The sequence below is a fragment of the Heptranchias perlo genome, chromosome 4 (genome assembly GCF_035084215.1).
Source record: "Heptranchias perlo isolate sHepPer1 chromosome 4, sHepPer1.hap1, whole genome shotgun sequence".
Lineage (NCBI taxonomy): Eukaryota > Metazoa > Chordata > Chondrichthyes > Hexanchiformes > Hexanchidae > Heptranchias > Heptranchias perlo.
The window spans coordinates 115,628,892-115,700,980 of record NC_090328.1 but is presented as its reverse complement, the minus strand read 5'-3'; the positions used below and the strand labels follow the sequence as shown (position 1 = coordinate 115,700,980).

Below are 72,089 nucleotides of genomic sequence, written 5' to 3'. Positions count from 1 at the left end.
CATTTGGTGGTTGTTGTCAATCAAACCACCAAATGCCACCAACCACATCTGCCGGCACTATTGTACCTACCAGATGGCATCATGGAGAACTGCCTTCACAGGGTCCAGGTAGGAGAGATCTGGATTCTCCTCTGCAATCCCGCCCGAAATCAGGAAGAGGATGTCTCATCACCCTACCCACATTTCCCTCTCCTACCCTTACTGGGACCACCACTGGGTGCTTCTTCCCCGCCTGCCGCATCTAAAGGTAATGGACAAGGTGACAGTAGACTGTGGGAAACAGCGATAGCGGCTCTGAGCACCCCCATGGAGGGATAGGGCTTTGTTGCACCCTCATCTCCCTTCATTTCACCCTCACCAACATCACGAAAACAGGTTATCTGGTCAAGTCAGCCATGGCTCAGTGGGTAGCACACTCGCCTGTGAGTCAAGAAGGTCACGGGTTCAAATCCCACTACACAGACTTGAGTATAAAATCCAGGCTCTCACTCCCAGTGTAGTACTGAGGGAGTGCTGGAGGTTGGAGGTGCTGCCTTTTGGATGGGATGTTAAACCGCGGCCTCGTCCGCTCTCTCAGGTGGATGGAAAAGATCCCATGGCACTATTTCAAAGAAGAGCAAGGGGGTTCTTCTCAGTGTCCTGGCCAACATTTATCACTTAACCGACAGTGCTAAAATAGACTATCCAGTCATTATCACATTCCTGTTTGTGGGAGCTTGCTGTGCCCAAATTGGCTGCCGCGTTTCCTACATTACATCAGTGACTACGCTTCAAAAGTACTTCATTGGCTGTAAAGCGCTTTGGGACATCCTGAGGTCATGTGAGGCGCTCTATAAATGTAAGTCTTTCTTTTTCTTTTTGAAAACTTGTTGCAGCCATATTGGAATTAGCCATAAAACAATGGCAACCCCAAACCCTATTGATTTGCTAGCTTTGCTGATGTCCCTCACCTGAGGATCCGGATTAAGCAGCTGTCAATGAGCAATGCATTGAAGATGGATGTCTAGAACATGAAGGTGGCTGGTGTGATTCAAGCAGCCTGTGTAGGTCCTTCCACCATGCCAAAAGAAGATGTCCATCGTATAACTGATGAGGAAATTCCGAGACTAAGTAACAGCTGTCAGAAGATGTTACCTGCAGGCCAGGTATGAGAACAGATGCTCATATGTTCAGAGATTGGTGGCTACCATGATTGGCTTGCACAGAAGCAAATAATTGTTACTGAAGATTTGCATCTTCAAATGGTGGAACCAATATTCCATAGGGCATGATGTGTGTTCATATTGTGACCAGCAGGTGAGTGACGATACACTCACACATTTTATAGCAAGTTGTGCTGCTCACCATGACACTCACAAGGAGCTCCTGGTACCTGCTGTCCACCTAACAAGGTCTCAAACTCATACTTGTCAGCTGTTCAATGGCCCAACTAATGACTATCTACCTTGGGGTGGGCATAAGTAATCAGGGTCTCTTTAGAGCCAAGATGGAAGTGTGGAACCAAGTCTATTCTCTGGCAAATTTGGTAATCCAGTATCTCAATCAGGTAGGTTCACTACCAGAACCTGGAGGGGTAGACCTGTCACTGGGAGCTGAGATTCTACCCACTTGGGTCCAGATAATCTTGCTAGCCAAGTGGATAAGGTGGTTGAAACTGGCCAAGTAATGGGAAGCTTACCAGTGTTTTGTGTGTTGCACAGTTTTAGCTGGTTAAACTCCAGCTGTAGCCCTATGCATACTTAGAGCCTCTAAGCCTTGGCTCTGCCAAACCTGCACCTAAGCTCTCTGGACTTGGGTAAGTGGATTGTGTACCTATGGAGATACTGTATGCACTCAGTATTGAGTAAACTGAAATTCTACAGGTGCAGATTCCTCCGTGCCTTGATTCAGAGACTCTTAGACAAGGTGCTGGGTTTTTGCACATGTCAGAAACCCAGCTGTTCAATCTCATTCCCTAATCAGGTATTAATCCAATCCTTTCTACAAAGGAGATAAACTGGCACATCATTATCTCCTTTTAGAATAAATACTATTTACCCAGCTTCAATTTATGGAGTGAAACTATTCAAACATGCAAAGCTTTTAAGAGTTATACATACAATTTGGACAATGTTATGAGTAATACCAACAATTAGTAAGTATTTAGTTGATCGGTTAGTGTTTTTTAGTGGTTGGTTAGTGTTTTTTAGTGGTTAGTGTTTTAGTGACAGATAAACGGTAAAGTGCCTTAAAGCTAAATAAAGTTTAAATAACTGTTAGCTAACATGGCAGGACAACTGGGGCCCGTGGCATGCACATCCTGTGCCATGTGGTAACTCCAGAACACGTCATGTGTCCTGGAAAACGACGTATGCAGGAAGTGCCGCCAACTGCTCGAGCTCGAGCTCGAGCTCAGAGTTTCTGAGCTTGAAAGGCGGCTGGCGTCACTACAGTGCATACAGGAAGCTGAGAATTTCGTGGATAGCACATTTCAGGAGGTGGTCACCCCACAACTACAGAGAGTTCAGGCAGAACTCTAGTCTGTCTGGTGGGTGACCACCAGACAGACTAGGAGGAACAGGCAGGCAGTGCAGGAGTCCCCTGGGAGTGAGGCACTCACGGTGTTGAAAACCAGTGAAGGTGTTGACACTTCGGGGGAGTGCAGTTAGGAGCAAATCCACGGCACCCTGGGAGACTCGGCTGCACAGAGGGACAAAATGCAGTTGTTATGGGGGATTCGATAGTCAGGGAGATACACAGGTGTTTCTGCAACCACCGACGCAAGTCCCACATGATGTTTTGACTCCCTGGTGCTAGGGTAAAGGGTAAAGGACATCACTGAGAGCGTGCAGAACATTTTGAGGAGGGAAGGGGAATATCCAGAAGTCGTGGTCCATGTGGGAACCAATGACATAGGAAGGAAAAGGGTTGAGGTCCTGCAGTCAGAGTTTCAGGAACTAGGGAGGATGTTAAAAAGCAGGACCTGAAAGGTAGTAATCTCTGGATTACATACGGTGCCAAGGGCTAGTGAGTATAGGAATATAGGATAAGACAGGTTAATGCGTGGCTGAAGCAATGGTAGTGGCAGGACGGAGGGGTTCAGATTCCTGGGGCATTGGGACCAGTTCTGGGGAAGGAGGGATCTGTTCAAGATGGATGGGTTGCACCTCAACAGAGCCAGGACCAATGTCCTCGTGGGGAGGTTAACTAGTGTTTTGGGGGAGGGTTCAAACTAATTTGGCTGGGAGATGGGCAGCAGGAGGAAACATTAGAGAGGAGAAACAAGGTGCACAGAGGAGTGTGAGGGACAAGTAGCATTAGAGTAAAGAATAGTTCAGAAATAGGAGGGATCAGACAGGGGGAAAATGCGAGGCAGGATGAAATTGGAGTACATGTGTATAAATGCACTTAGCGTGCCAAATAAGGTTGGTGAGCTGCAGGCTCAAGTCGCCACATGGGACTATGATAAAGTGTCAATAACAGAGACCTGGCTTAAAGAAGGGGAGGATTGGGTACTTAATATTCCTGGCTACAAAGTATTCAGGAAAGATAGAGCAGGAAAGATAGAGAAGGAAAGAAAGGAGGGAATATGGCAGGATTGATCAAAGAAACTATTATAGCACTGGAAAAGGATGATGTAGTTCAGGGGTCAAAGACAGAATCTATTTGGTTAGAATTAAGGAACAATAGGGGAGCTATTATGCTACTGGATGTACAATATGGGCCACCAAATAGTGGGAAGGAGATAGAGTAGCAATTTTACAGGCAAATTACAGGAAGATGCAAGAACTATAGAGTAGTGATAATGGGGGACTTCAATTATCCCAATATAGACCGGGACAGTAACAGTGTAAAGAGCAAAGAGGGGAATGAATTCCTGGAATGTGTTCAAGAGAACTTTCTGGAACAGTGTGTTTCCAGCCCAACCAAGAGGCAAACAGTGCTGGGGAATGAAGTGGGGCAGGTGGAGCATGTTTCAGTGGGGGAGCATTTGGGGACAGTGATCACAATATCATTAGGTTTAGAATAGTTATGGAAAAGGACAAGGAACAATAAAATGTGAAATTGCTTAACTGGAGGAGGGCAAATTTCAGTCAGTTAAAAAGAGATCTTGCCCAGGGGGATTGTAATCAAAATTGGTAGGGAAAATAGTTGAATGTCAAGGGGAGGTGTTTTTTTTTTTTTATTCGTTCACGGGATGTGGGCGTCGCTGGCAAGGCCGGCATTTATTGCCCATCCCTAATTGCCCTCGAGAAGGTGGTGGTGAGCCGCCTTCTTGAACCGCTGCAGTCCGTGTGGTGACGGTTCTCCCACAGTGCTGTTAGGAAGGGAGTTCCAGGATTTTGACCCAGCGACAATGAAGGAACGGCGATATATTTCCAAGTCGGGATGGTGTGTGACTTGGAGGGGAACGTGCAGGTGGTGTTGTTCCCATGCGCCTGCTGCCCTTGTCCTTCTAGGTGGTAGAGGTCGCGGGTTTGGGAGGTGCTGTCGAAGAAGTCTTGGCGAGTTGCTGCAGTGCATCCTGTGGATGGTACACACTGCAGCCACTGGGCGCCGATGGTGAAGGGAGTGAATGTTTAGGGTGGTGGATGGGGTGCCAATCAAGCGGGCTGCTTTATCTTGGTTGGTGTCGAGCTTCTTGAGTGTTGTTGGAGCTGCATCCAGGCAAGTGGAGAGTATTCCATCACACTCCTGACTTGTGCCTTGTAGATGGTGGAAAGGCTTTGGGGAGTCAGGAGGTGAGTCACTCGCCGCAGAATACCCAGCCTCTGACCTGCTCTCGTAGCCACAGTATTTATATGGCTGGTCCAGTTAAGTTTCTGGTCAATGGTGACCCCCAGGATGTTGATGGTGGGGGATTCGGCGATGGTAATGCCGTTGAATGTCAAGGGGAGGTGGTTAGACTCTCTCTTGTTGGAGATGGTCATTGCCTGGCACTTATCTGGCGCGAATGTTACTTGCCACTTATGAGCCCAAGCCTGGATGTTGTCCAGGTCTTGCTGCATGCAGGTTCGGACTGCTTCATTATCTGAGGGGTTGCGAATGGAACTGAACACTGTGCAGTCATCAGCGAACATCCCCATTTCTGACCTTATGATGGAGGGAAGGTCATTGATGAAGCAGCTGAAGATGGTTGGGCCTAGGACACTGCCCTGAGGAACTCCTGAAGCAATGCCCTGGGGCTGAGATGATTGGCCTCCAACAACCACTACCATCTTCCTTTGTGCCAGGTATGACTCCAGCCACTGGAGAGTTTTCCCCCTGATTCCCATTGACTTCAATTTTACTAGGGCTCCTTGGTGCCACACTCGGTCAAATGCTGCCTTGATGTCAAGGGCAGTCACTCTCACCTCACCTCTGGAATTCAGCTCTTTTGTCCATGTTTGGACCAATGCTGTAATGAGGTCTGGAGCCGAGTGGTCCTGGCGGAACCCAAACTGAGCATCGGTGAGCAGGTTATTGGTGAGTAAGTGCCGCTTGATAGCACTGTCGACGACACCTTCCATCACTTTGCTGATGATTGAGAGTAGACTGATGGGGCGGTAATTGGCCGGATTGGATTTGTCCTGCTTTTTGTGGACAGGACATACCTGGGCAATTTTCCTCATTGTCGGGTAGATGCCAGTGTTGTAGCTGTACTGGAACAGCTTGGTTAGACTCTCTCTTGTTGGAGATAGTCATTGGCACTTGTCTGGCACGAATGTTACTTGCGACTTATCAGTCCAAGCCTGGATGTTGTCCAGGTCTTGCTGCATGCGGGCACGGACTGCTTCATCATCTGAGGGGTTGCGAATGGAACTGAACACTGTGCAATGGGAGGTCTTCAAGAAGGAGTTGGTTCGGGTACAGAGTAGACACATCCCTATGAGGGGGAAAGGAAGGGCATCCAAAGCTGGAGCTCCCTGGATGACTAAAGATATAGAGATTAAAATGAAACAGAAAAAGGAGGCTAATGATGAATGTAAGGTTCATAATACAGTTGTGAACCAGGCTGAATACAGAAAGTACAGAGGAAATCTAAAAAAGGAATAAGAGGGGCAAAGAGAGAATATGAGAATAGATTAGTTGCTAACATAAAAGGGAATCCAAAAGTCTTTTATAAACATATAAATAGTAAAAGGGTAGTCAAAGGAAGGATGGGGCCGATTAGGGACAAAAGAGGTCTTTTTGTGGAGGCAGAGGGTATGGCTGAGGTACTAAATGAATACTTCGCATCCGTCTTCACTACAGAAGAGGATGCTGCCATAGTAGCAGTAAAGGAGGAGGTAGTAGCGATATTGGATAGGATAAAAATAGATAAAGAGGAGACATCTAAAAGATCGGTAGTACTCAAAGTAGAAAAGTCACCTGGTCCAGATGGGATGCATCCTAGGTTACTGAAGGAAATAGGGTGATTTTTTTTAAATTCATTCATGGGATGTGGGCATCACTGGCAAGGCCAGCATTTATTGCCCATCCCTAATTGCTCTTGAGAAGGTGGTGGTGAGCCGTCACCTTGAACTTCCGTGTGGTGAAGGTTCTCCCACAGTGCTGTTAGGGAGAGAGTTCCAGGATTTTAACCCAGCGACGATGAAGGAATGGCGATATATTTCCAAGTCAGGATGGTGTGTAACTTGGAGGGGAACGTGCAGGTGGTGTTGTTCCCATGCGCTTGCTGCCCTTCTAGGCGGTAGAGGTCGCGGGTTTTGGAGGTGCTGTGGAAGAAGCCTTGGGAGTTGCTGCAGTGCATCTTGTAGATGGTACACGCTGCAGCAACAGTGCACCGGTGGTGGAGGGAGTGAATGTATAAGTTGGAGGATGGGGTGCCAATCAAGTGGGCTGCTTTATCCTGGATGGTGTCGAGCTTTTTGAGTGTTGTTGGAGCTGCACTCATCCAGGCAAGTGGAGAGTATTCCATCACACTCCTGACTTGTGCCTTGTAGATGGTGGAAAGGCTTTGGGGAGTCACGAAGTGAGTCACTTGCCACAGAATATCCAGCCTCTGACCTGCTCTTGTAGCCACAGTATTTATGTGGCTGGTCCAGTTAAGTTTCTAGGCAATGGTGACCCCCAGGATGTTGATGGTGGGGGATTCGGCGATGGTAATGCCGTTGAATGTCAAGGGGAGGTGGTTAGTTTCTCTCTTGTTGGAGATGGTCATTGCCTGGCACTTGCCTGGCGTGAATGTTACTTGCCACTTATCAACCCAAGCCTGGATGTTGTCCAGGTCTTGCTGCATGCAGGCACAGACTGCTTCATCATCTGAGGGGTTGCAAATGGAACTGAAAACTGTGCAATCATCAGCGAACATCCCCACTTCTGACCTTATGATGGAGAGTAGGTCATTGATGAAGCAGCTGAAGATGGTTGGGCCTAGGACACTGCCGAGGAACTCCTGCAGCGATGTCCTGGGGCTGAGATGATCGGCTTCCAACAACCACTACCATCTTCCTTTGTGCTAGGTATGACTCCAGGAAATTGCGGCGGCTCTTCTTAGATATGGGGATGGTGCCGGAGGACTGGAGGATTGCAAATGTTACATCCCAGTTCAAAAAAGGGGAGAGGGAATTACAGGCCAGTCAACCTAACATCGGTGGTGAGGAGATTTTTGGAGACAATAATATGGGACAAAATTAATTGGCTGTTGGAAAAGTATGGGCTAATAAATGAAAGCCGGCACGGATTTGTTAAAGGAAAATCATGTTTGACTAACTTGATTGAGTCCTTTGATGAGGTAACAGAGAGGGTTGATGAGGGTAGTGCAGTTGATGTTGTGTATATGGACTTTCAAAAGGCATTTGATAAAGTACCATATAATAGGCTTGTTAGCAAAATTAAAACCCATGGGATTAAAGGGCCTGTGGCAGCGTGGATACAAAATTGGCTACGGGACAGAAAGCAGGCAGTAGTGGTGAACAGTTGTTTTTCAGACTGTTCCCCAGGGGTCAGTAGTAGGACCACTGCTCTTTTAGAGATATATTATAAATAACCTGGACTTGGGTATAGAGGGTATAATTTCAAAGTTTGCTGGGGACTCGAAACTCGGAAATGTAGTAAACAGTGTGGAGGATAGTAACAGACTTCAGGAGGACATAGACAGACTGGTAAAATGGGCAGACACATGGCAGATGAAATTTAACAGAGAAGTGTGAAGTGATGCATTTTGGCAGGAAGAATGAAGAGAGGCAATGTAAACTAAATGGTACAATTTTAAAAGGGGTGCAGGAACAGAGAGATGTGGGGAGGTATGTACACAAATCTTTGAAGGCTGTTGAAAAAAACATATGGGATCCTGGGCTTTATTAATAGAGGTGTAGAGTACAAAAGCAAGGAAGTTATGCTAAACCTTTGTAAAACACCGGTTAGGCTTCAGCTGGAGCATTGTGTTCAATTCTGGGCACCAAACTTTAGGAAGGATGTCAAGGCCTTAGAGAGGGTGCAGAAGAGATTTACTAGAATGGTGCCAGGGATGGAGGACTTCTGTTATGTGGAGAAACTAGAGAAGCTGGGATTGTTCTTCTTAGAATAGAGAAGGTTAAGGAGAGATAAGAACATAAGAACATAAGAAATAGGAACAGGAGTAGGCCATCTGGCTCCTCGAGCCTGCTCCGCCATTCAACAAGATCATGGCTGATCTTCTACCTCAACGCCATTTTCCTGCACTATCCCCATATCCCTTGATGCCTTTAACATCTAGAAATCTATCAATCTCTGTTTTGAATGTACTCGATGACTGAGCCTCCACAACCCTCTAGGGTAGAGAATTCCAAAGATTCATTACCCTCTGAGTGAAGAAATTTCTCCTAATCTCAATCCTAAATGGCCTACCCCTTATTCTGAGACTGTGACCTCTGGTTTTAGACTCCCCAGCCAGGGGAAACATCCTCACTGCATCTACCTTGTTGAACCCTGTAAGAATTTTGTATGTTTCAATGAGATCACCTCTCATTCTTCTAAACTCTAGAGAATACAGGCGTAGTCTACTCACTCTCTCCTCATACAATCCCGCCATCCCAGGAATCAGTCCGGTGAACCTTCATTGCACTCCCTCTATGGCAAGTATATCCTTTCTTAGGTAAGGAAACCAAATTGTACACAATACTCCAGTTGCGATCTCACCAAGGCAGTAAGACACTTTACTCCTGTACTCAAATCCTCTTGTAATAAATACTCAAATCCTCTTGTAATAAAGGCCAACATACCATTTGCCTTCCTAATTGCTTGCTGCACCTGCATGTTAGCTTTCAGTGACTCATGTACAAGGACATCCAGGTCCTTTGAACATCAACATTTCCCAATCTCTCACCACTTAAAAAATACTCTGCATTTCTGTTTTTCCTGCCAAAGTGGATAACTTCACATTTTTCCACATTATACTCCATCTGCCACTCACTTAGCCTGTGTATATCCCCTTGAAGCCTCTTTGCATCCTCCTCACAACTCACATTCCCACCTAGTTTTGTGTCATCAGCAAACTTGGAAATATTACATTTGGTCCCCTCATCTACATCATTGATATAGATTGTGAATAGCCGGGGCCCAAGCACCGATCCCTGCGCTATCCCATTAGTAACAGTCTGCCAACCTGAAAAAGACCCATTTATTCCTACTCTGTTTTCTGTCTGTTAACCAATTCTCAATCCATGCCAGTATATTACCCCCAATTCCATGTGCTCTAACTTTGTTCACCAACCTCCTGTGCGGGACCTTATCAAAAGCCTTCTGAAAATTAAAATACACCACATCCACTGGTTCCCCCTCATTTATTCTACTTGTTACATCCTCAAAGAACTCCAATAGGTTTGTCAAACATGATTTCCCTTTCATAAATCCATGTTGACTCTGCCAAATCCTATTATTATTTTCCAAGTGTCCTGTTATCACATCCTTTTAATAGATTCTAGCATTTTACCTACCATTGATGTCAGGCTAACAGGTCTGTAGTTCCCTGTTTTCTCTCTCCCTCCTTTCTTAAATAGTGGGGTTACATTTGCTACCCTCCAATCTGCAGGAACCGTTCTAGAATCTATAGAATTTTGGAAGATGAGAACCAATGCATCCACTACCTCTATAGCCACCTCTTTCAAAACCCTGGGATGTAGATCATCAGGTCCTTGGGATTTATTGGCTTTCAGTCCCATTAATTTCTCTAGTACTATTTTTTTACCAATACTAATTTCTTTCAGTTCCTCATTCTCGCCAGACCCTTGGTTCTTTAGTATTTCTGGGAGGTTTTTTGTGTCTTCTTCCATGAAGACAGACACAAAGGGGGTGATTTTAAACCCCAAGAACGGGTGGGTTGGGGGCGGGTGGGAGTTGAAAATAGTTGTTTTTTTGGGTCGCAACTACAAAATTTACGGATTTTGCATTCCCAGTGGGAAGCCTGTACTTTTACGCGCCGATGTTAAACCTGGAAATAAAGTCGGGTTGCGGTTGCGACCCAAAAACAACTGTTTTCAACTCCCACCCGCCCCCAACCCACCCATACTTGGGGTTTAAAATCACCCCCAAAGTATTTGTTTAATTTCTCTGCCATTTCCTTATTCCCCATTCTAAATTTTCCCGTCTCTGTCTGTAAGGGACCCACATTTGCCTTCGCCAGTCTTTTCCTTTTTACATACCTATAGAAGCTTTTACGCCCGTTTTTATGTTTCTCGCTAGTTTACTCTCATATTCTATTTTCCCTTTCTTTATCAATTTCTTGGTCCTCCTTTGCTGAATTCTAAAATGCTCCTAATCCTCAGTCTTACTGCTTTTTCTGGCAACTTTATATTCCTCTTCCTTTGATTTAATACTATCTTTAATTTCTCTTATTAGTCATGGTTGGACCACTTTTCCTGTTGGGTTTTTGTGCCTTAAAGGAATATATATTTGTAGATTTGTATATAGATTTGATAGAGGTGTTCAAAATCATGAACGATTTTGACAGAGTAAATAAGGAGAAACTGTTTCCAGTAGCAGAAGGGTCGGTAACCAGAGGACACAGATTTAAGGTGATCGGCAAAAGAGCCAGAGGCGACATGAGGAAACATTTTTTTACGCAGCGAGTTGTAATGATCTGGAATGCTCTGCCTGAAGGGTGGTGGAAGCAGATTCAATAGTAACTTTCAAAAGGGAATTGGATAAATACTTGAAGGGAAAAAATTTACAGGGCTATGGGGAAAGAGCTGGGGAATGGGACTAATTGGATAGCTCTTTCAAAGAGCTGGCACAGGCATGCTGGGCCGAATGGCCTCCTGCTGTGTTGTACCTACTATGATACTTATGATACTATGATTTAATCACCCAGATGTTTAAAAAATCTAGAGCTGACAAATGTAGTTTTGAAAAGTAATACTGTACACACATTCACACTTTTAAGGGGTAGATCGTTTACTGTATTACTTCATAATCCTATATGTCATATGGGAAGAGAGCTGTACACCGAGGGAAGAATTTTGCATGGCTCTGCTCCTGGCATTGAGCCTCACTAGATGGCAGCACAGGTCACAGAATTTGTCTAATTGTTTTATAGCCCTATCTCTGACTTATGCTCTTGTGTAGCAGGAGTGCTGCCTTGCACAATTAACTCCTCTCATTCACAACTTTTAAGAGATGTTTGCATATATCAATATGTTCCAGGGGAAAAAAAATAAATACAGCACAGTAATGCCTTTAGTTCTTGCAAATCTGGTGGAATGTGTTAAATGTGGTTCAGTGATGAAATGTGCAATCAATGTCCTTTACGTTGTTGGGGTTTTTACACCACATATTCTGCTTGGTTTCAGTGTCACTGGCCACTCTATTAAGTGGACCTCGCATCCCTTATGAACTAGATTGTGCCTTTTCCTGTCCAATATCTAGATAAATGTAGTGAGGCCCAGAGGTCGAATGGAGAACCTATGTCAATGCATTCCAGCTTACTGAACTATACCACATGCCTCCACATAATCTTGTCTTTGGTGGGCAGAAGAATATAGACTATTTTCAGCTCCCAACTCATGGTAAACATAAGAACATAAGAAATAGGAGTAGGCCAATCGGCCCCTCGAGCCTGCTCCGCCGTTCAATAAGATCATGGCTGATCTGATCCTAACCTCAAATCTAAATTCATGTCCAATTTCCTGCCCGTTCCCCGTAACCCCTAATTCCCTCCTGTGCTAACGCTCAACCACCAGTTGATCAAAGTTAATATAGATTTGACCTTTAAAACACAACTGTTGCTACTTCTTACAGGGCAACACCATACTAGAGAGCTCACTGATTAACTTTGTACCCCTGAAGCTCTAAAAATCAACAGACAAATTTATTGAAGATTATTAAACATCAAATGAACTGTACTATATACCAACAGTAGTGATAAACTTTACTACTCTCCTCAATGAGTCTTCTCCTGCGCTAATGCTCAACATAGATTTGACCTTTAAAACACAACTGTTGCTACTTCTTACAGGGCAACACCATACTAGAGAGCTCACTGATTAACTTTGTACCCCTGAAGCTCTCAAACCAACTTCTTGTTGCAATACAGCCAAAATATAGCTCTAAATTTCTTTAGAAGAACAAATGGAATCAAAAACAAGTATTTCTCATAACTACATTTAGGTAGTCAGACACTTAAAGGTTTCAAAATAGCATGAGCCCACACAAGTATAGCTGTCAAATAAACATGTACTGCAAACAGCCCCACAGAATGCTTGTAATTGAATGGAATGGCTTGACACCTGCTTGGGAAACCCATTGGTATGTTCCAACCACTTTGATCAACTGGTGATTGCAAGAAATTAACATTTATCCTGACAGCTATGAAGGACACTGCTCTGGGCAATATATAAAATATTGATGTACACACTGTATATTTTCACAATTCATAGCCTTGAATTGGATAATCTGAGGCCTACAGCATTGGTACTCAAATGGCAGACAGCTGTTTGCATCAGGAGTGGGAAGCCCTTGCAATGTGATTGTCAACGACCAGCTTTTTTTTGGCTGTGGTTGTTGTCCTCCCCCCCACATTGTTTTCTCGTACTGTTGCCATCTCTACGTAGACTGGAGTTAGATATTTCCAAAACAGTTGAGATACTGGATGGGCTAAAAATTGATAAAGAGGTACTTGAAAGGCTAGCTGTACTTAAAGTAGATAAGTCACCTGGTCCGGATGGGATGCAACTTAGGTTGTTGAGGGAAGTAAGGGTGGAAATTGCAGAGGTACTGGCCATAATCTTCCAAATATCTGTAGATATGAGGGTGATGCCAGAGGACTGGAGAATTGCAAATGTTACACCCTTGTTCAAAAAAGGGTGTAAGGATAAACCCAGCAACTATAGGCCAGTCAGTTTAACTGCAGTGGTGGGGAAACTTTTAGAAATGATAATCCGGGACAGAATTAACAGTCACTTGGACGAGGGTGGATTGATTAGGGAAATCCAGCACAGATTTGTTAAAGGCAAATTGTGTTTATCTAACTTGATAGCGTTTTTTGATGAGGTAACAGAGAGGGTAGATGAGGGCAATGCAGTTGATGTATATATGGACTTTCAAAAGGCGTTTGATAAAGTGCCGCATGGCAGGCTTATCATCAAGATTGCGGCCCATGGTATAAAGGGGACAGTAGCAAATGGATACAGAATTGGCTAAGGGACAGGAAACAGAGAGTAGTGGTGAACGGTTGTTTTTCGGACTGGAGGGAGGTGTACAGTGGTATTCCCCATGGGTCAGTGCTGGGACTACTGCTTTTCTTAATATATATTAATGACTTGGATGTACAGGGCACAATTTCAAAATTTGCAGATGACACAAAACGTGGAAGGGTAGAAATTAGTGAGGAGGATAGTGATAGACTTCAAGAGGATATAGATAGGCTGGTAGCATGAGCGGACACGTGGCAGATGAAATTTAACGCAGAAAAATGCAAAGTGATACATTTCAGTAGGAAGAACGAGGAGAGGCAATATAAACTAGAGGGCACAATTCTAAAAGGGGTACAGGAACAGAGAGATCTGGGGGTATATGTCCACAAATCATTGAAGGTGGCAGGGCAGGTTGAGAAAGCGTTTAAAAAAACATATAGGATCCTGGGCTTTATAACTAGAGGCATAGAGTACAAAAATATGGAAGTCATGGTGAACCTTTATAAAACACAGGTTTGGCCACAACTAGAGTATTGTGTCCAGTTCTGGGCACCGCACTTCAGGAAAGATGTGAAGGCCTTAGAGAGGGTGCAGAAGAGATTTACTAGAATGATTCCAGGGATGAGGGACTTTAGTTATGTGGATAGACTGGAGAAGCTGGGGTTGTTCTTCTTGGAAAAGAGACGGTTGCAAGGAGATTTGATAGAGGTATTCAAAATCATGAAGGGTCTAGACAGGATAGAGAGAAACTCTTCCCACTGGCGGAAGGGTCAAGGACTAGAGGACATAGATTTAAGGTGATTGGCAAAAGAACCAAAGGTGACATGAGGAAAAACTTTCTTACACAGCGAGTGGTTAGGATCTGGAATGCACTGCCTGAGGGGGTGGTGGAGGCAGATTCAATCATGGCCTTCAAAAGGGAACTTGAAAGGAAAAAATTTGCAGGGCTACGGGGAAAGGCCAGGGGAGTGGCTCTAGCTGGATTGCTCTTGCATAGAGCCAACGCAGACACGACGGGCCAAATGGCCTCCTTCCGTGCTGTAACCTTACTATGATTCTATGACTTTTGGGCAGTTAAATCTTGATGTTTTTGAAGTTCAAGCTATTTACCTTCCAGTCTCATTGTAACACTAGAGCCACAAGTGGCCTAGAAGACTACGCTACCCAGCTCAAGCAAAGATTTGCTTCTGGTCCAAGTATTCTGGCTAAAATTGATGACCTGCAGTGTTATTATTTGTGATTCCCATTGTTCCAATGAACATTCATGGCAATATTGTGGTAGAAAATGAAATGTCTTACTATGCGGTGTATCTTAATAGCTACTTAATAGTTCATGGCATGGGAAATGAGAATTTATGATCTGATACCCAATTTGATGAACATCTATCCTGACTGCAAAGGAGACTTTGTACTCCTGGCACATGCCCAAATTTCCAACATGTGCTCCTGGCGGTGACCCGCCCCACCAAAATGGCAAAGTCACAAAATTTCCCCTTAAAGGAGTGGCTTATCATAAGTTTGTAATCATTTTTTGAAAAAAAATATTATTCAATCTCAGCTTTTAAAATAAACATTGGGGTAGATTTCCGTCTTTAGTGCCTGGGTGCCCTGCACAAAGGAAAACCGGGCAGGAAGAATCATATGGCCGTATTGAAGCCACCTGAGTTTCTGTCACTTAAATGAACGGAAGGAAAATCAGGCAGACTCCATTAGGAGCATGTGGTTCTCCCTGCCCAATTTTTCTCTCTCCTTTCCGCCCCAAGGTGATGGTTAACACCAGGCGGAACAGGTGACAATCTATCGCATTGTGACTCATTCTGTTCATCCTTGTACAATGATCATGTATAAATCATTCAGGAAGTAAGGTTACATGCTTAGATTCCAGACCCTAGGCTAACTGACACTTTTGGTAACTGGGCATCCAATCAAACTAATTGAGTACTAGTGACCTACAGTAGGCAGCGTATTAATAGTAACCGGTTGGGCAAAATAGGTGTTCTACATTATGCAGCCGAGCACCAACCTAGAAATTGGATCCCATTTCGTCCATTCTTCGAGCGTAAAACTGGATCAAAAATGATCAATTTCACAGGGCTACATCCCACACCCCAATGACATCTAAAATATGCCTCGTGCCCTCTTGGCCTCGGACGATATTCAGGCATCCCGGGTGGGCATCTGGACCCCCTACATATGCTATAGAGAGGACTAATGCACTTTAAGGTTCCCTCTGCAAAATTGGTCAGCGCTGAGTGAAGATGCTCCGCTTAGGTTTTCCAGCAATTGCTACCGCCTAACCAGTGGCTGCCAACAAAAAGATACGTTTTTCTACTACCTTCTTGTGGAGCTCCTCCTGGCTCCACAACAATCCTGAGGGTGGCCCCTGGCCCATGATCATCCCATTCCCCTCCTCCCCCCCACCACCTACCCAAGGGCCACTGCCAGCAAGGCATCAGCCCAAATTGGTCCCATTCAAACTGGCAAGCTGCCTCTGGATTAGTGTCTGCAGCTCGCCAGAAATATGCTGATGAGGCCCAAGGCCCAATTTCGGGTGAGCCTCTGGCTTGCGCGCTCCCAGCACATCATGAATTCTGTTCCTGTAAACGGACCTAAATGAATTTCTAGGCCACCCACTTCCCGCTATTACATTCTTTACATTATTTACATTAGTACTGAGTGTTTTTGAAATGCTTTGAATGCATTAGACGCACATGTTTGAGTAAGAGTTTCCATTTAACATACTTCAGGAAATTGAACAGTACTCAGGAAGGATGCTTTGCTTATCTTGGGGTCGCTCAAATGTACTCAAACATACATGAAAAGCACTGGAGAGAACAGAGAATTGGGAGTCCCTGCTGGGTGAATTATATAATGTTCTTTTCATAGAAAAGCACAATAACTCCTTGTGCTGGTCAACACACAAGACAAGTGGGATGTGACAGCAGCAATAGAAACCATGTGAAGCATCTCAAAACTTTAATTGCATACCCTTTTTGTCTGCATTGCATTGTAAAATGAAGTTCTTTAGAGAATATGAATTACATTCTTTAGTTCAGAATAGTACAAGAAATTAATGCATAATTTGTGGATTCTAATTAGCAAAATATTGCCTTGTAAGTTACAAAGACACGAGTGTGACATATCCACAATAGTTTACGTTCATTTTCAAAGCGGCATTGGAAAGCTCTACTCAACATAGAATGTAGTTATTTTGTAGATGTATTTATATTTTAATAGTTTACTAGGAGTAAATAGAGCATTCTAAATATAATACTGTAAATATTTCTTTAAATTATTTGGCAATGTGCTGTTTTATGTTCACGAGAACAAGACGGTTAAAAACTAGTTGAAGAATTTAGAGGTTGATCTATACAGATGAGCAAGAAACAGATTGATTATAGCAAAATGGGATGGGGCTACAAAACTATTGATAATATCAGCACTTGTTTTAGTTGAACATGCTGTTATAGAAATGAAAAGGATAAATACAGACTCCACAAAAGTTGGTCTTGTGTTAATGTTACCGAACATAGCAGCATGTTTCCACCAGTATTAATATAACACTAACCTAAGTCTGGATATTCTGTGTTAAAAAATTATACCCAGTCACAAAGCATTACTATACATCTAAGACTCTGAAGCAGATTATTGGGATGAAATTTTGTGTTGCGTTTTCCCCATAACATGTGGGGAGACCATGGGCTCTGCAGAAGAATGAGCTAAATGGGCCAAAATTGTCTCTCCCTCGCCTGTACTTATTTTTGTGGTGTATGCTATAACTTGTCTTTCAAGTAGGATTTAAGTCTCCCACTGAGGTACTTGTCTGATTTGGCCTCTCCACATGGGTGGTCTAGCTGCCAGTGTCTGTCCCGCTGCCTTTTTAGTGGCTTTGTAACTGCGAGGAGATGAAGTTAATGGTCTCAATGTTATCTGTAATATATGGACTACTCTTTCTGAAGTTTGAATCATTAACTGAATTGGTTGCTTTAAGCATCTTTTGATCCCTGCAAATGATTTACATGGAGAATGTCCTAATGTCTTTTTCTCAGTTGGCTTAAACACAAAATTGTCTGCTGTTGTTAACTTAGTTGTTTTTCTGATCATTTCTTGCAACGTAGCTACCATTAGTTTGGCCTTTGATCATTAGTCTGATCACCTAATCTATCCTTAATAGTTGATGTTACATTGTGTGACGTTATCTTTTGTGCGATAGGAGAAGAGACATTTTTGAACCGTTTTTTTTAAATTGCTGCCTAAATGGATACAACTTTTAGAGAAATCCCCTGCTGCATGTTCAGTTGAATTTTGAACAAAATAAAAAAATCATGCACCAATGTAAAAACCATTTGATAATGATTTTTAACGAGATCCTTGCACTTGTAAACAAGCTAAACATCATTCGCAAACAAAAATACACGTAAGAACAAATTTAGCTGGACCATGTTTTTGAAAATACCCACAGTAGCACAGCTTCAAGACTAGCTTGGCTGCACAACTTACCAGCAAAAGAAAGCAGTAGCACTGAAGAAGGCCTCCAAGAAAGTGATCTCTAAATCCGACGAGAGATAGAGGCGGCAAGAAGGGGAAGTGGGTGAGGAAGGTGAGTTACTCCATCTACATCTACAAGGTGATGAAGCAGGTCCATTGCTCAACATCGGCATCTCCTCCAAGGCCATGAGCATCATGAACTCCCTGTGTGAACGATCTCTTTGAGCTCATGGCCAGTGAAGCTTCCTGTTTGGCTCGTTAGAACATGCGCTTGACCGTCTGCACCGAGGGGATCCACACCCGCCCCCAACCCCTTGCGCCTGCTGCTGCCCTCAAAGAGCGGGCCGAACATGGCATGTCGGAAGGGGACAAAGGCTGTGACCAAGTACTTCAGCTCCAAGTAAAACTCCATAATGTACTGAAATAAAACCCCAAGCATATGCCTCTGTTATATTATCACCAATCAAGGCAATATTAACACGGGCAAATGGAAGTGTTAGTTCTTTTGAATCGAAAACAAAATTAAGCCCATTGGATGTCCCAGAGGCCTGAGGCTCACCTAAAATTAGGTCGTGGGCCTCATCAGCATATTGATCAGAAGACCAAATGTCATGGGCAACCTACCCCATCAACAGAAGGATTTTAATAATCAATCATGTGATGATCCGTTATTTGCTGGCGGTAACCAGAGGACACAGAGTTAAGATAATTGGCAGAAGAACCAGAGGGAAGGTGAGAAAATCTTTTGCAGAAATTTTGCGCATCAAAATGACAAATATCAAAGATGGGAAGTTAAACACTTTCATACCAAGAGTGGCTCGGTAGCACCACTACTGACCGAGCTGGCCGAGTCCTGAAGGACATAGCTGCCAGACTGGGCCTGCGGCAGGTGGTGAGCGAACCAACACGAGGGAAAAACCTACTTGACCTCGTCCTCACCAATCTACCTGTCGCAGATGCATCTGTCCATGACCGTATTGGTAGGAGTGATCACCACACTGTCCTCGTGGAGATGAAGTCCAGTCTTCGCATTGAGGACACCATCCAACATGTTGTGTGGCACTATCACCGTGCTAATTGGGACAGATTCAGAACAGATCTAGCAGCTCAAAACTGGGCATCCATGAGGCGCTGTGGGCCATCAGCAGCAGCAAAATTGTATTCCTGCACAATCTGTAACCACATGGCCCGGCATATTCTACACTCTACCATTACCAACAAGCCAGGGGATCAACCCTAGTTCAATGAGGAGTGTAGAAGAGCATGCCAGGAGCAGCACCAGGCATACCTAAAAATGAGGTGCCAACCTGGTGAAGCTACAACACAGGACTACATGCATGCGAAACAGCAGAAGCAACATGCTATAGACAGAGCCAAGCGATTCCACAATCAACAGATCAGTTCAAAACTCTGCAGTCCTGCCATATCCAGTTGTGAATGGTGGTGGACGATTAAACAACTAACGGGAGGAGGAGGCTATGTAAATATCCTCATCCTCAATGATGGCAGAGTCCAGCATGTGAGTGCAAAAGACAAGGCTGAAACGTTTGCAACCATCTTCAACCAGAAGTGCCGAGTGGATGATCCATCTCGGCCTCCTCCCGATATCCCCACCATCACAGAAGCCAGTCTTGAGCCAATTCAATTCACTCCACGTGATATCAAGAAATGGCTGAGTGCATTGGATACAGCGAAGGCTATGGGCCAATGACAACATCCTGGCTGTAGTGCTGAAGACTTGCGCTCCAGAACTAGCCACATCTCTAGCCAAACTGTTCCAGTACAGCTACAACACTGGCACCTACCTGACAATGTGGAAAATTGCCCAGGTATGTCCTGTCCACAAAAAGCAGGACAAATCCAATCCGGCCAGTTACTGCCCCATCAGTCTACTCTCAATCATCAGCAAAGTGATGGAAGGTCTCGTCGACAGTGCTATCAAGCGGCACTGACTCACCAATAACCTGCTCACCTATGTTCAGTTTGGGTTCCGCCAGGACCACTCGGCTCCAGACCTCGTTACAGCCTTGGTCCAAACAAGGACAAAAGAGCTGAATTCCAGAGGTGAGGTAAGAGTGACTGCCCTTGACATCAAGGCAGCATTTGACTGAGTGTGGCACCAAGGAGCCCTAGTAAAATTGAAGTCAATGGGAATCGGGGGAAATCTCTCCAGTGGCTGGAGTCATATCTAGCACAAAGGAAGATGGCAGTGGTTGTTGGAGGCCAATCATCTCAGCCCCAGAACATTGCTGCAGGAGTTCCTCAGGGCCAGTGTCCTCGGTCCAACCATCTTCAGCTGCTTCATCAATGACCTTCCCTCCATCGTTAGGTCAGAAATGGGGATGTTCGCTGATGATTGCACAGTGTTCAGTTCCATTCGCAACCCCTCAGATAATGAAGCAGTTCCTGCCCGCATGCAGCAAGACCTGGACAACATCCAGGATTGGGCTGATAAGTGGCACGTAACATTCATGCCAGACAAGTGCCAGGCAATGACCATCTCCAACAAGAGAGAGTCTAACCACCTCCCCTTGACATTCAATGGCATTACCATCGCCAAATCCCCCACCATCAACATCCTGAGGGGTCACCATTGACCAGAAACTTAACTGGACCAGCCACACAAATACTGTGGCTACGAGAGCAGGTCAGAGGCTGGGTATTCTGCAGCAAGTAACTCACCTCCTGACTCCCCAAAGCCTTTCCACCATCTACAAGGCACAGGTCAGGAGTGTGGTGGAATACTCTCCACTTGCCTGGTTAAGTGCAGCTACAACAACACTCAAGAAGCTCAACACCATCCAGGACAAAGCAGCCCACTTGATTGGCACCCCATCCACCACCCTAAACATTCACTCCCTTCACCACCGGCACACCGTGGCTGCAGTGTGTACCATCCACAGGATGCACTGCAGCAACTCGCCAAGGCTTCTTCGACAGCACCTCCCAAACCCGCGACCTCCACCACCTAGAAGGACAAGGGCAGCAAGCACATGGGTACAACACCACCTGCACGTTTCCCTCCAAGTCACACACCATCTCGACTTGGAAATATATCGCCGTTCCTTCATCGTTGCTGGGTCAAAATCCTGGAACTCCCTACCTAACAGCACTGTGGGAGAACCTTCACCACCATCTTCTCAAGGCCAATTAGCTATGGGCAATAAATGCTGCCTTGCCAGTGATAACCACAACCCATGAACGAATAAAAAAAAACGCTTTGCACTCAAATACAATCATTTCCACATTCGTATGCCCCAGCTAAGTGCATCTGAAGTTTTTCAATGTCATCTTTTCTTCCCCACATATCAATCTAGGTTGGGGCTTCTCAGTCATTTCATGTAAGATTTTTTTACAGGCGAGGGAGAGAGAGACGTTTGTCCCATTAGCTTGGACTGAATTTCTGCCCAGAGTAGGAAACATTGACAGAGTGCTCATCGCTAAATTTTGATTTCTAACAATCTAAATACTAAAGTATCCATCTTGATGTTCCAGTGTATGTTTTAAAAGATTTCTCCCATATTTGTAGTTTAAAGGACTGAAATGTAAAAACTGGTTCAAACTGAGCATACTGAAAAATTAGGCAACCTTAAAACCAAGTCTGCCAGACTTAGTTATTGTATTGCACTCTCCAAAGTCAATTCACACAAAATGTTTCTTGTGCTTTCATTGTTGATAGCAGAATCAGGAATAATAAGAACCCTTTATTAATGCTCTCATTGATTGTGAATCAAACGCTAATGAAATGTACTCCTTTCATTAAACATGCTAGTGCATGTAGGTGACACACTGTTAGATAACGCATGAACAAGAAGGCACAGACAGTATCCTCTAAGAACACCTGTTGGGTGTAGTTAGGACTTATGTACTGCATTTGCTCAAACTGCATGTACAATTTGATTCATTTGTATTGTGTGGTCGGAATACTGATGAAACTGACTTTACACTGAAAAGTGGACCTCCCACCGTGAGAATGCAGAATGTTCCATATTGATATAACTTCATAATTGATAGTTGCCCCTTCCTACTAGTTCACAATTATCTCCAGATCCACCATGAATATTGTCATAGATGTTAAAAATGCCTTTATGAGTCACGTTAAGATTAGAAAGGAAGAAAATATAAAAATTGGTGTTCACTTTAACAGGGGGGATTGCATCCTTAAAGCTGGCTCTATGGGGAAGAAAACAATAATTTCCAAGATGTTATTGTTCAGATCCAGAAATATGATGCAAAACTAATCTATGTTTTACACAGAGCCATTATGCTTTATTTTACCTAGTTAGCATCCATCTTAATTATAGGTGTAAACCGTAATGACTAAAGTGAAGTATTTTATTCATAATATAGTGTGGCTTCTTTTTTTCTGTTGTGACACACATGAGGTTAAAAACAAGATTCGCTCGCAGAAAATGTTCCAGCTTGTTCTGATGCAATAATCCCAGAATTTAGAGGGTGTGGTGTCAATTGTATATATGTGATTTATATCAATTGGTGTTAATTGTGGTCAGGTGGTGGGTATTAACTGGGGACTCTCTTGTATCCATTTATATGAGGGTGTGTAATGTTGTGCTGTGTGAATAAAGGCTTGGAAGCAACTGAAGACCAGGCTCTAGTATTCCATCTTCACCACCTGGCTATCCAATTTATAACATGTGGCCCTGAATTTCCACAAGGCTGAGCGCAATGATGGAAGGGGGCAAAGCAGGTAGAAGAGGCCCGGTGGAGATTGAAAATTCTTCCAGCTGAGACCTGGAACTGCTGGGTCTCCACTGGAAGAGCGTTGGCACAGAGTTTCTGCCTTGACTTGGGGTGGGTGGAAGTTTCATCCACCCCATACAAGGCTTCTGACATGGCAAGGAGGCGGAGCCAGCAGGAGGGCTTCCTCCACTAGAATTCCCACGGCTCTTGCCTCCTTTATGCTGAGCAATTTGGGCGCTGGAAAGAGGCTGCCAATCAGGTACTTGTGGGACATACGCATGATCCTCTGGAATCTCCAGACCAGGGTCATGACCTGGAAGATCCCAGAATTAACTCTTTCATTTTTTGCCTTCTTACAAAGGAAGCTGGTAACCTGGATAACTGCACCTTTTGGCGGGGGCCCACCAGTGATGTCCCTTTGTAGCCGTATAATGCCACATTTTCTTTGCTCTCCCCACCATGGGGTGCCCTAGATGTGCTCATATGGCCTGGCTGCCCCTTGGGATTATTTAAAATTGGTGACCCTGACCCTGTATACACTGCTGGGATTAGAGGCGGAGGTCAGCGCTGGGCTCCTGATTCCACTGCAAGTATGGCAATGATTTCTGGACCTATGTCTCACCAGATATCCGAGGCAGGGGCCAAACAATTCAAGTCAAATACAAACACTTTTGGAGTTTAAGAGATAATGGCCCGGAAATTGCACTGAGTGGCGAACGCAAGTCGGCCGCCGCTCGTATGTAGCTAACTCACCCACGAACTTGTCACAGGCTTCTGGGCGCCAATTTGCTTCAATGGAGATCGGTCTTCTCTGAGCTGTGAGAGAAGGGAAAGGATCTCTCTCTCTCCTCAACCAATCAGCTGGAAGCATCCTTGACAAGCCGTGCAGTCAGAACCAGGAAGTGAAAGCCTCCTTCACAAGCCACGCAGACTAACAACTAGGAAGTGTCAGATAGATTAGTAAATTCACTATAAAATCATTTCGGGAAATGAAATCATTTCGGGAAATGAAATAAAGAGAGAGTAAGATTAAAAGCCAGAGATAAAAGAGACAGAAAGAATAAGTTTTAAAACAAACAATTTTAAATTAAATTTTTTTTAAACAACAATTAATAATGGGAGGAATGAGACTCCACATTTTAAAAGTTAATTTTCAGTGCCAGAAAGGTTGTTTGGCAGTCATTAATCCTTACCACACCGTTAAAAGTTCGATTAGACCTAAAACAAAACCCAGCGTACCTTTTTTATAGAGAGATTTGTTCGTTTCCTGCTGGGCAGTGCAGCAAGTTTGCGCTGGTCCATTCATTCAGCTGGCAAGATCTCTTTAACACGAAGCTTCCAAACGAGCAGGGCAAATGGTAGAGCAATTTCTGGATTTCCATGTTGGCCTGCATATGTGCCCTCTCCGGAACTTGCCCTTCCATTGGCCCTGAAATAACAGTGAGCCTTGTTAGCCTCGTTGTTATTTCATGAGCACTTTCCAGGCCAATGTATTTACATTTCTTTTGATCTTTTATTTGGAAAGTATTTCTCAGCCTGCCTTATTTAAACTGAGTAGTTCATCTGGAGAATGAGAGAGAGGCCAGAGAAATTCTGTAGGCTGATAAGGAGTGAGGACATGTCTTTGGGAGTAGTTTGAGACAATGCACCTGAGAAAAATATTTAGAATTTTAAAAAAGATAACAACTATATTTACATCATAAATGTTAAAGGTATTTCACTTGTTTGTACATTAAAATTCTTGTAAATTTGGGAAAGTTGATATTAGCACTGCACTACATGATGGAATACACAAAGTTCTGTGTTGTCAAAGAAATGAATGACGTTGCATAATTAATAGGTATGCATGGTCATGTATTGCTAAAATTATTTTGTATGTTCATTTTTTGCCCTCAAGCAGTAATTAATTTTTTAAAGCAGGTGCTGAAATATTACATCCATTCACCAGTGAGAGCTTTACTTTTTTTTAGAATTAACACAACATTTAATGTTACACTTTTTTATTGAGAAACTAAGATGAAGGGCCAAGGCCCACCAGTGCAGGACATCACCAAGATCAAAGAGTAAAGGAGGGAGTGGTGATTAGATGACGCCAAGGTTGGAAGTTAAAAGCCTGAAGATTGTAGGAGGAAGGAACAATAAAGAAAGGAAAGGAAAGGAAAGGAGTCCACAATTTTCAACACCTGGAAAAGAGTTAGAATCTTAATTTCAACACAGTGAGAATATACAAAGGATGAACAGCATATCGGATGGCATATTTGTAGTTTGGGAGGCAGGACAGCAGGAAGTTCAGAGGAACTCTGATCAGTTTAGTAACATAAAATGAAGAAATACAAGAAATGTTGCAATAGTAAGAGGTTGGAGGCTAGAGGTGAGATAGGGATCAACTATCAGTCGATAAGCTGCTTCTTTTAGCCTGTCCAGGTAGCCATAGGATGGTACTCTGTGCTATAGTTCAGGCTTTTCCCACAACTTTCCCTTAACAGTTCCCATAAGCAGATTGTCTCTTATGAACCAAAACCTATGGCCTGGAAATCCCTGGGTCCCCGATGCAGCAGTGTAAACGTGTCAGGCCGGGATTTACAGCTGCCGAAAATGGTGGAGGCTGACCATCAGTAACCCTGGGGTCAGCTAATTTGAACAATGTTGGTGGAACAGGGGCGAGAGTCCCACCAACAAGGGTCCAGATATGTCTGGGTAGGGGTGTGGGGGGTGGAATTCAGAAGGGAGTGGAGCAAGAGTGCAACTCCCATATGGCATGAAACTTGCAAAGCTGTTTAAGTCACTTCCCAACATAATATTTTGAGGATTTAAAATTGATACCAAATAATGACTTCCATACCAGGTTTTATCATACTTAACCTGGGGATATTTATCACTGCCTGAAGAAGAATTCCATTGTCTAGGAACAACTAAACCTACACAAAGAGCACAAAAAATGTCTACAATGCTATTTTGTTTAACATACCTCAGCCTATCAAGTCTTCAATTGATGAATAACTGAAATATACTATATTTAACGACAACACATTATTTTGCTTTTTGAATAGTTTTCAAACAAGATTAGTGCACGGGAACACAGTTTTTAAATGGGGTCAAAAAGTGTTAACCATTTAAAAGTAAATGTTTGTCCTAAGGAAAACTTACAAATTGCAAACAGTCCAACTGTACTTTATTTGGTGAAAGACTCTCTCTATAAGGCTTCTCATCCAGCACTATTATTTTCAACAATGTTATAATCAAGGGCTTTAAATTCTTACTTATATCTTCTATAAGTACATTTTCATGAATATCCATTATTTTGCGCAGGTATGTGTGTATACAGAAATAAATGCAGGTATTCTCCTTTGCAGGGTCAAACTTTAAAAAAACAATAAGTGATAGGTACAGCACACTAGTTTACTAGTATACTGCACCCTTGAATGGTAGGATGCAGATTCTCTCCTGTCATTTCTCACATGCTGGCAAGGCCTCTAGGAGAAAATTAGAGTGTTAGTCAACTTGCTAGCAGACACTTAGAGTGGTGTTGGCAGATGTCAGGGAGAACAAGTTATATGCCTGCTGTCTTTGCTACAGGAATAGCTTGTGGTAACAAGAAGTCTCTAGACGGAGAGCAAAAACATTTTTAAAATAAGGAAAAATACGTTTATTTGCTGTGCAGCATTGCAAAATGAATCCTACATCTACTTGAAAAAGGAAGACTTGTTTGTAATTGGTAGCACTTGCAAAATAAAAAAAATACTAGGGTGTTGAGTCACATGAAACAGTTAAAGCAAACCTTCTATGTTTTTCTCCTCAATGCTCTATTGAGAAGAAACACTGTCAGAGTAGCACAAAGCCGTACAGACCAGAAGGTCCCAGGTTTGATTCTCGGTCTGTACTTATTTAACTGATCTTGGCTAAAGCAACAGTTGGGGGTGCTACAACTGACCGCATTGTTCCTAGACTAGGAAGGGGGAAAATTAACCAGGGTTCCTGATTACTATTGAGTGAGCACTGCTGCAAAGTACACATGTGCACACATTGGTTATTAACAGGATTGGACTTAGCTGAGATACTCTTCATGGTCAAATAGCCTGCTGCTATTCACTCCCTAAACTCACACAAGCCATTGCTACTTGGACAAAGTACCAGTCAGTTTCCAACAAAGAAGAGTAAGATAAGCATTATTTTTTCAACAGATCTTGCGCCATCAACATTCCCTGCCTTAATTCACTTGTACTGAAGTGTTATTATGAAGATGTTCCAAATAAATGATTACCTATGTGACTAAAATCCAGGCAAAGGAAAATGAGAAGCCACACACAGATCAGTTCTATTGAGTGAACAACAAAGCCCTGGATTTACACATCCTGTCTTCTCTTGTCACACAGATCTCTTATAAGGATCCCTTTCAGGGAAGTGAGCCAGTTTATGTCATTAGAACTTTTCTCCTGAATTCTAACATTCCTCATCTTTTCAAAATCAAGTCTGAGCTTTCAGCACTTTTCATGTGTTCTTAATTACTCATCTTTCAGTCTGCATCACAGATGATCATTGAGGATGATAAATGGAGCAGGTCAAAAACGTTCACGTTTACAGATGGCAATTGAAGGAAAAGCCTACTAGACATGTGGCAAATGCATTTTAATTTGCTGCTCTATTATTCAGAGCAGGATGATTCACGACATACTGAGCAGCAGATCTAGGGTGTAGGTTGGATGACAGAGTACAAATTAGCAAATGTGTTTTTACTTGTTCTTATAACACAACTGTTAGGTTCACTCACCATACTGCAAAATCAAATAGTTAATTTATTTTTAAATACCAGCCTTTTTGTATATTTGCCACCAAAAATGTTGTGTATATTATGCTAATTGTATTGCTAAAAGTGTACCATCCGGTGCAATGCAAATAATCCTAGAAGTATTTAGCACCTGAAGTATTATACTCAAACTTGATTACACAAGAAGCTCTGGTCTGACCAGAGCACCATACAGTTTGATCATGATTTTCTTTGACTTATATACTACTGTTTTGGTTACATAGATCAACATTCATCAGTTCTGATGAAAGGTCTTTGACCTGAAACGTTAACTCTGTTTCTTTCTCCACAGATGCTGCCTCACTTGCTGAGCTTTTCCAGCATTTTCTGTTTTTATTTCAGATTTCCAGAATCCGCAGTATTTTGCTTTTGTTCTACAATCCCAATGTGTTTGCTGCTCTTGTTTTAATATTGATACGAGTTGATCTCCTGTGGCAATACACACGAACTGTGCAATCTGGAAAAGTTTTATCTTGATGTTCCCAATATCAGTAAACCCTAAAATAGTGAGCAATATAAGCTGCCATAATAATAGCATGAAGATTAAAAATAAATGAATGAATAAACTGGAGAACTGATAGGGTGAGATGAAGTAGAGAGGGAGGAGGCTCATGTGGAGCATAAACACCAGCATGGACCTGTTGGGCTGAATGGCCTAATTCTGTGCTGTACATTCTATGTAACTTAAATCACAACAAACTGGGTTATTGATGTTGTAATCACAGCAAGAAAACTCAATTAACACAAACCACATACACGACCACTCGCTTGTGAGAATGAAAGGTTACTGATCAACATTCTATTAATAGTGAATTAAATTAATAGAGCAGTGGTACCATTGAATCAATCAATTCTTAGAGCAGCAAATTAATAAATTAATGGAGAAGCACCAGTGAACTGAATTCATAGAGCAGCAGATACTAAAAAGTTAATACATTTTACTATTCCAATGCTCTCCTGGCCAGCTTCCCATCCTCTGTAAATTTCAGCTCATCCAATACTCTGCTGCCTGTACACTATCCCACACCAAGTCCTGCTCACCTATCACCCCTGTCCTTGCTAACCTAGTTGTAGTCCAGCAATTTTATTTGAAATTCACAAGCTTTCGGAGGCTTCCTCCTTCCTCAGGTGAATGAGGAGGCTTCCTCCTTCCTCACATTCACCTGAGGAAGGAGGAAGCCTCCGAAAGCTTGTGAATTTCAAATAAAATTGCTGGACTATAACTTGGTGTTGTAAAATTGTTTACAATTGTCAACCCCAGTCCATCACCGGCATCTCCACATCTTGCTAACCTACATTGTTCCCCCAAATTAAAATTCTCATCCTCATATTTAAGCCCCTTTATGGTCTTGCTGCTCCCTATCTCTTTAACCTCCTCCAGCCTTGCATTACTGAACCATTTGTCAGTTATATTTAGCTACTATACAACTATAGAAGAATTATTACTGGTACATCGGGAATGTCTGGTTTTCTGTCAATTCTCACTAACAAACTCAGGTTTCACAAAATTGTCCGCTGGGAAAGTGTGCACACCCATCATTTGATTGACTGTCATTAAATTCCATAGATTACTATCGTTATTTTCTGAAAAAGAGGAAAATCTGGCTTCATACAAAGTAGCGCTCCCGACCAAGAGATCGGGAGTGAATATCAGGAATGTGTGTGTGTTGGACTTCTGTGCCTGAATCTCTGATAAGCATTCCCAGCATACGAAGCTCTGCATTGGGAGTGCTAATTTGTAAAATTTACCCTTGTGCATGCTCAATAATTCAATATCATAGTTGCTTCTAATGTAATCAAAAGTGCCCCCGTGTGGTGATTTTTAGTTTGTACATGGAAGTGCGAAGTAGAATATATTTGTGGCCAATTTTTATTTCAGCTCTGCCCCGTAAACTGGTGCAGATAAGACCATAATGGAACAGAAAAATGGGCAGAAATTAGCGATGTGTGATATCGACTGATTTTTTACAACTCGTAATTTCAGGCCATTTTTTTGCCTAGTGCCAGAAGCTTCCACGAAAAATAGATAGGAGCCTCATTATATTTAAATGTACAGAAAGTGATCTCATAATGATGCCAACATCATTTTGCAGACTGTGCATCAGTTCATTTCATCCATATAACTACAGTTGCTAGGTTATAATTTTCAATGGAAAGTTATTTAAACGGACAAGCAGCAACCTACAGGTGTAATTTCACATTGCTTTTTTGAATGTTTATGTCAGTTCCATTTTATTTAGTTGTACTATAGACAACTCTGTGGATGAGAGGGCTTTGGCGTTACCCAATTTTGGTAACCGCGCCCCATCCCCCAATGGGGCAATGGTTTTCCCTATGAGAATCCCTCTTTATTCTTGTTAATTGAATGAAGAAAAGGATGAGGAAGAATGTAAGACTTGCTAGATTGTATCATAGGAGCATTGAATCTAAAGGAATACTGAAGCTCCATTTACTGCATCTACTCACTATTACTCTCCTAACTGCAAATATAGACTGTCAGATTTACCTCAACTTGCCTGAGGAACAATGTATACAGAGGCTTCAATTTATCAGGGAGTTGTAATGCATGCTTCAAGTAACCTGGAGTCAAACTCTAGGGCAGTTACAGTACTACCAGTGGCTGTAAAGGTCACTTCAGTCCTAAACTTTTTTTTCCTCAGGGTCATTCTAGGCTGCCATTAGAGAGGTCAGCAATATCAGTTAATCTGCAGTCCACAGACAGATATATAAAGCAGTTGACTCATGCGTTGGTGACCAGCGCAAGGAACTTCATCTCTTTCCCCATATACAAGAGGCAACAGCAGGAAAGGGACCCGGTTTTATTTTTAAAGCAGATTGCAGGATTTGAGTCCAAGATCTCACCAAATGCTCCTGCACACAATAGTGGCTCAATCACGAATCACAAGGACTACCACTTGATCGATTTGCAGCTCGTCTGTGAGCATCTGCCCTGGATTCTGCAGGTTGCAATGATTTTATTTTAAGGCAATCCACTGTGCCCCTATTATTTGATCCAGAAAGAAAAGTGCAAGGCTGGATAATAGACCAGTGATGCTCACTGCACCCCAAAGTCCTTGCTCATAATTGCTTTGGAGCAGCCACATACATCTGCCAAACACTGGTGTAATAAGCTGTATGCATCCATAAAAGCAATCCTACAGAACACCATTGGTATAATAAAATAATGATTCTGAGGCCTAGACAGATTCTATGTTTATCCTGGCTAAAGTATCATGCATCATCACTGTTTGCTACATGCCCCATAACTTCACTGTACAACAATGAATCAACACGGACCATTGAGCGGCTTTCATTGAGACGACCTTCTCAGAATTATCCCATCCACTCCTTGCATGAACAGTCCTCCCCACAACTTCACTATGCCCTACATCCTCCCTACATCTTCACTATGCTGTTAAGAAGTGCACCCTCACCTAATTTTTGGCAGCAGCCACAGAACTGCCAAATATACCATTTTTGCTGCCTGATTGCTATAACAAAAAACATTCTCTAGTCATTCTACAACCAAATTTTATTTCCCTGAATGTGATCTGTTCATTTTGCTTATATTTGCCATCTTGGTATTTCCCATTGGTGAAAGTCATAGAGTCATAGAGTCATAGATAGAGGCCCTTCGGCCCATCGTGTCCGCGCCGGCCATCAAGCCCTGTCTACTCTAATCCCATATTCCAGCATTTGGTCCGTAGCCTTGTATGCTATGGCATTTCAAGTGCTCATCCAAATGCTTCTTGAATGTTGTGAGGGTTCCTGCCTCCACAACCCTTTCAGGCAGTGAGTTCCAGACTCCAACCACCCTCTGGGTGAAAAAGTTCTTTCTCAAATCCCCTCTAAACCTCCCGCCTTTTACCTTGAATCTATGTCCCCTTGTTATGGAACCCTCAATGAAGGGAAAAAGCTCCTTAGTATCCATCCTATCTGTGCCCCTCATAATTTTGTACACCTCAATCATGTCCCCCCTCAGCCTCTTCTGCTCCAAGGAAAACAAACCCAATCTTCCCAGTCTCTCTTCATAGCTGAAGCGCTCCAGCCCTGGTAACATCCTGGTGAATCTCCTCTGCACCCTCTCCAAAGCGATCACATCCTTCCTGTAGTGTGGCGACCAGAACTGCACACAGTACTCCAGCTGTGGCCTAACCAGTGTTTTATACAGCTCCATCATAACCTCCTTGCTCTTATATTCTATGCCTCGGCTAATAAAGGCAAGTATCCCATATGCCTTCTTTACCACCTTATCTACCTGTTCCGCCGCCTTCAGGGATCTGTGAACTTGCACACCAAGATCCCTCTGACCCTCTGTCTTGCCTAGGGTCCTCCCATTCAAGTGTGTGACTAGTTGCTGAATGTCCATGAGGGGCTCTTGAGATTGAGATAGCTCTCGACTTTTGTGAGCTTCGGCTTGAAATAGCCCAGCGGTAGGCTGCGCCACTTCCATAGCAGCAGCGCCAACCTAGCCTTAGAAACTTTCTTGCAAATGTCATCAGAGAGTGGTGGTGGAAGGGTAGAGATGTGTTCACATCTAGAGAGACAGCAACATCATCCATTGCCATTTCTCACCGGCTCCTGCTACTGGACATTGTCCGAATCCGCCCACTGATCTGCGTGATAACAAACAGCATGGAGTTTACTGAAATGCCATCAATGAGTGTCTCCATGCATTCTCTAACCCTATCCCAGAGGAGACGACAATGGAGCCCACGGCTTGCATGACAGCAGTCTGAGCATTTACGAGAAATGAAAAGACTAGTCTTCGGATTTCTGTCATGTAGGTCTCTGCTGCAAGTTCCAGAACTTGCCACATGCTTCATTTGGACTGTAGAGTTTCTATTTTCTCCATCAACACAGCACATATGGAGATTTCTCCACGGTAACTTTCACGTGGCAAAAGGAACTAAGCATACTTGCCAATGATTTCACCAATCTTTATTGCTCACAAAGCATCCTTCTTTTCAGATAAAAAATATCTTTACAGTAAATTAACGCACAAACCGGTAAACAATACAAACGCATACTACATATTTGTAAAATTCTTGGTCAAAAACATTTTCTTTATTTTGTTTTATCTGCTCTATAGTGGGACTATTATGACCTTAAGACCAGTTTGAAAAGATTAAACCATTTTCTATTCATAGAGGTTTTGTAATTGGAAGGAAACATGAGAGCTCTGGTGCACAAAATAAGACACTTGGGTTGGATCTGATGTACATAAGTGTTTTATCTAGCTCACATCGCCACAGAACAATTTGATCAGTCCTTTTGCTGCACTTTATTTGCAGCTGAAAGTATAGGAAAGAGAAATTTAGATACCACTTTAGAATAAACCACGATAACAGGATACAGTGGCACAGTTCTAAACTAGGAAAAGGAAAATTTAGAGTTGATGTCAGGAAGTAGTTGTTCAGACAAAAAGTGATCAACGCATAGAATGGACCAATACATGACGAGGGGCAGATCCTCTGGAATCTATGGTGGGTGAACTATAAGGGTTTTCTAGATCTGTGAGCTAAGATGGACCAAATGGCCATCCTCATCTTTTGAATAAATCATGGTCTTACCTGCAAGGATAGTTGGATGTGCATCTTGGCTATAACAATGACTTGCATTTATATAGCACCTTTAATGAAGAAAATGTCAAGATACACTACAGAAGGAAAATGAATAAGTAAATAAATAAAGGGAACAGATGCCAACTCAGGGCGGGAGTTAGGAGAGGTGAAAGGCGAGCTGGCTAAAGGGAAGAAAGCAGGAGATAATTGTAAAGGAAGTGATGTCAGGGTGGGAGGAGTACTGGATGGAATGCCTAGGGTTTGATGCTGGGGCTTCCTACTGTTCCTAACTTACATTAACAATTGGGATTCAGAAACCCAATGTAAACCAGCCAAGTTTGCAGCTAAACTTGGAGGGGCTGGCAGATAAAGCAGCCAGAACCTAGAAAAGGAATAGATAAAAATCTCAAAGTTAGTGGCAAATAATACAGATAAGTGCAAGGTACTACAAACTGGTGGAAAAATGGACGTCACAAGTATGGTAAGCATGTTATAGAAATAGCTAAAGGTGAAGTATAAAGGGATCAGGGTGTGATTCAGCATCTAAAATGTACTATCATTGTAGAGCATCAATAGACAAAGTGGAAAGATTGCTTAATTATATTGCTTGTAAAGTATAAGTAAGAAAGTGTTACACTGAACAGTATAATGCCCTGATCAGACCATATCTCGAGTACTGTGTTCTATTTTGGTTATCAAAACATTCAAGACATGGAAGAAATGTAAAGGAGAGCCAAAAAACAGATCCCTAGTGTCAAAGGATTGAGCTACAAGAATTGGGCTTTTTAGCCTTCAGATGAGATGACTGAGAAGGTACCATATACAAGTATGGAAGATATTAAAAGGCATAGGTAAGGTTAATCTGGAGCTTCAAGGTATGCCAAGACTCCAGAACAAGGCATAGATGAACCTGGTGAAAGGAAAGCTTAGGGCTGAGTTAGGAAGAACTTCTTCATGCAGAGTGATTAGCACTTGAAATGGTCTTCCAGGGAGAGTAATGGAAGCAAAAACATTACATTCACTCAAAAGGCAGTTGGATGGTGTGATGGGAAGAATGTAAGTTTTATATTCTGCATGAATGATCCAAAAGGCCTCCCTCATCTATATCCACCTTGTCATTCATTGCTCATATCTGCACGATTTCAGGGGTAATATTCAATCTATGACTATGTGACCAGAACTGCACAATACTCCAGATGGGTTTGTCCAATTCCATACACAACAATGCAATCTTCTTTTGATTTGTTCTCTATCCCTTTGCTAATGCGACCCAATATCTTATTCACCCGTTCTCAGTGCAACTAAGATTTATCTATAGTAACTTTGTTTCCTGATTTTCATACTACTACATCCTCTGCGCTGACTTACCTGATCTTGGTTGGGGCTGGCTGTTGGGCTGCCTGCGATTGGTTCCAATGCCTGAAATGTTGACTTTGACAGATGCTGTGCCTGACTTTGTGTTTCCAGCATTTTCTGTTTCAGATTTCCAGCATCTGCAGTATTTTTTTTTCTGTCTGCAATTGGCCTCAGATATGAAGAGAGAAAAACGCCAAGGTGCTCACTTCTGAAATTATCTACTAACTCCTGCTGAAAGCACATCATGGATGTCGGGGGGGGGGGGGGGGGGAAGAAGAGATACATAGTTCATCTGTGAAGACCCCTGCAGTGGAATAGCTTTTCAACACTCACTGTGGAGGAACACGTATTTTTTATTTGTTCTTGGGCTATGGTTGACGCTGGCAAGGCCACATCTATTGCCTGTTCCTAGTTGCCCTTAGAAGGAGGCAGTGGGCTTGGTTCTCGAACCCCTGCAGTTCCTGTGGTGATCATGAAAGAAAGAACTTGCATTTATATAGCACCTTTCACGACCTCAAGCACTTTATAGCCATACAGCCAATGACATACTTTTTGAAGTGTAGTCATTGTTGTAATGTAGGGAAACGTGGCAGGCAATTTGCGTACAGCAAGATCCCACAAACAGCAATGAGATAATGACCAGTTTTTAGTGATGTTGGTTGAGGCATAAATGTTAGCCCAGGACTCATAATGGTGTTAGATGGGAATGGGTGGGTGGTGAAAGTCCAGGATTTTGACCCAAAGGTGATGAAGGACAGTGATATGGATTGGAGGAGCAGCTGGAGATCGCTGTTCTAATGACGTTGATCACGCACGGGTGTCGATGCAAACTTCTTGTTCAATTAGGGCTCATCACAAGTTGATCTTTAATTCCAGTCAGCCTCCCACCGCCATTTATCATTGGCACCACCCCTTCATCAACCGTCACTGACGAGCCCCACCCCTTCATCAACCGTCACTCACGAGCCCCACCCCTTCATCAACCGTCACTGACGAGCCCCACCCCTTCATCAACCGTCACTGACGAGCCCCACCCCTTCATCAACCGTCACTGACGAGCCCCCCCCCTTCATCAACCGTCACACCAGCACTGAGATCTCGCGAGAATTGCTCTACTTTGGCAAGGGGATGCCATCTGGCGCGATCTGCGGGGCGGGGTCTCGGTTGCCGGGATACGGAGGGGGCGGCGGTGGTTCGGAGTCGGAGCTGCGTTTTAGAATAACGGGGAATAACCGGCCTGCGGTGGACGCCGGAGGGTAAGAGGAGCCCCGGTAATCCGGGGGGTGAGGGTTGTCGATTCGGTCTACAACTGGCGATCGAGCCCTGGGAGGCGGCTGCCCGATCACTTTAACCAGGGGCCTTTGTGTTGGCTCTGCGATGGCCCGGCCCGGTTATTGTGCCCGGGATCTGAGAGCCGCGGGACAAGGTGCTGAGCGACTCTTAGCAGCGCACCGCGTCCCCGTTAACCCCGCATCTCTTCGGGTCACAAATGTTGACAGTAAATGCTGTGGAAACAAGAGATCGGCAGGAGGGACGGCGCCTTGTGCAGATCGTCCGGAAGATTGGCTCGCCATATATCTCCCTCTGTCCCTGTCACTTTCCTTTTCCCCCTTTCTCTCTTTATTTCTTTCTTTCTTTCTATCTACCTCATCTATCCACCTCTCTCCCTTTCTCTCTCTCTCTCCCTTTTCTCTTTCTCCCCGTTTCTATCTCCCTTTTCACCCCATTAAATTAACCCACTGCATCTCCATTCATTTAATTTCTGTGCAAAATTTAAAATCTGTTCAATTTTGCTGCTTTGAAAGTGTCGGAGACAATTTGGTAGTAAATCACGGCATTTTCATTTTGGAACTCATTTTTGTTTGGAGGAACCATTATTCAATGTGGAACAAGAAAGCAATAGTCTCTGTTTAAATGGATTTCAACGTGAATAAATATGAAGTAGCACACTTTGGAAAAAGGACAGAGAAAGAAAACATGCCTTAAATGCCAAACATTTCCAATGGAGTAGGGGAACAGAGATCTAGGGTGCAGATACACAGATCTTACACCCCATGGCAGGGAAACAATTTCTCCCTATTTACTCTATCAAAACCCTTCATAATTTTGAACACCTCTATTAAATCACTCCTTAACCTTCTCTGTTCCAAGGAGAGCAACCCCAGCTTCTCCAGTCCCTCATCCCTGGTACCATTCTAGTAAATCGCTTCTGCACCCTCTCAAGGCCTTGACATCCTTCCTAAAGTGTGGTGCCCAGAATTGGACACAATACTCCAGTTGAGGCCCAACCACTGATTTATAAAGGTCTAGCATAACTGCCTTGCTTTTGTACTCTGCCTCTGTTTACATTGAATTACATCAAAATGACAGCACAGAAACTAGCCATTCCGCCCAACTGGTCTATGCTGGCGTTTATGCTCCACGCAAGACTCCTCCCTCCCTACTTCATCTGACCTTATCAGGATACCCTTCTATTCCTTTCTCCCTGATGTGTTTATCTAGCGTCCCCTTAAATGCATCACATTTATAAAGTCAAGGATACTATATGTTTTTTTTTAACAGCCATATCAACTTGACCTGCCACCAGCAAAGATTTGTGTATGTGAACCCCCAGGCCTCTCTGTTCCTGCACCCGCTTTAAAATTGAGCATTTAGTTTATATTGCCTCTCCTCATCCTTCCAAAATCCATCACTTCACACTTCTCTGCATTAAATTTCATCTGTCATGTGTTTTACCATTTCACCTGTCTATGTCCTCCTGAGGTCTGCTGCTATCCTCCTCACTGTTTACTGCATTTCCAAGCTTTGTGTCATCTGCAAACTTTGAAATTATGCCTCCTATACCCAAGTGCAGGTCATTAATATATATATCAAAAATTGGATACAGATTTTTATAGGGGTAAAGTAAAATCTCAATGGGTTTATATTGTGTTTGCTTGACATTAATTTACTTGCAATGATTACATGAGTTATGATTTTAGTTTGTACCATGTGATGATTGGGAGCTTAGTAAGGTTTTGAATGTTCAAGGTGGCAGCAGTGGGGAGGCTTGATTCAATTGAGGATGTAAGTGGTGCTTGAAACTCTTATTGTCTGTAAAGAGTTTTATTTTTTATTCCAGTTTTTGGAAGACAGCACAAACAAAGGCCAATGCCTAGAATCAATAAGACCATCATATTGACCCTCCTGACTCTGACAAGTTCAATTTTTCTGTTGTTTCAACTGTATTATTATAAACAATACTTTTCATCAAAGGCAAGTATGGTATTTTGTATTTTTAGTCATTTATGACACTAAAAACTTACTAAACTTTATTTTTAGGAAAAATATATGCACAGAATTTTCAGGCAGTTGGAGACCAATTGTAATTACATAGAATTTACAGCGCAGAAACAGGCCATTCGGCCCAGCTGATCTATGTCAGCGTTTAAGCTCCACGCGAGCTTCCTCCCACCCCCCTTCATCTAACCCTATCAGCATATCCTTCTATTCCTTTCTTCCTCATGTGTTTATCTTGTTTCCCCTTAAATGCATCTATGCTATTTGCCTTGACCACTCCTGTGGTAGCAAGTTCTACATTCTAACCACTCTCTGGGTAAAGAAGTTTCTCCTGAATTCCCCATTGGATTTATTGGTGACTATCTTATATTTATGGCCCCTAGTTTTGGTCTCCCCCATGAATGGAAACATCTTCTCAATGTCTACCCTATCAAACCCCTTCATAATTTTAAAGACCTCTATCAGGTCACCCCTCAGTTTTTTTTCTAGAAAAAAAATACAATTCCCCCATTTTGGTACATTATCTGCATATGTTGTGAATAAAATTATCTACGTATATTGCAAATAAAACCAATAAAAATGTGGTTGAGCTATTGGATTTACAGCCCCCAAAAATAATTTTGACATTTTATTGACAGTTTTCAATCTACCTGGCTAAATGTTCTGAATAAAAAAGGCAGGAGCCCCAGATCAAGTACAACATTGCTTTCCTAGAATGTGTATTGAATTCAGTCTTGTTTTTTTTTATTCGTTCATGGGATGTGGGCGTCGCTGGCAAGGCCAGCATTTATTGCTCATCCCTAATTGCCCCTGAGAAGGTGGTGGTCAGCCGCCTTCTTGAACCGCTGCAGTCCGTGTGGTAATCATTGAAAGATATCTTCATGATTATTGATGAGTATTATTTTTTTAATTAATTATGCAGCTTCGATTCACTAAATCCTAATAAAAAGCAGAGCTGAGTCTGAACTTATCTCCCCTCCCCACCGCCCCCCCCCCCCAACCCCGGTCCCCCCACCACACACACAACATCCACATGTACACCTTTAGCAGTGGTGCTGTCTCGCAGTCAGCACCTGGCTGACTTTTAAAAAAAAATCTTTCCCAGGACACAAGACCAATCATACCCACCCTACTGTTGCACCAGCTGAGTTCAGCTGTCTGGGCACAGATCAGGGATCATCCTGGGGCATTTCTGGTCTGAATGGCTCAAGCCACACCACACAGTGCGTTTACCAATTTGAGCTGTCAGTTGCTTATTTTCGAAAAAAAGAGAAGGCTTTATGCTGCTCTTTTTTTAATTGAAATTCTACGTTGTCTTGATCCTGAGGCTATTGTTTTTCAAAATTATATTTTTAATTGACTATGCAGTGACAAATACAATTCTGACTGTATTACACGTGCCCCTATAATAAGTGTTGTTTGAGAAATGGTTAGAAACCGCAGATGGCGTGAACATAGCCATGAGTCTTGTCAGGCTGGCACATAGAATATGGTAACGGGGCAGTACTCTTTTTATCATTGGAAAAAAAAAATTAAAATATAGGTTATTTTAAAACAGCAAGTTATTAGCAGAAATATCAAGTTTCTTAACAGCTTCGGTACTGGAATGTCACGTTAAGGCATATTACTTCTTTAAATGCCTACCTCATGAAATAAAAAAATTCCCTTTGTATTTGATAGCACAGCATGTTAGCTTCAATGTGCTTCATCATGGAGTGATGGCATGTGGTTTTGTGTCAGTCATTCTCAGAGTCTCCGCTGTTTTATTGTGGGGCAGCATTGCCTACAGGAAGGGACATAATAAGGAAGGTCAATGTGAGCCAGTCTCACACATACCCTATCTGATTCTCATAGAATGGAACATGCAAACAGCAAGGAGAAGGTCACCTGCCCCCTTTTGAGTTGTATGTTACTTGGGGAGACAATTAAAGAATGGGAAGAGAAAACCTATGCATTTTGAGATTCATATTCTGTTCATTGAATAGTTGCGTAAGATTATTTACTTTCATTTTCACAGCTAGTTTTTACAAGACACCCTGCACTTTCTTTTAAGTTCTTATTGTTTAGCAGGTTCAGCTTATCATGATAGATTGTCCTTTATGACAGTCCGATACAATTCTGAAAGAAATTGTAAATTTTACCTGACCTGCAGAACTGGAAGCAAAAATAATGCTCCTGTTTAAAGTTTGATAGACAGGTAAAATTGAGTAATAATGAGGTGCTGCAGCTCTTTCTGCCACTAGAGACCGCTATAGCATTTGTGTGGCTTACCAAGAAAAGTCAAATATTGGGAAAGGACATGGACACTTAGGGCCTGATTTTAGCAGGCCTGCGGGTTTCCGGCGGGTTGGGTTTCGGGTGCGTGGCCTCCGCGCCCGGTGAAATTAGTGGGTTGCCCGCGCGATCGTAGCAGGCAATGCACTAATTGGAATCACTTACCTGCTCCTCTGGGGTCCGCGCTGCTGGTCTGCGCGTCGGGCGGGCTGCGCACGCGCAGTACGATCTGTCAGCTGGAGGCTCTCCAGTTAAAGGGGCAGTCCTCCACTGACAGATGCAGCAACCAATGGAACAAATTACAGCATGGAGCAGCCCAGGGGGAAGGCTACTCCCAGTTTAATGATGCCTCACCCCAGGTATCATCAGATGGGGTGAGGAGGAGGGGGAGGACAGAGATCTTCCACCCGGCAGGAGGAAGCGGCCTGCCTCTGCCACCAAGAAGGCCTGGCTCGAGGTAGGTCAGCCACAGTGAGAACACGTAGTCTTTCCCCTACACTCCATCTGCCACAACACTGCCCCCACCCCACATCTCCTTCGGCACCGCCAACACTACTCTGTCACATCACCCCTCATACCCACTCAAACCCCATCCTCATCTTACCTGCACCTACTCACCTCGCCATTACTCACCCGCCACTAACACGCAACCCAATCCTCATACAATCTCATGGCTCTATCCCATACTCACCCTCTCATGCATCTCTCTCACGGCCAGCCTCACTCAACCTGCCACCACCTGTGCTGCAGCCACAGGGCATGCATCGCATATGTGCAGTAGGCAGCGTACGGCAAACGTGTCGTGAGCATGAAGGGGATGCGCAAGGGTGTCTGAGGGTTTGCCATGGGTGTTACCGATATTGAATTTCAGAGCAACAAACATCACACATTATATTGGCACCACCACTGCCATGTCTCCGCGAATCCTGTCTGTTGTGTCCAATAATGCCCGCTCCTGGGTATCACTATGAGGACCCACCACTGACGTCACCCATTGTGTTACTGCAGAGTAGGTGCAGGTGTATTTGCAGGGCTCTTCCACGCAGACGACTGAGAGACATCGGCGGTGTACCCGGCTGCACCCTGGAAGGATACGGAGGAGAAGTTGTGGAGGGCAGTGGTGACTTTGGCAGCGACAGGTAAGCAGATGGTGCTGGGGCCAGCCAGGAGCAGCTCGGCATGAAAGAGCCTGCAGATCTCCACGACTACATGTCGAGTGAATCTGCGCCTCTGTGTGCACTGCTGCTCGGAGAGGTCCGGGGAGCTGTGCCTCGGTCTGTGGACCCTGTGGCGAGGGTAGTGCCCTCTGCGACGCGTCTCTCTCTGCGGTAGCCCTCCCTCCTGCTGTACAGGTGGATGTGTCACAGCACTCTGTTGTGGAGCTCCACGTGTCACAGGTGGATGGCGAGGCTGGTGATGCTGTTCGCCCTCCGAGGGGGTCATGACTGCAGCTACGGCGGCCCCCATCCGCAATATGTACATCTGAGGGGGTCCGCAAGGTAGGCACATGTCACCGGACCCCGGGGTGAGTGTACAGGTTGGTGACTTTGACCGTCCGGAGGGGGCTGGTGGAGGCCACACTTTGTCCCAAGTGACAGAGCGGCCTCCTGCAATGGGTGAGGGTCTCCCCCCACCCCCCTCCCCCTCCCCCTCCCCCTCCCCCTCCCCCTCCCCCCCCCCCCCCCCCACCTGTCAAATGGACCTTTGCAGCTGCCACAGGCTGAGGGCTGCAACACGTCCAGTTCAACTAGGACTGTTTCCCCCAGTGTGTGAAACAGTCCCATGTTTCCCCAAAATCACACACAGTCCCTTAATCAGGTCAGTTAATGACCTGAACAAGCGAAATAAATAACCTCAAGTGGCATCCCGCTGGCTTTAATTGCCTGCGGGATTCCCACCAGCGGGGGCCACGCACGCACCCCTGCACGTCATCGGGGAGCCCGGAAGTGGGCGGGATCGTGGCGCGATCCGGTCACGTGACTGGATATCGGGATTTTCGGGGCCCCCCCGCTGGAAACCCACAGGAAACCCGACGGTAAAATCGAGCCCTTAGTCCCAGAACCCCATTCTTCTGCTACTACAGAGCCCTGTACTAGTAGAGCCACCAAAAACCTTTGGAATCCCTACTTTGACCTGTTTACAGGTTGTAATGCAGTGTCATGTATATAAACCCTGGTTTCCCTGGCTGGAGAGTCTAGAACTAGGGGGCATAGTCTCAGGATAAGTAGTCGGCTAATTTAAGACTGAGATGAGGAGGAATTTCTTCACTCAGAGGGTTGTGAATCTTTGGCATTCTCTACCCCAGAGGGCTGCGGATGCTGAGTTGTTGAGTATATTCAAGGCTGAGATCGATAGATTTTTGGACTCTCGGGGAATCAAGGGATATGGGGATTGGGCGGGAAATTGGAGTTGAGGTCGAAGATCAGCCATGATCTTATTGAATGGCGGAGCAGGCTCGAGGGGCCATGGGCACAATATTATCAGGGCGGCGGGTTCGCGGCGAGGGGGGCGATTGGGCGCATGGGTAACGCACCCGGTGAAATCAGTCTGCCCCGAACGCAATCGCAGGCTGATTGGATCCACTTACCTCTTGTTCCGGGTTCCCCGCTGCTGAGCTGCGCGGCGGGCGGACTGCGCATGCGCGGTAAGGTCTGTCAGCTGGAGGAGCTCTATTTAAAGGGGCAGTCCTCCACTGACTGATGCTGCAAGAAATGGGAAAAATTACAACATGGAGCAGCCCAGGGGGAAGGCTGCTCCCAGGTTTAATGATGCCTCACTCCCGCTCTTACTGGATGGGGTGAGGAGGAGGGAGAAGACAGAGATCTTCCCCCCGGCGGGTGGGAGGAAGCGGCCTGCCTCTGCCACCAAGAAGGCCTGGCTCGAGGTGGCAGAGGAGGTCACCTGCACCACCAACATATCATGCACCTGCATACAGTGCAGGAGGCACTGCAATGACCTAAGTAGGTCAGCCAAAGTGAGTACACTTACTCATTCCCCTACACTCTCTGCCACATCACCGCCCCATCCCACACCTCCTTCTGCACTGCCAACACTACTCTGTCACATCACCCCTCACACCCACTCAAACCTCATCCTCATCTTACCTGCACTTACTCACCTCGCCAGTACTCATCCCACCACTACCACTGAACCCAATCCTCATACAATCTCATGGCTCTATCTCATACTCTCTCATGCATCTCTTTCATGGTCAGCCTCACTCAACCTGCCACTACCTGTGCTGCAGCCACAGGGCATGCATCACATATGTGCAGTAGGCAGCGTAAGGCATGAAGGGGATGCACAAGGGTGTTTGAGGGTTTGTCATGGTTTTTACTTATATTTAATTTCTGATCAACTCACATCACATATTATATTGGCACCACTACTGCCACGTCTTTGCGAATCTTGTCTGGTTTGTGCAATAATGCCCTTTCCTGAGGATCACAATGAAGACCCACAACTGATGCCACCCATTGTGTCACTGCAGAGTGGGTGTAGGTGTATTTGCAGGGCTCTTTTGTGTAGACAACTGAGAGACGTCGGCGATGTTCCCAGTGGCACCCTGGAAGGATGCGGAGGCGACGTTGTTGAGGGCAGTGGTGACTTTGACAGCGACAGGTAAGAAGATGGTGCTCGGGCCAGCCGGGAGCAGCTCAGCATGAAGGAGGCTGCAGATGTCCACGACTACATGTCGAGTGACTCTGAGCCTCCGTGTGCACTGCTGCTCAGAGAGGTCCAGGAAGCTGAGCCTCGGTCTGTGGAGCCTGTGGCGAGGGTAGTGCCCTCTGCGACGCATCTCTCTCTGCCGTTGCCCTCCCTCCTGCTGTGCATGTGGATGTGTCACAGCACTGTGTTGTGGAGCTCCACGTGTCAGAGGTGGACGGCGAGGCTGGTGATGCCGTTCGCCCTCTGAGGAGGTCATGACTGCAGCTATCTGGAAGATGTACATCTGAGGGGGTCCGCAAGGTAGGTACATGTGTTTGGACACCGGGGTAAGTGTGCATGTTGGTGAATTTTATTGTTAGGAGGAGGGTGGTGGAGGCCAAACCTTGTCCAAAGTGACAGAAATAGTTCCAGTTGTTTGTAAAACCCAACCCTCCTAAAATATCTCGTTAATCAGGTCTGTAAACGACCTGAAATACCAAAATAAATAGCTTAAGTGGCACCCCGCCGGCTTTAATTGCCGGCGGGAGTCCCACATGCGGGGGCTGCGCGCTTATGTTAGCGCGTCTATGGGAAACCCGGAAGTGGGCGGGTTGGAGCCGGGCTCCCGACCTGCCGGGGGAATCCCCGATTTTCGGAGCCCCCCTCGCCAGGAACGCACCTGATCACGGGTGCTAAAATCGTGCCCCATATGTCCTACTCCTGCTCATATTTCTTATGTTCTTATGTAAACTCAGATTTGAATAGCATCTTTTACAAGTTATTTTGTTGTGTTGGTTTATTTTAGAATGGAGCAGACATTTCTGATTTCAAAGGGAGTTATTCCATGGAAGACAGTGTGCACTGGGTATGTATATCATTTAGACTTCATTACTATTCTGTTTCATGGTACCGTAAAGGCTTTGGCAGAGGAAAGAAAGAAAGAACTTGCATTTATATCAGCGCTTATCACCATATCTCAGATGTTCTAACACATTTCACATATGGTTAATTGCTTTGAAGTACAGTCATTCTTGTTATGAAGGCATATCAGCCATTTTGTGCACAGCACGATCTTGCAAACTGCAATAAAATGAATGACCAGTTAATCTATTTTTGTTTATTGAAGTAAGAATGTTGGCTTGGACACTGGGAGAATCCCACTGTTCTTCTTCACACATTGCCATAACATTCTTAAAATCCACCTGGTTTAACATTTCATCTGAAGGACAGCACCCTTGACAATGCAGTATTGACTCTGTTCTGCACTGAAATATCGTCTTAGATATTTGTGCTCAAGCCCCAAGTAGTCAATTTGAGGAGGGAGTACCATGTGACTTAGCGAGAGAGACTGAGGAGGACCAAGTGGATGTAGTAATGGAGGGAAAGGAACCTGCTGGTCGGAGTGCCAGCTTGCATCTTCCTCTGTGACATTGCCTAGGAGTTCAGACCTCACGAGCGCTGTTTATGAAACATGGTTAATATCAGAGCATGTGTGGATTAGTAGTACGCGGTTTCTGTTAACCGCATCGAGAACTGAGTCTCCAAGGCCTTAACCTTCCCGACCCATCTAAATTTGGAGAATCACTTCCTAACCCCCTCCCCTAAATAAATAGCAGACTATTCTGTTTGTTCTATTAAGTTTTTTCAATCTGAAGACCACGTACCTCGGCCCCCCCTTCACTCCCCCCCCATTGCATTCCACAATAGTGCGCGTCCAGATTTACTGCTACCTCTCCCCCACGCCCCTCCCCCATAGCACTAGTCAGTGTTGCCTGTGTTTCCTGTGCCTGCAAGTTTCCATACTTGCCACTGTTCTACTGAGCCACCAAGCACAAACACACCTGAGGTTCCCAGACATTTCATCAGTGGTGGAGGGACCAGAACCCCCCATGATGGGTCTTTGTGACCTGTCACCACCACCCTTCCCTCCACTCGAAGAAGTCTGGCAATGGCCTCCCCTCATCTCTCGTTGTAGCAGTGAAGAACTTTTCAATTTTACCTCCTGCTGACCGACCTTTTAAGACCTGTAACCTTTTCTAGCTGATGGACGTTTTGGGTCTTGACAGCCCCTACCTACTGACGGAGGTTTTGGGCCTGCCTCTGCATCCCAACGACTTTTCCCATTCCTCTTCCCAATACCCGTCTCTCCCTTGCATCCCCACTCCCCCCGCCCTTCTCTGACAAGACTGCTCCCTAGTGTAGTGAATTCTGACTCAGCTGAAACATGCAAAACAACATGGTCAGACTTCTGAATCCACATGGAGTGGTGGTCCGGTATGGTCCTGAAACTGGACTTGGATGGCAGTTGAATTGAATAGGCTGGATGATCTTGTTGCCATGTTCTTGCAAAGTAGATTATTGCCACAGCAGGATGGAGATAAAAGTGATTTCTGTAGGACCTGAGAGGGAGCTGGATTGGGTTGTGCCACCCTTGTTCTGTGTAGTTACATGTTATGTATCTGTACAGCCCAATACAATTGATTTATTGTCCCACTAAGTGAACAAAGGTAGGAACGATTGCTATCTATAAATGAATACATTACAAAAATAAATCTCATTTTTAAATTGATGTTTCACTTCAAATGACCTCCACTACTACTGCTTGTATACCTGTGCTCTGTGTCCATTAGGCTCCCGCTCTACTTCCTTAATGCCACGCCTGGCATCACCATGTACTCCCTCTATGGCTCCCTTTTGCTCTTTGATTCTACACAAATAGCCACAGCTTCCCACCATCCCACACCCAGTGGACTGTGAGCAACACCCCTGGTGATCACTAGTTTGACTAAAGAAGCAAAATTAGATTTGCTGCAGGATTATACAAAGCATCATGTGCTTTTGTTGCTATGGTTAGTGCATCATTGTAATTTTGTCTGTATTCTTTCCTAGAAAGTGGTCAAAAAGTTTCTTAGTTTGGTATCGGTCCATAACATTCCTTTGTACCTCATTGATCCTTTGGTTTTGGGACGGATGAATGAGAATATTCGCCACGAAGAAAGCACAGGTAGTGGGCTGAACTGCAAATACCTGTGTGCTCCCAGGGAATTTACTACATTTGCACTATTGGACAAATTTTGGAAAAATGAAGTAAGTGCTTATATAATTTTATGGATATTATGGTTGATGCATGATGAAGTGCATATAATGGACTATATGTTAGAATCAGCTTGAAGTGCTAAATGGCCTTTTTTATTTCAAGCTTTATGTTCTTATGATACATATGTGACAGACATCTTTTATGTTTTATATTATAATATTTGGACATTATATTTATAAATAAAATTTTAACACAGCTGGTGTCTTAGGATTTTTAAAATGGACTATACTTAGTTATTCCCTACGGGAAGCTTTAGTTTCTGTTGGAATACAAAGGTGGGACATCTGGTTGGAAGCCCAAGTAATTTGTTGAACTAAAGTTAATCAGAGTTAACCAAATAAGACATCCCTTTATTAAAGAATAGATGCATTATTCTTTAATGCCTATCAAGTGTTAGAAGATTCAACGTCCTATTAGACTGCAGGCTGTACCTACCTAGAAGAGATGATTGATTAAAAACCTGTTTAATTTCTAATTGAGGATTTTGAACATTCTTTAAATACATTTAATGAGAGAAATACTTGTTTGTTCAGAAGTGAGCTTGCTGCCTGGCCTAGGTATATCTGTGTGGCAGCCCAATACCTTCAGTTCACTTGGAAGCCACTTGTTTCGCCACTGCAACAAGAAGGGGCTCCATGCTGTTTCAAACTACGTTTAATGCATGTTGAAATGATTTGACAGGTTGATCTCAGGTGAAAGGTATTTGTTGTAATCTGATTTCTCTTTTTTTATTTGCTTCTGTATAATTTTGTTTATCACAAATTGGATTTAAGTCACCTTAAAGCCATTTGGTTAACGTTAACCCCAATGTAAGATGTCCAGTTATTTCAATGGATGGTGAGGAATTTCTTGCAGCAGTTTTAACCATAGTCAATCAAACAGTGTTTGAAAATACTGACTGGAGACTGACCATCAGATTTTGTATGCTATCGCTTTTCAAAATATTTTTTCAATTCACCAAGGTGCTCCTGAAGAAAGAAGCCGAAGAGGAAGGTTTTCAGTGGATGGAGTTGAGTGGCAAAGACCCACGACTGGCAGGAATGGATGGTCTTTCTGGCACAGAAATTCCATTGCACTACATCTTTAAGCTACAGAATCATGCCATCCACCTGGTGGTATTTTACGAAAGGAGTGGTAACTTCCTCTGGCATGGGCAGCTGCGGCTCAAGCAAAATGCAGACAAAAAATTTGTGCATTTTCGAAAGCTGCATTTTGGGCGTTATCCTGGAGCCTACAACAAGTAAGTACAACCTAAGTGATCCGAGACTTGTGATCCGAGATGTGCTGCTGGTCGAAGTCAAGATCTGTTGTTAAAACTCAGTGTAACCTCTATAGTTACTCAGTTTAATTTTTTTTTAATTGAGACCTAGCTGAAGGCCAAATCACAAAGTGCAGGTCACCATTAAAATTTGAAAAGAGTAGGAGATGAATCTATCTAAATCCAAGAATTAGTGATTAGGTTACTGACACAGAAGAGGAGTTAAAGAAAGAATGGCAGTTACCTCAAGACATCTGTTTGGGACTCAGCAGGTTCTATGAAAGGTGATAGAAATACTACTCCAAGCAATCTAAGCTGATTTAGTCCAACTTATTTGGACAGTGTATTTAAATAAATGCATATTTTGCATGGGCTGTAATCTGGTGGCATGTTGTTTTAGTCATGTGATGATATTGGACCTAATAACCAGCTGAGAAATAGAATGCAGACAAACAGAATAACAGATTATAAATGGATTTTTCCACTCAGTCTGTGAACTTTTTTGTTAGAAACTGTTTGAGCGTCATCTCTAGCAGGCCTATTGGTTTATGGTGACTGAATAAGTCAAATTTTATATTTATTACATGAGATTCTGGGGATTTTACTGATGTTGTGGGGATTGTATGTGTGATTCTGTTCATTCTTCCATGAAAATTGTATCTTTTGATTGGAGGTTTTCAGATGCAGACTATTCGAAGCACTCCTTCTACTTTGCTGGACTTTAGTCTAAGTTTTCCAATTAGCATTATTTTAACACTAATAATAACTCATTTATATGAAATGTGTTAAATAACGCCAATCAGAAACTCTAGAATTTAAACATTTCCTGGAGTAAATTGAGATCAACAAATGTGCAGCAACTCAAACTTTATCAATCAGCAGCAGATTATCTCCTTGCTTACTTCTTTGATCAATGTATTAAAACTGGTCCACTGGCATGTTCTATTCAAGGTAAATTAAACAGTTCTGCAAGAATTAAAACATTCTCAGGGATTAAATTTTAATAAATTTTAATAATTGATACAGAACTGGACCTCTGACTAACATTTTCTACCTATAATCTTTTTATTTTGGAAGTATTTAATTTTCATATCCACTTTGAGTCATGATTTAAAACCAATAATTTATTTATTATGGAGAAGGAGGTTCTTTTTGGTGGGGGGGGGAGTTGAAATTCTTGTCATAATTCTGTACTATGTATCAAAAGTGGTTTCCATGGCTTGGAGAATCCATAGAGAAACTGCAGTTCATCACAAAAGTAATTTCCTTGAAATTATATATATTTACAGGGTCCTATGTGGAGCCTCTGTTTTAATGAATTTCATATATTGCAAACACAGGATTAGCAATAGAGGACAATATCAACCAAAGAGATCCTGTTACCAAGCATGTTCACTCCTTATTGGTGACAGACGAAGTAGTTGTGTAATGTACTGCAGAGCGACAAACTTCAATGTGCCCTCAACTGACAAAGTAGCAGAAGCAGTATCTCAAGGTCGGCATTAATATTGTCTCCTAGCTTACTTAACTATACAATGCAACCTCAAACAGTGCAGCTAACAGGGAGAGAGAAGGATCCATTTATTAATTTATTTTGCTAACATTGTGTTGATTCTTATAGACCTGAGCTACGTCTAGCTTCAGTTGATGGACTAGAAATCCACGTTCCTAAGGAAATAAAACATTTTCTAGAAGAGGTTTCTCATTCCAGGTTTGTTGAATGCAGATACAAGGAAGCAAGGATGTTTTACCAGGTTAGTGTGCTAACCTGCTAATTTATGCTAATAAATTCCCAATTGTTTGGCCAATTCTTGTTGCAGTAAGAAGCTATAACACAGTTATGGGATTCAAAACATTTTGGGATCAATGTCTCGCAACTAACTTTTTGTTGTAGGTCAAAATATTCCACAGGTTTGGTGAAACGGATACACAATTTGAGATTCAGGTGAAGTGGGGTGGAGAGAAGAGAATGGATTTGATTTTAATACATCTTGCCAATTTTTGGACAAGGTTTATCACTATTGAGCTAAAGGAATAGACACCAAAATAAAAGGGAGAAGAGGAAAAATAGCTTAAATATACTGAAATAGAAAAAATATTCTAGACATCAATCCATGTCAGTTAAAGAAAAATCATTACTTTTTTTGATAATTTCAGTGTTTGGGATACTGACTTTAAAATGAGGACCAGTAAGCTTTTTTTTTCAATGCATTCAAATCTGTAAATCAAAGTAACTTTAGTCATATGTTGAATTGGGCTTTTTAAAAAGCTGATGATTGTGGAATTTTGGAGGAAGGTAATGATTGAGTGTGTTTTGAGATTAGACAATTTTGGAGCTTGCAAAAGTACTGAGCGACACTACAATATGTCCAGATTAATACAAAAATCCATAGAGGTGCCTTAATGGGAATCCTGTCCAGCAGTTCACACAAACCAAAACTTTTATATTCATCTCCTAATTGTATGCTTACTTTGCATATTTGTGCACAATTACGTGTGCTTTATATTGATGTTGTTTTTCTGAGCTATATATCTTTTTTGTCCAAGTATAATGGCTTCATATTTTTACATATTTTTATTCCTCATTAACTGTGTCTTTATTGTGGTTTAATTACAACTATAATTGTATGGTTTTGTAAGTTTATTCATCACTGGATCTTTGTATATCAAAGCATTGCTATACTTTGTTTTGGGTGGGAGGGATTACAATTAATGTATAACATGTCAAGTTACTTATAACAGGTCCAGCAACATTCACAAAGGTATATCTATTTTTAGAAGAGTGAGCTTCACTTTTTCTCTACTTATATCCTGCGTACAATTGTTTTCATTATAGGTATACCCTGAGGACACATCCCAAGATGCCATGGAGTTTAAGAAAAAGGCTAAGGATTTGCTTCATCTGGCTGCAAAGACATTAAATAAACATGAAATGCCATTCTGGCTCAGCAGTGGAACATGTCTAGGTAAAGTACCATCTGCATATTCTAGAATAGCTTTCAGAAAATTTACTGAGATTTGCTCTGCAAACATACAGTAAAAATTAATTTAATTAAATAAGGCAGAAAGCTTAGAGAATATATAGTGGTAATCTGACTCCCAGCATCCATAAAGTTAAGCATCCCTGTGGCTTTAGGAATGGAAGGACTAGAACTGTGTTTGATTATAAAAGAAATTTAATAATTTTGGGTGGAAATAGCTACCGCAAGGGGATGAATTAAAAGAGTGAAAGAGACCTTAGAAGAAATTAACCTGGAGTCTCAGGAATGAGTATTTAACTAACTAAATTGGATGGAAATGTATGCAGTTAAAAAATTGAGCATGCCAGATAATTTAGATAATTGTACACAAAGGAATAATTAATAAATGTTTGGATTTCTGGAAGTTAAAGGCAAGGACCACATTAGGAAAAAGAATGGAGGGAGGAAGGGTTCAAATGTTGCACGGCATTGACGGTGTAAATGTAAGTAGACCATCTGACTAAAACTTCAAGGACAAAACTGAACAATAGAGATTTAAAATTAACCAGCCTCAATCAAGACTAGAGCTTAGAAGAAACTTCTCCTCCTTATTGAGTAGTGACCATGTAAAACAGACTCCCAGCAAAAATAGATTCGGCCGAGTTGATATCCAACTCCTTTTTGAAAGAGTTAGGTATCTGGTCGAAAGTAAGGTTGGTCGTTACAGGACACAGTGCTTCCTATGATGTTGCCGTGGAGAGCAGCAGGCCAGAGTTGCATCGTGGAGATATGGGAACGGATAAATATTCCAGAGTTTTGCCTGATGATCCTTGAGGATCAGGGAATATTTATGCAAAAACTTTCCTTCTGAAGATTAAATGGTTGGGGTCAAAATAGATGGCCTATGGAAAGAGTGGACTTTGATGGGCCAAATACTCCTCATTTTGTGATTTCTTGAAAATTGAAAAATTTAAAAAGGGAGTAGTAACTGAACTCTACTTCCTTGCTTTAAGGAACATATTGGGAGTAATTTTCACCACCTTGTAGAAAGTGACTTGTGACAGCATGTTGTTGTGCAGAAGCAGTCTGGGTGCCCATGAGTACAAAATAGGAAGCCTGAGACAAAGCTCTTTGAAGCAGTGTATGCTGTACAACTGGAGAAAGTTAGCAATAGAGGCCAGCGAGGGAAAAGCTAGGTCAAGCAGGAGAGGAAACACGAAGTATAGAAAACATGATATGGCAAGTAGAATCTTTGGGGTGGGAGGAAGAAAGATAAGACTCTAAAAAGGAATATTGGGAGGCAGCAGACTGAAGGAGAAGGGTAGAGTAGACAAGGGGAATTCAGAAAAATTGAGACAGATTCGAAAATAGAAAATTACATTTTTAATTTGCAGATGACACTTCTAGTGGAATTGGGGATCAGTTATATATTTTTTTAACATTATTGTGAAAGGAGAGATTGTGAGAAGGATTTTGTTTTCTCCCCTTTCATTCAGAAACAAAGTGAGATATTGACTATTGCAGCCATGCATGCTTTGCAAAGTGGTGTTCAGCTTAGAAATAAAAAAGAATCCACCTGCAAGTAAACCATTGATATCAAGTCCAAATGTGCAGCCTTTTGCCATTCATTGATTGTTATAAATTGTTCCTGATATTTTGGACTTTAGTAGAGCAAGTCTTCAAAGATTAATGGTGCCCTAAATTTTGATTTCTGATTTTTCTAGGATGGTTCAGACAATGTAATATCATCCCGTACAGTAAAGATGTGGATTTGGGAATACTGATAAAGGATTATAAGGCTGACATCATCACAGCATTCCAGAGGGCAGGACTACCACTGAAACATAAGTTTGGTAAAGTGAGTCGATAGTGTAATTTGCTACGTCATCATGAATCTTATATAATTAAACATTTGTTGTAAATAATTAAATGTTTTGCATCTGCCATGCATCGCTATTTCTCACCTAAAGGGCAAAAAATCATGATTGGCTCAAGTATTATGTAAAATTGATTACTAAGAAAAGTTGCAAAGCACTGTTATCAGAGCTATGCCAGTTAGCGCAACTCCCTCCATTCATTATACAAGGTAGGAAAGGCTACCAAAGAGCAATTTGGTTACTTAAAAAGATACAAATCAACAAATGGCAACTACTGTAAAACCAGCCAAATCTTCTGAGTGGCCATGTTGTTTCCTCATGTACACTAATAAATATAGCTAAAAACACCATAAATACCTTAACAGTGATATAATCCTGGGAAAAAATGAATTTACCTTTTGAAACACAAGAACATAAGAAATAGGAGGAGAAGTAGGCCAGCACAACCCCTCGAGTCTGCTCCGCCATTCAGTAAGATCATGGCTGACCTTCGACCTCAACTCCACCTTGCCACCCGATCCCCATGTCCCTTGATTCCCTTAGAGTCCAAAAGCCAATCAACCTCAGTCTTGAATATACTCATCGACTGAGCATCCACAACCCTCTAGGGTAGAGAATTCCAAATATTCATGACCCTCTGAGTGAAGAAACTGCTCCTCTTCTCAGTCCTAAATGTTTTATCCTAAGACTATGCCCCCTAGTTCTAGACTCTCCAGCCAGGGGAAACAACCTCTCAGCATCTACCCTGTCAAGCCCTTTTAGAATCTTATATGTTTCAATGAGATCACCTCTCATTCGTCTAAAGTCCAGAGAGTAAAGGCCCATTGTACTCCATCTTTCCTCATAGGACAACTCTTTTATCCCAGGAATCAACCTAGTGAACCTTCGTTGCACCCGCCTCTAAGGCAAGTATATCCTTCCTTAGGTAAGAAGACCAAAACTGCACACAGTACTCCAGGTGTGGTCTCACCAAAGCCCTGTACAATTGCAGCAAGACTTTTACTCTTGGACTCCAAGCCCCTTGCAAAAAGGGCCAACATACCATTTGCCTTCCCAATTGCTTGCTTGTACCTGCATGTTAACTTTCTGTGTTTCGTGTACAGTGGCACCCAAATCCCTCTGAACACCAACATTTAATAGTTTCTCACCATTTAAAAAATGTTCTGTTTTTCTATTTTTCCTACCAAAGTGAATAACCTCACATTTCCCCACTTTACACTCCATCTGCCACCTTCTTGCCCACTCACTTAACCTGTTTATATCCCTTTGCAGCCTCTTTGCATCCTCCTCACAGCTTTATTTTCCCACTTAGCTTTGCATTGTCAGCAAACTTGAAAACATCACACTCGGTCCCCACATCTAGCTCGTTCATATATATCGTAAACAGCTGAGGCCTAAGCACTGATCCTTGTGGCACCCCATTAGTTACAGCCTGCCAACCCAAAAATGACCCGTTTATTCCTACTCTCTGTTTTCTGTCCGTTAACCAATTCTCAATCCATGCTCCTATATTACCCCCAATTCCATGAGCCCTAATCTTATGTAACAACCTTTGATGTGGCACTTTATTGAATGCCTTTTGAAAATTCAAATATACTACCTCCCTGGTTCCCCTTTATCTACCCTGCTAGTTACATCCTCAAAAAACTCTAATAAACTTGTCAAACACGATTCCCCTTTCATAAAACCATGTTGACTCTACCTAATCATATTATGATTTTCTAAGTGCCCTGTTACCACTTCTTTAATAATAGATTCTAGCATTTTCCTTACTACTGATGTCAGGCTAACTGGCCTATAGTTCCCTGTTTTCTCTCTCCCTCCTTTCTTGAATAGCGGGGTTACATTTGCTACCTTCCAATCCATGGGGACCGTGGACCATTAGAAGTGATTCCAAGAAGTTTCTCCTGCACGGGCCTGCCCCTCTGTGAACCCTGGCGCTCGAATTCTGCTCTAAACCCAGCACTTAGATTTTTCCACTGGACTGTGAAGTTAATGTTGACGATCTGTATGCCTGAGTGAGAGCAGGAGAGAGATGCATCATATTGTGTGTTTCGTGTACAAAGACACCCAAATCTCTCTCAACTCCAATTTAATTGTTTCTCACCATTTAAAAAATACTCCGTTTTTCTATTTTTCCTACCAAAGTGAATAACCTCACATTTCCCCACATTATACTCCTCGTGGAGATGAAGTCCCGTCTTCGCACTGAGGACACCACCCAACGTGTTGTGTTGCACGACCACCGTGCTAAATGGGATAGATTCAGAACAGATCTAGCAGCTCAAAACTGGGCATCCATGAGGCGCTGTGGGCCATCAGCAGCAGCAGAATTGTATTCCAGCACAATCTGTAACCTCATGGCCCGGCATATTCCTCACTCTACCATTACCAACAAGCCAGGGGATCAACCCTGGTTCAATGAGGAGTGTAGAAGAGCATGCCAGGAGCAGCACCAGGCGTACCTGAAAATGAGGTGCCAACCTGGTGAAGCTACAACTCAGGACTACATGCATGCTAAACAGCGGAAGCAACATGCTATAGACAGAGCTAAGCGATTCCACAACCAATGGATCAGATCAAAGCTCTGCAGTCCTGCCACATCCAGTCGTGAATGGTGGTGGACAATTAAACAACTAACGGGAGGAGGAGGCTCTGCAAACATCCCCATCCTCAATGATGGCGGAGTCCAGCATGTGAGTGCAAAAGACAAGGCTGAAGCGTTTGCAACCATCTTCAGCCAGAAGTGCCGAGTGGATGATCCATCTCGGCCTCCTCCCGATATCCCCACCATCACAGAAGCCAGTCTTCGGCCAATTCGATTCACTCCACGTGATATCAAGAAACGGCTGAGTGCACTGGATACAGCAAAGGCTATGGGCCCCGACAACATCCCAGCTGTAGTGCTGAAGACTTGTGCTCCAGAACTAGCTGCGCCTCTAGCCAAGCTGTTCCAGTACAGCTACAACACTGGCATCTACCCGACAATGTGGAAAATTGCCCAGGTATGTCCTGTCCACAAAAAGCAGGACAAATCCAATCTGGCCAATTACCGCCCCATCAGTCCACTCTCAATCATCAGCAAAGTGATGGAAGGTGTCATCGACAGTGCTATCAAGCGGCACTTACTCACCAATAACCTGCTCACCGATGCTCAGTTTGGGTTCCGCCAGGACCACTCGGCTCCAGACCTCATTACAGCATTGGTCCAAACATGGACAAAAGAGCTGAATTCCAGAGGTGAGGTGAGAGTGACTGCCCTTGACATCAAGGCAGCATTTGACTGAGTGTGGCACCAAGGAGCCCTAGTAAAATTGAAGTCAATGGGAATCAGGGGGAAAACTCTCCAGTGGCTGGAGTCATACCTAGCACAAAGGAAGATGGTAGTGGTTGTTGGAGGCCAATCATCTCAGCCCCAGGACATTGCTGCAGGAGTTCCTCAGGGCAGTGTCCTAGGCCCAAACATCTTCAGCTGCTTCATCAATGACCTTCCCTCCATCATAAGGTCAGAAATGGGGATGTTCGCTGATGACTGCACAGTGTTCAGTTCCATTCGCAACCCCTCAAATAATGAAGCAGTCCGAGCCCGCATGCAGCAAGACCTGGGCAACATCCAGGCTTGGGCGCATAAGTGGCAAGTAACATTCGCGCCAGACAAGTGCCAGGCAATGACCATCTCCAACAAGAGAGAGTCTAACCACCTCCCCCTGACATTCAACGGCATTACCATCACCGAATCCCCCACCATCAATATCCTGGGGGTCACCATTGACCAGAAACTTAACTGGACCAGCCATATAAATACTGTGGCTACGAGAGCAGGTCAGAGGCTGGGTATTCTGCGGCGAGTGACTCACCTCCTGACTCCCCAAAGCCTTTCCACCATCTACAAGGCACAAGTCAGGAGTGTGATGGAATACCCTCCACTTGCTTGGATGAGTGCAGCTCCAACAACACTCAAGAAGCTCAACACCATCCAAGATAAAGCAGCCCGCTTGATTGGCACCCCATCCACCACACTAAACATTCACTCCCTTCACCACCGGTGCACCGTGGCTGCAGTGTGTACCATCCACAGGATGCACTGCATCAACTCGCCAAGGCTTCTTCGACAGCACCTCCCAAACCCACGACCTCTACCACCTAGAAGGACAAGAGCAGCAGGCACATGGGAACAACACCACCTGCACGTTCCCCTCCAAGTCACACACCATCCCGACTTGGAAATATATCGCCGTTCCTTCATTGTCGCTGGGTCAAAATCCTGGAACTCCCTTCCTAACAGCACTGTGGGAGAACCGTCACCACACGGACTGCAGCGGTTCAAGAAGGCAGCTCACCACCACCTTCTCAAGGGCAATTAGGGATGGGCAATAAATGCTGGCCTCGCCAGCGACGCCCACATCCCGTGAACGAATAAAAAAAAAAATCTGCCACCTTCTTGCCCACTCACTTAACCTGTTTATATCCCTTTGCAGCCTCTTTGTATCCTCCTCACAGCTTACGTTCCCACCTAGCTTTGTATCGTCAGCAAACTTGGATACATTGCACTCGGTCCCCACATCTAAGTCATTGATATATTATAAACATTGATATATTGCGAGTTTTAAGTTTTCACTCCTAGAATATACCGCGACAAACCATATCACATAACAGCCAGGAAGAAATTCCAAAAATAATTAGGCAGAACGAGCAGCATAAAGATAAATATATATCTTTTAATAATTTTTTCACCATTTTATACAGTATAAGCTATTGCATAGTGTGTGTTAAAGATGTTGTTTGAAAGATGTTGTTTGAAGTAAAGTTTTATTTTGTGCTGTTGAGAGGAATTCCTACTTTTGCTGGGACTGGAGGGAAATGCTTATGAACTGCTTTGTTGCTCAGACATTGTGGCAGTGAACTCTGCACAATGATGAATGGCCACAAGTTCACTGGAAACTCAGTGATGGGAAAAAAATCTCTGGGGCAGCATTATACAAATAATAAGTTTCAGCAAGAACTACAAATCCATTGTGGGAAATAAAGGTATTGATTGTGTAAATAGTTGAGAAGGAAGAAGGCTAGAATTAAAAAATACTTGCAGGTTAAGGATACAGCAAATCCACTGTGGCAGGTAGAGCAAAAAAAAAGATAATATAATTCAAGTAAGAAAAGGTTTTGGAGAGGAGATAACAAACTTATCTGCATTTTATGTTTTGTGTAATGATTGTTACATTGTGTTACAAATATATCAGAGATTTGGATTTTTAGTATTGGTAAAATATATAATATTTTTACCTGTTTGCAGAACTTTACATTTGTTGGTATTAAATTTCATCTGCCATTGTTCTGCTATTTACATATGAGTTCTTAACCATACACAAGATTTACCCTGAATGCCCACAGCTTTGAGCTTAACTAATAGCCTTTCATGTGGAACTTTGTCAAATGCCTTCTAGAAGTCAAGTTACAACAAGTTGTAAGGCTTAACACGGTCCACTTGGGGTGCCATTTCATCACAGAAGTCAAGGGGGGGAAAAAATTGGATAGGGGCAGTTTTTGGGCACAGGTAGCGTGATATGCTTCTGCCCCTGCGCAGGCAGGACGCAAGTTTCGGCCCACTGGAGGACTCACCTGCAATCAGCGTTCCATTCCAGGCCTTGCACGTGGAATCAATGCAATTTGCACTTTCCACCACCAGGGGAGCTCAATCTCTTAAAGGGAGTATGTTTCTTAGAAATCTCTTAAAGGCAGCTGGTACCTGTTATTTGCTGAAAATAACAGTCTACTTTCTGCACGGAGTCTGAACAGAGATCAGACATCACACACGTAAAACACAGATGCAGATCCCATCCCCTGATGTTTACACACCGATGAATTTTGTTAAAACATTGAATAAAGGTTGCGCACTACTAAATTCCACATCCTCCAATCTGCATGCCAGACCTCACCAATCTGCCGATCTGAGTTGGTACCAGGCCTGTGAGAGTGCGTGCACCAAGGTTCTCTGCTGATGCACTGGAGACATTGGTGCAAGAGGTGGACAGAAGGAGGGACATCTTATATCTGCAGGGGGGGTGGGCAAGAGGCCCTCTAGACATATATCCAAAAGGCATTGGGAGGCAGCGGGGGAACAAAGTCAATGAACATGGATGCAGTGCAGGAAGAAGTTCAATGCTTTGGCATGAGTGGTCAAGATGAGTGAGGTCAACTGTCAAGTGGCGTCTCCTACCAACACGCACGACACCGCTATTACCCACATACCAACAAACTCACTCTTTCCATCAGTACTCAACTCTTCCAACCAGATGCTTCCTCTCACCCTTACACATTACCACTGTTTCAAGCCGCCCACCCACAGCTCACAGGCCACACCCACTGGCAGGTATTCAACCATGACAGGCACATCACCCAGACACACGTCCTGCTTTCTTGCCTCGAGCCTGTTCCGCCATACAATGAGATCATGTGGACCTGTGACTTAACTCCATATACCCGCCTTAGCCTCTTATCCCTTAATACCCTTGGTTCACAGAAATCTATCAATCTCAGATTTAACATTCACAAGTGAGCTAGCATCAACTGCCGTCTGCAGAAGAGTGTTCTAAACGTCTCCCACCCTTTGCATGTAGAAACATTTCCTAACTTCACTCCTGCACATCCTGGCTCTAAATGTTAGGCTATGTCCCCGTGTCTTAGTAATGAAGTCTAGGAGACCCCCAAAAACAGTTACAAATGTCTCGGCAGCCAGAAGCAAAAATCCAGCCACTAAGCTGTAAATCCTGCATGGTCCCCTTAAAATAACGCCTGTGCGGGGGGTCCTCCAGGCACTCTAAGACACGTTCAGATGGTCGGGGTTAAGACTGTGCGTTGAGTTGAGCATTGTCCCAAAATGGTGTCTATCACTTTAAATCAGCATTGCAGACTGAAGCCATTTTTTCCCTACTTTACATGATTCCAGCGTTCATTATCTGCGCCTGCACTAACTCCTATACCAAGATGGCGTCTGGCGCATGTCAGGCTGGAAACGTGCTTGCGCATCAAAGACGCCATCTTGGATATCAGAGAGGCAGTGTAGCGCTGAAACAATGGTCTCTACATGGCCCAATTTAACGCCCAAGGAGTTGGGTGGACAGGATCTTCTGAATTTTTTAAAAAATTCGTTCATGGGATGTGGGCATCGCTGGCGCGGCCAGCATTTATTGCCCATCCCTAATTGCCCTTGAGAAGGAAGTGGTGAGCCGCCTTCTTCAATCGCTGCAATCCATGTGGTGAAGGTTCTCCCCCAGTGCTGTTAGGTAGGAAGTTCCAGGATTTTGACCCAGCGACGATGAAGGAACGGCGATATATTTCCAAGTCGGGATAGTGTGTGACTTGGAGGGGAACGTGTAGGTGTTGTTGTTCCCATGTACCTGCTGCCCTTGTCCTTCTAGGTGGTAGAGGTCGTGGGTTTAGGAGGTGCTGTCGAAGAAGCCTTGGCGAGGTGCTGCAGTGCATCCTGTAGATGGTACACACTGCAGCCACAGTGTGCCGGTTGTGGAGGGAGTGAATGTTTAGGGCGGTGGATGGGGTGCCAATCAAGTGGGCTGCTTTGTCCTGGATGGTGTCGAGCTTCTTGAGTGTTGTTGGAGCTGCACTCATCCAGGCAAGTGGAGAGTATTCCATCACACTCCTGACTTGTGCCTTGTAGATGGTGGAAAGGCTTTGGGGAGTCAGGAGGCGAGTGACTCGCCGCAGAATACCCAGCCTCTGACCTGCTCTTGTAGCTACAGTATTTATGTGGCTGGTCCAATTAAGTTTCTGGTCAATGGTGACCCCCAGGATGTTGATGGTGGGGGATTCGGCGATGGTAATGCCGTTAAATGTCAAGTGGAGGTGGTTAGATTCTCTCTTGTTGGAGATGGTCATTGCCTGACACTTGTCTGGCGCGAATGTTACTTGTCACTTATCAGCCCAAGCCTGGATGTTTTCCACGTCTTGCTGCATGCGGGCACGGACTGCTTCATTATCTGAGGGGTTGCGAATGGAACTGAACACTGCAATCATCAGCGAACATCCCCATTTCTGACCTTATGATGGAGGGAAGGTCATTGATGAAGCAGCTGAAGATGGTTGGGCCTAGGACACTGCTCTGAGGAACTCCTGCAGCAATGACCTGGGGCTGAAATGATTGGCCTCCAACAACCACTACCATCTTCCTTTGTGCTAGGTATGACTCCAGCCAATGGAGAGTTTTCCATTTTACTAGGGCTCCTTGGTGCCACACTCAGTCAAATGCTGCCTTGATGTCAAGGGCAGTTACTCACACCTCACCTCTGGAATTCAGCTCTTTTGTCCATGTTTTGACCAAGGCTGTAATGAGGTCTGGAGCTGAGTGGGTCCTGGCGGAACCCAAACTGAGCATCGGTGAGCAGGTTATTGGTGAGTAAATGCTGCTTGATAGCACTGTCAACAACACCTTCCATCACTTTGCTGATGATTGAGAGTCGACTGATGGGGCGGTAATTGGCCAGATTGGATTTGTCCTGCTTTTTGTGGCCAGGACATACCTGGGCAATTTTCCACATTGTCAGGTAGATGCCAGTGTTGTAGCTGTACTGGAACAGTTTGGCTAGAGGCACGGGTAGTTCTGGAGTACTTGAATGCTTGAATTCTGAATTCACTGTTAACTATTGTACAGATAATCTTGAACTTTACATCTGATAATTGGCTCCATTATTTTACACGGGATTGAAGTAAGACTAACGGGACTGTGATTGCTATATCTGATTGTCGCCCTCTTCATATTTGCTGCAGAACAGAATAGCAATGACCTATCTCTCATTTAGAGTTACTTTCCTTGTAATAAAGTACACCGATGAACACGTTCTTCTTCAATGTCATTTTATCCATTGCTTTGTTGTGCCGTATTTCAGATTTTAGTTTTCTGTAGAAAAGCTTTTTTTCCTTGCTGGGTATGTGGGCTGTTTGGGTCAAATTATCCGTAATTAGGATCAGTTTCAGCTGGGCTCAGATCAGACAGAACTAGCTCCCATTAGTTAAAGCAAGCCAGGACCTTATTTTAACCCTAATCTCACCAAACCACTACAGAGTCTAAAATGAATTTAGTCAGACTTTTATTATTCTGCTTTGTTTTAGGCAGATGACAGCCTGGAGCTGTCCTTTCAGGCAGCAGATGTGAAGCTGGATATATTCTTTTTCTATGAAGAGAATGATTACATGTGGAACGGAGGAACCCAGACCAAAACTGGCAAAAAATTCAAGTATGTTGCTGCCAAAATGTATTTACTGGAGCTTGAGGTCTTTTTCTAAAAGCAGTTTCTAAACAGTTAATACTTTGCTGTAAGAAGATATATAGACAATGCAAAATAATGTCTACTAACCAATGCTCCCAACTTTACCAAAGATCAGATCTGGAGATGCATGCACATTGCATCGGTAATGGCAGTATGCACATTGCACACCGTACCTGCTGTGCTGTGCTGACAGCACTGATAGTGCGCGCATCTCTGATCCTGATTTTTCAGCAGGAAAAGAAAAGATAGGCTGTACAACTTGGATTTTTTTTTAAAGGGGACCAGGATCATGTTTTTTAAGCACTGTTGTGTGGTCAGTATTCTTTATGGTGCAGTGTATGTGGGTCTTTCATTCCTCGTTGGGTATGAAGCAAGAACAGCAGTGCACTGACACAGTTACCACACCGATAGCATCCTGACCACTGAGCAATCTCAGTCAAAGTCTGACTTGGGTCACACCAAGGCATTGTTTAATAAAAGTAAGATCACAAATGTTCCCTTGTGCATAATGTTCAACAATTTGCATTATCTAACCATCATAAGTGTTTGCAGCCACAGGTTCTTCAAATTTACTTTTAATTCAAAAAAGAATCCAAGGGTTAAGCGAGAGTCTGATGGTGAGCCCCACAAAACTGTGTCAGTCTAAATAATTGCAAGTTGTCATTTAGCTTAACTACCCTTTTTCAAGATCCCTTGCTTGGTTTCTTGAGTTAGTGATGATTACAACATTTTTAAACAGATTTTCTCCCTTTATTTTACACTAAACCCCTGAAAGGGGAGATTTTAAATTGGCAGTAAAAACTGACTTTAAAGATTATTAAGAATAAAGGGATGACTCATTCTCTTCCCCATTGTTTGTAAAAGCAGTCTCCAGATCACAGAAAAACTCTGCTATCCACGTTGCCTTATTAAACCTGGTCCTTACAATGATTTCTGTTGCAGACTCTGCTTTTTTGCTATATTTTAATAGAACAAAAGCAGTTTTAAAAAAAAACTTTTATTTTCTCCCCTCATCTGAAGGCACTACTTTTTCATAAGCTGCCTGGCGAGTGTAACAAGATTTATCGTGTCTTACTGCTTTGACAAATGTAAAAATTACTTTCAACTTAGCAGTTCATAGTTTGAATCTTTCTCGTGAACTACAGATTTTTTTTGTGATAAAGTATTTTATTTTTCAGAGGGCAAGCATTATGGAATGTTTACTTCTCCCAGGTGTTCATAGCTAAAGCTAGTTCCTGTTTTTCACATTTTAAAAGATTGTATTCTTGCCCCATTTGTTATTTTGTTGGCCCATCTTCATGAATCTGAAATCTTTGGTTTATTGTGTGAGGCACAAGTGGCACAAGCCTGGCCAATTATTCAGCCCCTGCCACATCAGTTTGCACAAACTCAGCATTAGCAGCACCTCTATCCAGATTTCCTGGGGTTCAGACCAAATCGACTGCTGGTTGACCCGTCTCTGACTGTGCCCAGGAATCCGAGTGGAAGCGCCAGATGTTCAATAGAGGCATATAGTTTATATTAACAACAATGTACATTTATACAGCACCTTTAACGTGGCAAAACATCCCAAGACGCTTCACAGGAGCGATTATCAAACAAAATTTGACTCTGAGCCATATAAGGAGATATTAGGACAGGTGACCAAAAGCTTGGTCAAAGAGGTAGGTTTAAAGGACCTTCTTAAAGGAGGGGAGAGAGAGAGGGAGAGGTTTAGGGAGGGAATCCCAGAGCTTAGGGCCCAGGCAGCTGAAGGCACGGCCGCCAATGGTGGAGTGATTAAAATCGGGGATGGGCTAGAGGTCGGAATTGGAGGAGCACAGAGATCACGGAGGGTTGTCGGGCTGAAGGAGATTACAGAGATAAGCAAAAGACTGTGTGCAGGCTCAATTCAAAATGATTGCTTCACAGACCAACAACAGCCAGATCATTGTATTGTTTTTTAAATGTGAAAGTTATCTTTCAAAATTAATGAAAATAAATGTTGATTTTTATAGTTTTATACAACCAGAAGTACAAAGCATCCTTCCACTATTACTACGTTTGCTTATCTGATTTCTTTTTTTTCTTACCAAATTGTTTTTGTAGATATATATTTCCTAAATTTACCCTGTGCTGGACTGAATTCCTAGAGCTGAAAGTACGAGTCCCCTGTAAAACACTTGCATACGTGGAAGCAAACTATGGCGAGAACTGGGATATTCCTGTGACCAGTTGGGATTGGAAAAGTTCACCATCTAATGTGCAAGAAAATGGCATTTGGCCTCCTGAAGACTGGGATGAAGTCATCCAGATACACTGAGCGTGGTTGAAATTAAACGGAAAGAAGAGGAACATTGATGCAATGAATGAACCATAACTACATGGAAAAGGGGCTTCAATGTTTAATTATTTCTGGCGGGGGAATTACTGATCACTGAATATAAGGGCGTCACAGCACTTAGAACTACACTGTCCGATCAGGTGAAGGCTGTACCAGTGTCAATAGTGTTAAAGCTTTCCACTTGATTTGCAAAGTAAGCCTCTTACAACATAGAAAGAAATAGAATCACAGTTTGGATGCTGGCCTTCACTAAACTAAAACTGACGTTTAAAGACTAAATTTAACGAGCCTTAAATAAATTTCATGCTTAGAATGACATTGTGCCAGTAAAAGTTGAGATGTTGAAAATGTTTGTGAATGTTAGACTACTGATTTCAGATTAAAATGTTAACTTATTCATATTTTAAAAGAATAGATATTTATTCATGAACATAATTCTACAGTTTAAATAAACTAATAGGTTTTAGAGGCAACACACAGGTGACTCCTGGATACAGATGTTGTGCATAATAATGCACGCAGGAAGGTGAGATGCTGTAGTGTTTACTGTGATAAAAGAATTGGTCCAGTCAAGAAAGCTTGTGTTCAGAACTAATACACCTTTTCCCTTTTCATTATGATATAACTATTTTGCACCTTCCTGATTTATATATTGTCTCTATCACTAAGCAAACTTCTCCTTGGAACAGTCATTCTAAGGTGCAGTTGTGTTATTTTGCATATGCAACAAAGTGCAAACTGAGATTTGGACTCTTGAGGGTAGAAAACTGGCGGGGCTACATGGTTTAACCTCTTCTTTGGTCTCCTACCTACAATCGCCTATTTTGCAGGAGTACTTTTTTACGTAGATGCTCTTAAAACTTAAAAGTTCTTCTGCTTTTAGTAAAAAAAATCCTCAATATTAAGTTTTAATTCTGAAGGCTATGCAGTGTGGAAAATGTAGAGCAGATTAGTAATATGGGTTTGGAAGTACATTACCTTTAAAATTGTCCATCCGTGTGGGACTATTGAGCTGTTATTAATATTATTTAGTATAACCTAGGTGAGGCCACCTAAGACCCCACATGGGACAGTGATCCAACCATGTGAGACTCCTGTCTATGTAGACAGACCCCGTGATATCTGCCCTGCCCTTAGTGCATTGTTTTCAGCATGTGCCCAGCTATACCGACAGCTCCAATGCACCATCGATTTTTCCAGTCAGTGTGTGACAAAACTGCACATCAGTGCTGCAAGAAAAAAAAAGTTATAAAAAAACTAATAGACTTGGATAAAAACTTGTCGATTACATCACACATTTGGCTTTAATGCAATGAGATCCTTTTGTGGTGCATCAGCACCAAATCTGCAGGATATTAATAATTTCTCAAACATCTGAATAATGCACTGTACTTTAATCGGTTTCCCAGTGGCTCAGTGAGTAAATGTACTATCTAGTGTAGCATTGAGCCCTGCAGACCAAGAGGATTGCAGATTTGATTCCTGGTCTGTACTGAGTTAACTGTTCTCAGCTAGCAAGGCAGTGCAAAGTAGTACAATTGGCCTCGTATATCCAGGCCAGACTATTGGGCCGGTTGACTTACTAGAAACCTTTTTCATTGAGGGGAAAAAAATGTAGCATATTTTGTAACAGACTGTCAGAATTAAGTAACTGAGCCATTCTTTATTTTTTCCTTAATTAAGGTGCTATCCCATTTTCAGGGAATGAACTATGGTAATTTGTGGACGTGCGAGTGACACTACTGAATAATGTTTACATTCTGCAGCAAAGAATGCAAGTCATTCTGACCTGTTGAAAGTTCTTGCTGTGAAATCTGTGTTCAGTCATGCTGTATTTACCCTTTTGCAACACTCTGAATTATGAAAAAAGATATTTTATGTGGTTTCAACAAACATATATGCCCTTTGTTTGGATTAACTGTTGTATTTGAGCACAAGATAAAGAAAGAGGGCTTAGAAAAAATTCTTGTAGATTGTTGAAATGCAGAAAGGGCAGGCAAAATGATTTTATACCAATTATGAGTAGCAAGAGGTCAAAAGTGAAATAGTGGGATCTCTGCTGCAGAGAGGCCTATTCTGGAAATGTGGCTGAGTGTGAGGATTTTTAAAAAAGTAAAATGTCTAAGATTGAGATGGGAGGAAGTGTTCAAAAACATTGATTATTCTGTCCATAAGCCCAAAGGACTTTTACTCCATCAGCACAAATTTGCATTTTTATTTATGGTGCCTGTTTTATATGTGTGTAAGTACATTTAGTAGACTGTGTTTTTCATCAGTGTGGAATTGTCCATGAAACTAATAATAAAATGTGAAGGGTTAAGTGGAAAGTATTATAGTATGACATTGACTTAACACATTTTTCCATGTCATTGCTATCTGCGAGTGAACTGGAATGGGAAATGAATAATTTAATATCAATGTTTAGTCTTTTTATGATTTGAGTTTGGGTAGATTTGAAGTGTATTTACTTGGTCAATTGGACATTTCATTTATCAATACAAATGTGTAGAGAACTGGATGTACCTATATAATGTACTTGGATCATGCTGCCTTGTGAATGGATGCACCCAACATTTGCAAGGGTCAAACTTAGAATCATAGAAAGGTTACAGCACAGAAGGAGGCCATTCAGCCCATCAAATCCGTGCTGGCTCTATGCAAGAGCAATCCAGCTAGTCCCATTCCCCCGCCCTTTACCCGTAGCCCTGCAAATTTTTTCCTTTCAAGTACTTATCCAGTTCCCTTTTGAAGGCCATGATTGAATCTGCCTCCACCACCCCCACGGGCAGCGCATTCCAAATCCTAACCACTCGCTGCGTAAAAAATTTTTCCTCATGTCACCTTTGGTTCTTTTGCCAATCACCTTAAATCTGTGTCCTCTGGTTCTTGACCCCTCTGCCAATGGGAACAGTTTCTCTCTTTCTACTCTGTCTAGACCCTTCATGATTTTGAATACCTCTATCAATTCTCCTCACAATCGTCTCTGTTCCAAGCTTCTCCAGTCTATCCGTGTAACTAAAGTCCCTCATCCCTGGAATCATTCTAGTAACTTCCATTGTTTTCAGTATAGGATCACATGGGAAAATATCCTGGATAGATAAAATGCAAGAGAAGGATCTTGTTCGTTTCTTTTTAATGTATGTAATTAAATCTCTTAATGTTTGTATCTTTCAAATAAATCCCTTTTTTTAATAAACATGTCTCTGTTTCGTATAGCATGCTGGAATCACGGGAAGGTTCTGCTTTTGAAGCTGCATTTTGCCAACAGCTCTAAATCCGGCACAAACCTGTATTTATCTGCTGTATCAATACTGTCTCCTGCAGAAGTACCTTCCCTCCTAAAATATATATTTAAAAAGCACCTTGAACTTTTAGTGGTCACAGCAATGGATGGCAATATATTCTGTATTTATTGTACTTTCTATGTTTTTAGTCAGAGTTCTAAACAATTACTGTGAGGTCTTAACTTTATGCATGTTTAGTACATTTGTGTAATACATTTTGCCTATTTCAGAATTTATGTTTTAGGAATAAATTGTAAATGTTCCCTTTGTCATTTTTTTAACGAGTAATTAAATCAATTAATCTTACATCTGTGTACTAAAATGGCTATTGCAGGTAACTGGGTTATGCAGTGGATTAGCATTCTCCTTTTACCCCGGAACCTGGGTTTAAATCTAGCTGAGAGGTGGGAGGAAGTCTCATTAACCAGGCATTAATAAGCTACTTTGTTCAGTTTGTGTGAAAAATGGCAAAAATTATTATTGTTGTGATTAACCCTGCAGCTGGCTGTGTAATGCCTGGTCTGGAAATGCTTGATATGGATAATGGGTGATAAAAATGGAGGAGTGTTCAGTTCCCCACTATGGAAGGGCATACCTTGATGTGCACAAATCAAAACTTGTTGATTAATTATCTCTTTTTCACAACAGTCGGAATTTCAGTTAAAAGGAAGCCACATGTTTTATGCAGTAATCCAGTAATAGCTTGTCCCCATCTTAATTGGCAATGTTTTCCATTTTGTTGGGGAATGGAACACTTTCTCCTTAGAGACCCAGGCCTGGTTATTGGTCTTCCTTCCTGAGGAGGGTGAGAGCGGGACTTCCCGTCCCTCGGAGCTGATTTATTGATGCAGGGCAGATTTCTGGCAAGATCTCTGTTAGCAAGTGGGCGTTTGCTGCTGCGGGAAGCAAAATTTGGCACCACAGCAGTGGGGCACTGGCGGCAGTACCAGCAGCAGAGGAGGGCGAGCACTTAAAGGGGTTAGAGGAAAATTTCAGGGAAGGCTGTCCATGGACAGCAGGCCACATCCAAGAGGCGTGGGGCCCTGAGAGGGAGAGGAGCCCAATACAGGACCCTCTGCCTTCCAAATGCTGCTCAGGGGGATTGCTACTGCCTCAGGACCTATCATACCCTCCCTTCTGGCAATCTCTGGGGGCAGCTGGGGCGTCATACATTACTGTGCATAAATAGTGATCAGAGCACCATGACTGTGCACCTAATAACTGAGGAGCATAAAGAGGGAGATGCTAAATCTAGAAGGGTGTCAATTGTTAAACTCCACCTGTACCTCCTCTTTTCTGAGAAACTACCTCAGCCTGATTTAAAAGAATATTTTCCATTTCAGTTTAAAGTCGTAACAAAGGACATTGTTGGAGGAATAAAATCCATCAACTTTTTTTAATAAGATTATTAAATCTGAAATGTTTTACAAGTCTGATCCAACTTGCAGAGTTAAGCCATTTGTGATCTTGTAATAACTTATTTAATTATCAAATAAAATATGCTCAATTTCTTCATGCGTTCTATTTAATTACTCTACAACTAATTTTCTATCAGGCAAAGCACAGTACATTCCCAAGTGATTTTCTGTGCCCTCTAATTTTCTAGCAACCAATGAGCGGAAACCATCTTCATTACCAGTACTGTGCGATTAACGTTTGTGTACACATAAAATCAGGTTCCTTTCATTGTACAGTATTGAGCCCTGATCAATCTGTGTATCATTTCAGTGCATTCCTGACACATTTTACCATCTCGATTCAAACATCTGTGTTTCTAAGGCAAATGAGGCAGGCTAAGACCATATATCACTTTAGTGCACACAGGCCTGTTGCTAGAGAATCCATGATTTATTGGAGACTAATTTCTCTCTCAGCTTAGATAATCAGGTCCCCTCCCCATATCTCCCACCACTACACCAAAGCAAGAAAGCAGAGGATTTGCAAAGTCATTAAAGTTAGACTGACGTATTATCTGTCACTCTTATGTAACAGGGATCCACTGCAAGTGAAATAGGTGTCCATCTGTATTCTATATCTTAATATCATTAGTAATTAAATAACTGGGTTTCAAAACCTTTAGGTTTCAAAATCTTTCATTTTATAAGAGTTCATTGGTAGATTTTGTTACTGTGGAGCAATGTGCAATTTTGTTTGCAGCATTTCTATAACTAACTGGCACAAGGGTTGCCAACTTTGGTTGGAGTATTCCTGGAGATTTCATCACATGATCTCCAACCACCTCACCCAGTCAAATAGAGTTTTTCTCCCATCTTTATAACAAAGAAACGAAAGTGGTCAAAGAAAATGAAGGAAACACACAATTTTTTTAATGCCCCTTTGATTTTTCTCCTGGGTGTTTGTTCGCCGCAGTGTCCTGGAAATTAATCTTTAATTCTTGGAGACGCCAGGACAATCCTGGAGGGTTGTCAACCCTAACTGGCATTTGTATTGCACCGATAACAGCAAAATGTCCCAGCGTGATTTACAAGGTAAGCAGGTCAGAACTGAACTCGGGAGAAAATTCAGGAGAGGTGGCTGAAGGTACAATGAGCTACAACAAGGCAGAGGGGTTTGTGGAGAGAATTCCAGAGCGTGGGAGCAAAATGGGTGAAGGTATAGCCATTTACAATCGAGTGGAGAGAGGAGGAAAACATACCAGTGAACCATGGGTAGTAGAGGGGTTTGTGCAATTAAGGATGTAGGGCCAGAGGAGATTTTTCTTTCAGGCCCATTAACCCCATCCCCATCTTTGCTTCACCTCACCGATGGTGTGCTTGACGATGGCTATCGTGGATACAACACCTGGTCAGAGCCTCCCCAGCGAGCGGAAATCTCCATATGTTCTTCAGACAAGTCCAGATAAGTCTGGTTTTGTCTATATATGTGTTTGGGAGGGTAATGGCAGGTAGGCACAGTCCTTCTATAATTTAATGTATTTAGCCTTGCATCCCTGCATTGTCCCATTGACCAAAGAGGTTCAGTTACTTTTAGGACCCAGAAATCTCTCCTAAAATCCCCTTCCATCCACGGAGCTGGCCAACAAAAGAAGACAAAACAGTAAAAGGCCAAAAAAAAAAGAATTTTTCTATCACATCTCCAAGTTACATGCTGTATCTTTAAATTCCTTTCCACTGAAAGGCCAGTCTAGCGACCCAATTTATATGGGTGCAATTTAGGGTCGCCAACTCTGGTTGGACGTATTCCTGGAGGTTTTATCACATGACCGCCCATCTCTCACTGCCCCACTCCCGCCATTGGTCACCCAACATGTCCATCTGACCAGTGTACCGCCTTCCCACGACCAATGGGAAGCGAACAGACTCTTCATTACCCGATTGGATGATTCTCAACTTCAGTCAAACATCCTTTTTACCCAACTCCAAAGTATTTTATGTCCAATAAGTGAAAGTGTTTTTAAAAAATGTGTTTTTAAATTTTCTTTGATGTCCCAATGATTCTTCTCCACGGGTTGCTCGTAACAGTATCCTGGAGATCAATCTTCAATTCCTGGACAATCCTGGCGGGTGGGCGACCCTAGTGCAATTATGAACAGATAAATCAGCCACCCACTGACAGGTCGACCTCTCCATCTTCCATTTTTTTTCAAAAAATATACTTAATTCATAAAATTTGTAACAATACATACAATACAGTTGTCATATCACATTTCAAACATACACTACAGATTTTACAATTTGAAAGATACATAAAGTACAGTTCAAATATGATTCCAACAATACAGTTACACATCGTACATAATTACAGTTCATGTCACTCTAGGGTGCCTCATTGCATTACAATCAATACAGCTTATTGATTACAGATTTGTTACAGGTACATTACATTTCATTACATAAATTTGTATTTTACATTCTGCCCGAGGGGGTTTTTCCCTGATTGCAGCCCCTCTCCACCTTCCATTACTGCCCCAGGCCCACTAATCCATACTGAGTGCTGAATTAGCCCCATTACAGAATCCAAAGGAGATCACCAGTACAAGCCACTTCACACTGATACTACAATTGTAGTGGCCACATATCCCAGGAGGGATACATGATACAAAGGGGATTAGGAAAACTGAATCCTGAGCTAAGTTACAATACAGCTACAGAAAATGGGACATAGGTAGAAACTAAGACAAAAAGTTGTGAATAGATGTCAGTAAGCACTTCACACAAAAAGTGATCAACACTTTAGATTGTCTTCTGGGTGGGGTCATGAGAGCTAAGTTTATGCTGTCATTTAATAATGATGTGGAGATGCCGGTGATGGACTGGGGTTGACAATTGTAAACAATTTTACAACACCAAGTTATAGTCCAGCAATT

At 43.1% G+C, this 72,089-nt stretch overlaps 1 protein-coding gene across 1 annotated transcript; it reads left to right on the top strand.

Annotated features, from left to right (window-relative positions):
• Positions 1 to 35,652: 35,652 nt before the first annotated feature.
• On the top strand, positions 35,653 to 67,674 carry fktn (fukutin). The gene is made up of 10 exons (XM_067983493.1): positions 35,653 to 35,740; positions 37,606 to 37,739; positions 44,491 to 44,550; positions 46,575 to 46,772; positions 47,745 to 48,022; positions 49,662 to 49,794; positions 50,877 to 51,006; positions 52,725 to 52,858; positions 61,998 to 62,122; positions 64,244 to 67,674. The coding sequence occupies exons 2-10, from the start codon at positions 37,635 to 37,637 to the stop codon at positions 64,455 to 64,457; spliced, it is 1,377 nt and encodes a 458-aa protein (XP_067839594.1). The 5' UTR covers positions 35,653 to 35,740; positions 37,606 to 37,634; the 3' UTR covers positions 64,458 to 67,674.
• Positions 67,675 to 72,089: the final 4,415 nt, after the last annotated feature.

Excerpts from the sequence above, each read along its gene's own strand:
- fktn (XM_067983493.1), top strand. The coding sequence starts at position 37,635 with ATGCCTAGAATCAATAAGACCATCATATTGACCCTCCTGACTCTGACA. Across the intron at positions 49,795-50,876 it reads AAGCAAGGATGTTTTACCAG|GTATACCCTGAGGACACATC; the intron begins GTTAGTGTGCTA and ends TTTTCATTATAG. Across the intron at positions 51,007-52,724 it reads CAGCAGTGGAACATGTCTAG|GATGGTTCAGACAATGTAAT; the intron begins GTAAAGTACCAT and ends TGATTTTTCTAG.